At 39.7% G+C, this 72,089-nt stretch overlaps 1 protein-coding gene and 1 pseudogene across 2 annotated transcripts; both read left to right on the plus strand.

Annotated features, from left to right (window-relative positions):
- Positions 1-16,067: 16,067 nt before the first annotated feature.
- Positions 16,068-17,121, plus strand: LOC311184216 (patched domain-containing protein 3-like; the record flags this gene model as incomplete). Its single annotated transcript, XM_084254060.1, has 2 exons — positions 16,068-16,205; positions 16,366-17,121. 2 exons carry the CDS (start codon positions 16,068-16,070, stop codon positions 17,119-17,121), a joined length of 894 nt encoding a protein of 297 aa, XP_084110186.1.
- A 43-nt stretch (positions 17,122-17,164) lies between these two features.
- Positions 17,165-26,436, plus strand: LOC311184217 (patched domain-containing protein 3-like; annotated as a pseudogene). Its single transcript has 3 exons — positions 17,165-17,223; positions 22,836-22,975; positions 24,491-26,436. The product of its transcript is annotated as a patched domain-containing protein 3-like (transcript).
- Positions 26,437-72,089: the final 45,653 nt, after the last annotated feature.

Below are 72,089 nucleotides of genomic sequence, written 5' to 3' on the forward strand. Positions count from 1 at the left end.
TAACTGCACTCAACCTATTTTCATTTGTGCCAGTAGGATTTCATTGTCACTTTTAATCAGATACGCCCTGCTTTTAAACTTCTTTTGTGATTGTGAGATCACACACACACCAAGGAGTAGTGAGCTGCCAGCTGAAGCAGAGGGGCAACAGTGATCCCCTGGAACTGTTGCTCCCAGTGCCCTTTTAGCTCTCATCACCATTGAAAGTAATTTTTTTGGGCCAGGAAAAGGTACTCTTGGGAGCCTTGGGAGCAGGCGTTGTGATTTTTAAAAGCTCCTCAACAATTACTCCAGGTTATACTTTGGGAATAGGTGTCATATATCCACAAAGAAGAAATCAGTAGAAACAAATACTGTGGACCTAAAACCCATCATAAGAGACTCACTAATCTGAGCTACTTGATACTGCTACTGTTTATGAAGAGACCCTTGAAATCACCCACAAAAGGAGACCGACACAGTAAGAACATGCTACAGTTTCATTTCAAATAAATTAGCAGGCCTCCCCAGTGGCGCAGCGGTTGAGCGCTGGGTTGGGAAGCTGCCCGCGGCCTCTGCGGCACTGGTTCGATCCCCGGCTGCTCCCCAGCCACCGGAAGAAGGTCCCACATGGCGCGCAGACCTCTCCTGCCGCCCGCTGCTCCCCTCAGCAGTGTACTTCGGTCCTTCTGCCTGCTCTGCTCCCCGCTCTGGCTCTGGTGAATTATCTCACCCTCCGGCGCTTCTAACTATACCCAGTGCATGTATAAACAAATCAAACAAACAAACAACAAATAAATAAATAAATAAAACATGCCTCTATTTAAAAAAAAGATGTAATTTAAAAAATTCAAATAAATTAGCAATAAATGGAATCCAAAAAAGCAGTTTCCCCGAAGAATGGTTTTATTGCTTTTGCATCTGTTTTCCTGAGTACATTTTCAGAGGACAGCCCGGTACACCTGTGATAGTAAATATAACTACTGGCTATTAGGAAATGAGTTTCATTGAAAAATTCTGCTTTTTGGAAATTTTTGTTTCTTTTCCTCTATTGCTAGAAATATGGAAGGATTCTTCATTTCACTCCCAGTTGAAATATTTGTAATCTTACCCTCTAGATTTGGATGCCTGTGCAAACATCCTGAGCTGCAAGGGGGGGGTTCTCCTCAAAAATATGTACATTCACAAATTGGCTGCTGACATGATAGGGAATAATTTTTATTGTACCATTGGCCAAATAGGGAAAAATTCAGAAATTTGTTTACATTTTCTGAGATGTTGTTCCAGATACAAATGTCTCATAACGTCATAGGTGTCTTAATTTTACACCCAAAGGCATAAAACAGAAATGATTTTGTGCAGACATTGTTGTAAATTTCTCTCTCTAAATTCCTGCCAATCTAATATTAGACAGATGTTTTAACTCTACCATAATGTAGACACCTCAGAGAAATGACAACAATAAGCCAGGAAAATTGTAAATCCTGAAATTATGACAAATATTATTTTCACATTGAACATGTCTGTCAAAAATAGAAGCCTTAGGGAGCCTCCCCGGTGGTGCAGCATTTGTGCGCTGGGCTGGGAAGCTGCCCACAGACTCTGCAGCACTGGTTTGATCCCCGGCAACCAGAGAGGGTCCCACATGGCACGCAGACCTCTCCTGCCATGCCTGCTGCTCCCCTCAGCAGTGTACTTTGTCAGTGACTATTCTGGCCCCCGCTCTAGTTGTGGTGAATTCTCTCACCCTTACTCATTTCTGACAGTATCCAGTGCTTGTATAAATAAATAAATCTTTAAAAAATAAAAAATATAACTATTGTCATAGTCATTTTGTTATTTAGCGAGCCTTTACTCAGTGCTTAGAAAGTACCAGCACTTTTTTAAGTTCCTTTCAGGCAGATATTCTAATATCCCCATTTAACTTGCCCAAGGTTACAAACCTCAGACACTGCCAAGCTGGGACATGAATACAGGGGCCAGACCACAGAGCCCTAACCAGTGCACAATGTTACCTCCAAATGATCCATGAAAGGACTAGAGATCCAGGTACAAATGATACAACGTGGCTTCCTGTTTTGCTCTGGATGAGGCTTGATTATCAGCAAGGTAAGTAAGAAATTTTTCTGGCCCCAGATTTCTTTTTGTCTTGTGTGAAAGTTTACAAATACTGGCCTCCATGGTGGCGCAGTAGCTTGAGCACAGCATTATGTGTCTGTCAGCAGCCTTTGTAGTGCAGGTTTGATTCCCAGCTGGCCAGGGAGATTCACACACGGCACAGCAGACCTCTCCTGTTTCGCCCTCTGCTCCCCTCAACTGTGTTTTAGTCGTCTGCTGTTCTGCTCCCCACTCTGCCTCTGGTGAATTCTCTTTCCCTCCCGTGCCTCTGGCCTGTACCCCAGTTCTTGTATAAAGAAATAAATCTTTAAAAAAAATAAAGTTTACACATCCTCCCTTATCACAATTCATATCAAACGTGAAATTCCACACAGTGAACATGTAAAGAATAAACAAATCTTAAATCATATAGCTGTGTCATTTGTATTATTGGCAGCATAAATATCACTGGATTTGCTCTGCTCGCCCCTCACCAAACCATGAAATCAAGACTGAACTCCAGGGGAGCCAGAGAATCCTTAAAACAAGCACAACCTTGACAAGCAAACACAAACATTTTGCCTGGGAAAAGATCACATGCTTTTTTTTTAAAATCAGATATTCATATCCTCAAATATGTAGAATCACAGCAATAAAGAAACTAAAAATGTGAAATCTGATGCATAACTTTACTACGTATAAAGAATGTTAATCGATAAAAGAAAACCTGACCTGCTTGTTCTACTTCTCATGATAAAGTAATAATTTGTAAAATGACTTATGCAAAAGCTATGTTAGAAAAAAATCTAAAATGTTCCACTAAGGTTTACAATGTGCACATAACACAGCTATGTGAAAGGATGAAAGCATGATAACAGAGAAAACACAAAACAGTATAATAGAAATAAATCCCAAAATATGTGATATAGAAGTTCAAATAGGTTGAACACACCTATTATGAGACATATTTTCAGATTAGATTTTTTTAAATCTTTTATGTCACTAATAAGAGACATACCTAAAACAAATGAACACCAAAGTTTAAAAATAGACTTAACAAAATTACAACAAAAATAAATCAAAATGAGGTTGTGATTTTTTTTTATTTAAATAATAAATTTTATTTTTATATTCCCCATACAATTGCAGCCCCCCATTCTGACCCCAATCCCTCCCCTCCCGCCCCCACCCCCCCAAAAGTGTCTCTGGTTCATAGTTTTTTGTTGATTTTGATTTTCACTTTCTTATAGTTATTCATTTTCCTGGTCCCTTATTTAAGTTTTCTAGATTCCTGCTATGAGTGAGACCATCCGGTATTTTTCTTTTTCTTTTTGGCTTATTTCGCTGAGCATGATCCCTTCCAGCGCCATCAATGTTGCTGCAAATTGCATGTGTTTATCTTTTTTGAATGCTGAGTAATATTCCATGGTATATATGGACCACATCTTCTTGATCCAGTCATCTGTTTTTGGGCATTTGTGTTGTTTCCAAAGCTTAGCTATTGTAAACAGTGCTGCTATAAACATAGGGGTGCAGGTGTTCTTTGGAATTGATGTTTCTGTGGCCTTTGGGTAAATACCTAGGACTAGAATTGCTGGATCATATGGAAGCTCTATGTTTAGTAGGTCCAGAAATCTCCACACAGCTCTCCACAGTGGTTGGACCAGTTTGCACTCCCACCAACAGTGCAGAAGAGTTCCTTTTTCTCCACACCCTCGCCAACATTTGTTGTTGCTAGTTTTTTTAATATGTGCCATTCTCACTGGTGTAAGATGGTATCTCATGGTAGTTTTGATTTGCATTTCCCTGATGACAAGTGATGTTGAACATTTTTTCATATGCCTGTTGGCCATTTGCATTTCCTCTTCAGAGAAGTTTCTTTTTAGCTCTTCTGCCCATTTTTTGACAGGATTATTTTCTTTGTTGTTGTTGAGTCTCATCAGCTCTTTGTAGATTTTTGTGATCAGTCCTTTATCATTAGTGTTGGGTGCAAAAATGTTCTCCCAGTTGGTGGGGTTTCTCTTTGTTTTTGTTATTGTCTCTTTTGCAGTGCAGAAGCTCTTTAATTTGATGTAGTCCCAGCTGTTTATCTTTGCCTTCACTATCACTGCTTTGGGTGATGTTTCTGTAAAGATATCTTTGATGTGCAAATCACGTAGTGTTTCGCCTATATTTCCTTCTATATATTTTATGGTTTCAGGTCTTATGTCTAGTTCTTTAATCCATTTTGAGTTGATTTTTGTGTATGGTGTGAGGTAGTGGTCAAGCTTCATTCTTTTGCATGTAGCGACCCAGTTTTCCCAGCACCATTTATTGAACAAACCCTCTTTGCTCCAATGCGTAGTCTTTGCTCCTTTGTCAAAGATTAGTTGACCATAAATCTGTGGGTTTATTTCTGGATTTTCTATTCGATTCCATTCGTCTTATGTCTGTTCTTGTTCCAATACCATGCAGTTTTGATGATTAAGGCTTTGTAGTATAGTTTGAAGTCTGGTAGTGTGATGCCTCCATTCCCTTCTTTTTTTTTCAGGAGAGCTTTGGCTATTTGGGGTTTTTTGTGATTCCATATGAATTTCATCAATAATTGTTCTATTTCTTTCAAGAATGACATTGAAATTTTGATTGGAATAGCATTGAATCTGTATATTGCTTTTGGAAGGATGGCCATTTTAATAATGTTTATTCTTCCAATCCATGAGCAGGGGATGTCTTTCCATTTCTTTGTGTCTTCTTCTATTTCTTTTAACAGTGTTTTATAGTTTTCTTTGTATAGGTCCTTTACCTCTTTTGTTAGATTTATTCCCAAATATTTGATTTTTTTGTTTCAATAAAAAGGGATTTTTTTTTTTATTTCTTCTTCTTCAGATTTATTGTTTGTGTATAGGAAGGCTACTGACTTTTGCGTGTTGATTTTGTATCCTGCCACTTTACTGAACTGATTGATGAGTTGAATTAGTTTTTCTGTGGAGTTTTTGGGGTTTTCTATGTATATTATCATATCATCTGCAAATAGTGGTAGTTTGACTTCTTCTTTTCCTATTTGGATTCCTTGGATGTCTTTCTCTTGTCTTATTGCTCTGGCTAGGACTTCCAGTATTATATTGAAAAGCAGTGGTGAGAGTTGTCAGCCTTGTCTTGTTCCAGATCTTAATGGAATTGCTTTCAGCTTTTCATCATTGAGAATGATACTGGCTGTTGGCTTGTCATAGATGGCCTTTATGATGTTGAGGTATGTTCCTTGTATCCCAAGAATGTCAAGGGCTTTTATCATGAATGGGTGTTGCACTTTGTTGAAAGCTTTCTCAGCATCTATTGATATTATCATATGGTTTTTATATTTATTTTTGTTGATGTGTTGGATAACGTTGATTGATTTTCGGATGTTAAACCATCCTTGTGTCCCTGGAATGAATCCTACTTGGTCGTGGTAAATTATCTTATGGATACATTGTTGGATTCTGATAGCTAAAATTTTATTGAGGATTTTTGCATCAGTGTTCATTAGGGAGATTGGCCTGTAGTTTTCCTTTTTGTGTTGTCCTTGTTCGGTTTTGGTATTAGTGTAATGTTGGCTTCATAAAACGTGTTTGGTATTGTCCCTTCCTTCTCAATTTTTTGGAAGAGTTTGTGAAGGATAGGCACTAATTTGTCTCTGAATGTTTGGTAGAATTCATTTGGAAATCCATCAGGTCCTGGGCTTTTGTTTTTGGGGAGGTTTTTGATTACCATTTCAATTTCGCTGCTTGTAATTGGTCTGTTTAGGTGTTCTATTTCTTCTTTATCTAGCTTTGGGTGATTGTAGAGTTGTAGGAATTTGTCCATCTCCTCTAGATTGTTGAACTTGTTTCCATATAACTGTTCATAGTAGTTACTGATTATTCTTTTGATTTCTGCTGTGTCCGTTGTGATTTCTCCTCTTTTTTGATGATCCTGTTTATTTGTGCTTTCTCCCTTTTTTCCTTTGTGAGCCTGGTTAGGGGTTTGTCTATTTTATTGATTTTTTCAAAGAACCAGCTCTTGGTTTCGTTGATCTTTTGGATTGTTTTTTCAGTTTCAATATCATTTATTTCTGCTTTGGTTTTTATTATTTCTTTTCTTCTACTGGTTTTGGGGTTTTTTTGTTGTTCTTTTTCTAGATCTTTGAGCTTCGAGATTAGATTGTTTCTTTGAGTTCTTTCTTGTTTCTTGATGTGAGCTTCTATTGCTATATATTTTCTTCTTATTACTGCTTTTGCTGCATCCCATACATTTAGGATATTGGTGTCCTCCTTGTCGTTCAAAGAATTTTTTAATTTCTTCTTTGATCTCCTCATTAGTCCAGTGGTCTTCCAGTAGTGTGGTTTTTAATCTCCATGAGGTAGGAAAGTTCCTTGCCTTCTTTTTATGGTTTATTTCTAGTTTGATGCCTTCATGGTTAGAAAAGATGGTTGATATGATTTCAATCTTGGTGTATCTGTTGATGTTTGTCTTGTGCCCCAGTATGTGATCGATCCTGGAGAATGATCCGTGTGCGCTTGAGAAAAATGTGTACTCCGTTTTTTTGGGGTTTAGTGTTCTATAGATGTCTGTTAAGCCCAATTGCTCTAGGTCCTTATTTAGAGCTTTGGTTTCTTTACTTATTTTTTGTCTTGTTGATCTATCCATTGTTGATAGTGGTGTGTTGAAGTCTCCCACTACGTATGTGTTTTCTCTGATGTCTGTTTTCAGAGAGGACAACATTTGTCTGATATATTTTGGTGCTCCTTCGTTTGGTGAGTATATGTTAATGAGTGTTATTTCTTCTTGAAGTATTGTCCCCTTGATCATAATGTAGTGACCATTGGGGTCTCTTTTTATCTTTTTGAGTTTGAAATCTGTTTTATCTGATATAAGTATAGCTGTTCCTTCTTTCTTTTTTGGTCCATTTGCTTGTAGGATTGTTTTCCATCCTTTAACTTTGAGTCTATTTTTATCTTTTGTAGCTAAATGTGTTTCCTGGAGACAGCAAAAGGTTGGGTTTTGTTTCTTAATCCAGGCTGCAACTCTGTGTCTTTTTATTGAAGAGTTTAGTCCATTTACATTTAGAGTTAATATTGATATGTTAGCATCTGTATTTGCCATTGTGTTTGTCTTTCCTTTGATTTTATTTATTTATTCTTATAATAACTTTTTTTTGGCCTTCTTTCATTGTTATTCGTCCCTCTGAGGTTCTGGCTTTAGGACTCCTTGTAGTATTTTTTGGAGTGGGGGTTTAGTTGTAATGAAATTCCGGAGTTTCTATTTGTCTGGGAAGGTCCATATTCTTTCTTCAAAAAGGAAGGAGAGCTTTGCGGGATAGAGTATTCTTGGTTGGCATCTGTTTTCTTGTGTCCCAATGCATACGGCAAATTAGAAAACAGACAGTAGGGAGTAGAAGAACAACACGCAACCTAGCAACTCCCAAGGGAAAAAGCACACCACAAAAAGAAAACCAGCCCCCAGATTGCAACGACAGTAACTTGGAAGAACTTCTGAGCCTTCCAGAAAGAGAATTTAAAATTGCCGTGATTAAAAAACTGACAGAAGTCATAAAGGAAAACAATGATAAGGGAAAATAATCAACGATCAGAAGAATGAAATTGAGTCCCTAAAGAAGGAAAACAATGGTCAGAAGAATGAAATTGAGTCCCTAAAGAGGGAAGTAATAGAAATGCAGGAGATCAAAGAATTAATGGAAGAGCTAAAGAATTCTGGGAAAAGCAATGAAAGCAGAATAGATGAAATGGAAAAACGAATAAGTACTCTTGAAGACACAGAAATAAAAAGAACCAAAACAGAAAAGGAAAGAATAGTACGAAGGAAAAAGAACGAAGAAAGACTTCGGGAACTATCTGACTCCATGAGGAAAGGAAATATAAGAGTTATAGGAATACCAGAAGGAGAGGAGAGAGATGTAGGAACAGAGAAAATATTCCAGGAGATAATTGAAGAGAACTTCCCAAATGTGAAGAAGGAGCTGAAAATTGATATACAAGAAGCAAGAAAAACACCAAACTTCCACGACGAAAGGAAAAATACAGCAAGACACATAATAGTAAAGCTCCCAAGAATCCAGGACAAGGAAAAAATAATGAAGCTGGCAAGAGGGAAGAAACAGATAACATTCAAAGGAAAGCCAATCAGGCTGACATCAGACTTCTCCGAAGAAACACTATGGGCAAGGAGAGAGTGGAGGTTGTCATATTTTTAAGTATCAAATACTTAATGAGGTAAAGAGATATCTGATATATAAAAAAAGAGCAAGCTTGTAAACAAAGCAAACGTATAAGCAGGATTGTAAATAAAATAGCTTCTATATATAAAGAAAACAAACAGAATTACAAGGTTAAGTTGGCAAATTCAGACTTAGGGTAGGAGGTACATCTTTCCTGCTCAGAATCAGATAAGACAATCAGATAAAATTATTAAGATAAACAAATGTGCAATGTACTTAGGAATAAAGAATCTTACACTCAACACAATAACTACTATTTTTATATACAAAAAAATACAGAAATAACCATATATCAGCCTCCCCAGTGGCCCAGGGGGTTGAGTGCAGAGCTATGAAACTGTACACAGCCTCTGCAGTGAGGGTTCAATTCCAGGCCCGCCAGGGAGATAGTCACTTGGCACGGCAGACCTCTCCTGTCTCATTCCCTGCTCCCCTCAGCAGTGTATTTCGGTAGAGCTGCCTGTTCTGCACCCCACTCTGTCTCTGGTGAATTGTCTCACCCTCCAGTGCCTCTTGCCAGTACCCCAGCTCTTGTGTAACTAAATAAATTAAAAAAAAATATATCCAGAAAATACACCTCACCAAATTGAAAAGAATTGATATTATACAGAACATTCTCTGGCAATATAATGATAATATACATAATATATGAACCATGTAAACCAAATAGACTTGGAAACAATCCCACTTTTAATAATTCATGATTTAAAAAAGTAAGGAAATTATTAGATTTTTGAAAATTTATAATTAGAACACTACCCATCAAAACCTGGAGAGTACCTAGCCCAAACCTTAAGTAAAAGTTAATAGTTTTAAGTGCACTTATTGGAAAATAAGAAACTGTCAACCCAACAAGTCAGAAAAAGAAGAAAGCTGGAAGAAGGAAGTAAAGGCATAGGTAGAAATGAAAGAAACAGAGTGATCAAAGATTTTTAAAACAGAGTTAAACATATGATCAAATCCTGGTTCTTATAAAGGGGTTGTAGATAGAGAGAGCTTTGAAAACCTGTTTAAAGAAAAAAAGAGAATAGGCACAATTAATGTTATGAAGGGAAAAAAAGGATCAAAAGTATAAATAACAGATTTTTAAAAAATCTTTCCAAACACATGAAAATGTTAATGATTTTAAAAGAAATGGCGCATAAACACATATTTAGAAAAAATACAAATTATCATGTTTCCTGGAGAACAATTAAAAACCTGATTCGCCCTCTAATATTGAAGAACTTAAACTGAATGCTAAAAATGGCAATCTCTTAAAGTTACTAAACCCAGCTATTTCACAGAAGAAATTTAACTGTCTTTTCTGAAACAGGTTATTCCTCCCTTATATAATATCTTGTATAATAGAAATTGTGGCCCTTTGATGCCTGGAAGGACCAATGCATCTGCAATGTTTCTTCCCCCAAAAGGTGGTCACTAATCAACCTTTGGACTTTTCATACCCTAAGTAACTTCACTTCAATTAAATGCCATGTCATTTTCAATGCTGGAGATCCATGGCAACTACCGCCCAGTCAATCCCATATAATTCATTCCCCTACTCCTTTCCAGAAGGTTCCCTTAGTTTGACAAATCTTATCTTGACCCCTACATCTTGGAAAAATCTATAAGCCAGCCATGATTTTTAGAACTGAGCTTTCTCCTTCCATTGTTTAACTTGATTTGGGGATCAGATATGTTGTTGGTTTTTGTTTCTGTTTTTTTTTTTTTTTAAACAAAGACCCATGTGTTTGTTTTGAGGCCAGAAATATTAAGTTCTGAATTATCAAATTATTCATTGTTTAATTAAGTCTTGTCCATCTTCAACTTACTAACTTGGATAAACTTATCCAAATTCCTTCTCAGGATCCTTGCCTCATGTACTTCAGGCAAGGTTGATCAGTTTTTCCTTCTTGGTTCCTTCTGTGTGCTTCTTATTGGAGAAGATTTAACTCTAGAAATTCTTGGTCCACTAGAGCTCAGGTAAAACATGAATCTTTATGTAACTTTATCCCTCAAAATGTACTTACTAATACATGAAGTAGTCTAAACTAATGGTCCACAATCTTGGCTTAAACATCTATGGAATACTATACAGATGTGAAAAAAGGTGAAATAGTGGCTTTGGGGACAAAATGGATGGTCCTCAAGGTAATTATGTTAAGTGAAACAAATCAGAAAGTGAAAGATAGCTATGGAATGGTTTCACTCATCTGAGAAGCATGAATAACCAAAAAACACAAAGACAAAATACAGCAGGAATAGATCTTAAACTCAGTGAAACAATTTAATGGTTATAGAGGAAACGGCGTGGGGGGAGTGAGAAGGCGGCCAGTATAGAGAAGCCAAGGGGGTATTGACATGAGTGATTTGGTGGAGAGTGAGTGGAACATTTATACATATGGAAAAATAAAATTAAAATAGAAATAGAAAAATCCATTGATTTTTTTTTTATCCACTGACTAGCTCTTCTATGCTTCCAGAGAACTTCTCCAACTATTCATTTACCTTCTGCACTTGGTTCCCCTTTGGGAGCATTACTACTATTTTCTCTGATAATTTTTTTCAGATTCTAGTCATTCTCTGACCTAGTTAAATATTAAATTATTTCCCCTTTTCAAAGTCCTACCTCAACAATATTTCAGATCTCATTTCTTGTTTTACTTTTTGTGTGCTGAGTACAACCTTCAATATCTCCTTTCTCCCTTTCTAATATTTCCATTAATGAAATCTCTATTTTTCTTTCCCTTAAGAAATCTCCAGTTTGTTTTCTGCTATTTCTTCTGGGTATCAATCTATTACAGAAAATGGGAAACTCACTTTGTTATATAAAAAGGAATTTAAGGTCAAGGTTAAAGTAAATACTTTAAAAATTTTACTATGGGTGCTGTGAAGCTGATCCCAATTCAGCAGGACCCTGTTTTCTCTTGTTTCAGAGCCAACAAGTTCAAAATGCACAAAAACGTGTCAGTCCTCTGATGTGTCAATCTTACTAATGTCTTATTTGACCAAGTTATCCAAACCCAGAGTCATTAAGGAAAGGGACCACGGAATATCACAATTACTGACAGTCAAGATTCAATGGAGGCCATTAATGTTAAGAGTTGACCACACTACCACGATATTGATACACAGCTTATAAATGTTTCCCCACATATTATATTCATGATCAGTTCTTGCTGTTGGCACTATGAATCCTGACTTCAGTTTCTTTCTGAATTATTCGTGTTTCAGCTTTAGAGCCACTTCTCAATGTCTGGTGCAACTCCTATGATTTTAACCCAGAAAAAGAAAACTATGAGGAGTTCATAATGCCTAGGGGCAGCTTATTACACAAATTGGAACAACTCTACTGCTTTAATTCCTAACAAGGAAGAAAGAAGAAATGAAAAAGGGCTCATAAGAAGATACAACAAGATACCTCCTATCTCATTGAGCATAAAGGCATCTAAAAAAAATCCTAGAGGATCTACTTACTACAGAATCCATTTCAGTTAATGTGTCTACCACATATTAATTAAATAAAACTGCAGTACAGAAAGTCCAGGAGGGCCATCTGAGTAGTGAGAATAAGCAGCTACATATTAGTCATTTGGAAGTTCCTTTCTTTGCTGCCACTGCTGTATTCTCACCCACTTTTGAGTAACATTGAGTCTCCAATTGGTAACAAATGCAGGAATGAATAAGCCACAGTTCTTGTCTCTGAAGTGCTTATGGTCAAATGTAGGAAACAAATAATCACATTACTTACTAACACACAAATTTAGAAAGCCATGTCATAAATAGCTGCGGGCAATGTCCCTTTTTTCCCCTCACCAAACTAGCTCTAGCTAACCTGAGAGAGTGGGACTAAAAAGAAGGAGATGGGGACAGTGAATATGCAGTGCACATGTACAGTGTCCCCAGTTGAGGACAACTGGGAAACAGAAGGAGAATGAAACTACCTATTGATAAAGGTAAGGATAGCAGGTGACTGAGCACTCGGTTATGATTTGTTTGCTTGATTTGATCTAGACTGCTTATGCCTAAGAAGCAGACTAGATAAAATGTTAAGTTCTTTAAACTATGTTCTTTAACATCCCAATTCCTTTCCTGTTCTCATATAGATGGTATTTTCTAAAGTATGGAGGACCCTTCCATGTAAAAGTGTATTCCCATACTCAGATGAAAGGTCAGGCAGGTGGTTGTGTCAATTGAAAGGAAGAAACCTAAGAAACAAACCAACTTCGATGCCATGTAATTTGCATGCCATCGTGTCTCAGTTAATACTTGGCGTGATCTCCAGCTCTGCAGCCAATACAAAAGAATTTCACAAATCAAACATAGCAGGTAAACCCATAGAACAATTGGCCTGATCTTATTTCTTAGGAATTGTAAGAAAGCCAAATTCCTCTGCAGGTCAATGGATTTTCAGGCTTTTCTGCCCTTCCGCTATTGGGATAGCCCTGCCTGATGGGGCCCTGCAGTTGTTACATTGTTGCAAGCTGTCTCCTTTACTTCTGTGGGCCATGGGAGGAGTAATGGGATAGCCACCAAGAGAAGCAACAGCAGAAGAGGCAGGAGAGAAAGACCTGGAGAAAGAAGCCAGAGAAGCCCTGTGTGAAGACTTGCTGGGGGCTTGGAGGCTTGCGGGACTCATGATTCCCAGCACGCCGCCTGCTGTGTACCTGTTTGCCATACTACATGTAAAGCTCAATAAAAGCCTGAGAAAGCCACGGAGGGCTCCAAGCCTCTCCTTTACCCATCTGCTGGATCATAGACATCCTGCTCAGTGGTCCTACCTGCCACTATACTTCTTATAGTATAAAACAAAATTGGCAGGAGAAAAATTAAATAAAGGCAGTCTTTTTTGACTGACATTCTAGACTCAAACAAATATTAGTAGTCTGGATAAGTAGATTAATAAAATAATCTAGAAGGAGAAGACAGGATAATATAGGATCCAGAAGTATATAGTTGCTTTTCTATAAAAGTTAGTACTTAACAGTGACTGATTTGTGAACTCTTGTTGACATTCAGTAGTTGTTTTCTGAGGGGAAAAATATGCTGATGTGATGCCAAAGACATATCAAAGAGATGGGCAGTGAGAGGCCCTGTGCCTGGATTTGCTTCGTGGTAGAGTACTTGTAAGCACCCTTTGACATTTCCTATTCAAATTTTAGGAAACCAAGCCATTCCCTCCATAATATGCATGTGGTATAACACATGGCATTCCCAAATCAGTAATTCCATCTACAGGCTAAATGTGATACAGATGCCAGTAGGTTTAAAGCATGTGAATAATAAATTCAAGAGGTGGCTGTAATTAGGGCTTGAAACACAGAAGAAAAAGAAAAGGAGCCTTCCTGCTAATTTACTGTAACTTTTTTTTTAATTTACAGTAACTTATTTATTTTTATTTTTTTGAATGTTTTAATTTTTTTAAATAATAAATTTTATTTTTATATTCCCCATACAATTGCAACCCCCCATTCTGACCCCAATCCCTCCCCTCCTGCCCCCCACCCCCCAAAAAGTGTCTCTGGTTCATAGTTTTTTGTTGATTTTGATTTTTTACTTTCTTATAGTTATTCATTTTCCTGGTCCCTTATTTAAGTTTTCTAGATTCCTGCTATGAGTGAGACCATCCGGTATTTTTCTTTTTCTTTTTGGCTTATTTCGCCGAGCATGATCCCTTCCAGCACCATCCATGTTGCTGCAAATTGCATGTGTTTATCTTTTTTGAATGCTGAGTAATATTCCATGGTATATATGTACAACATCTTCTTGATCCAGTCATCTGTTTTTGGGCATTTGGGCTGTTCCTAAAGCTTAGCTATTCTAAATAGTGCTGCTATAAACATAGGGGTGCAGGTGTTCTTTGGAATTGATGTTTCTGTGGCCTTTGGGTAAATACCTAGGAGTGGAATTGCTGGATCATATGGAAGCTCTATGTTCAGTAGGTCCAGAAATCTCCACACAGCTCTCCATAGTGGTTGGACCAATTTGCACTCCCACCAACAGTGCAGAAGAGTTCCTTTTTCTCCACATCCTCGACAACATTTGTTGTTGCTAGTTTTTTTAATATGTGCCATTCTCACTGGTGTATGATGGTATCTCATGGTAGTTTTGATTTGCATTTCCCTGATTACAAGTGATGTTGAACATTTTTTCATATGCCTGTTGGCCATTTGCATTTCCTCTTCAGTTCAGCAAAGTGGCAGGATACAAAATCAACACGCAAAAGTCAGTAGCCTTCCTATACACAAACAATAAATCTGAAGAAGAAGAAATAAAAAAAAATCATCCCTTTTATTATTGAAACAAAAAAATCAAATATTTGGGAATAAATCTAACAAAAGAGGTAAAGGACCTATACAAAGAAAACTGTAAAACACTGTTAAAAGAAATAGAAGACACAAAGAAATGTAAGACATCTCCTGCTCATGTATTGGAAGAATACAGTAACTTTTAAAGTAGAAAACAGGTGCCATCTTGTGGTCTCCTTTCAACCATGACCTTATGGAAAACCAGTATTCAAAATCTATTTCTCCTTTAAGAGATTGTAAAAGATATTCCCATAAACTCTTAGACAGAGTAGTCTTATAATCTGGAGATTTTATGAAAAATGCTTTTTCTACTTACATTAAAAACATAATTGCTATTAATGCAAAGAGATTGTAACCATGGGAAAATGCCAGGCAACTTTCCTTATAATCGGAACTGTACATCACCCGCCTTTCCAAAGCCCAGTTAAAGGCATGCTCAAAGAGGCTTTTCTTTGAGTCATTCTCTTCCTAGAGAGAGGTCTGTCCATTTGGTCTTGGTACCGTTTCTATTCCAAGGAATTTGTCTGTTTCATCCACTGTGCTCAATTTGTTGGCATGTCATTTTTCAGAGTAATTTCTTATAATCGTTTTAAATTTCAGAATGGTCCATGGTAATCTTTCATTTCTGACTTTAGTCATTTGGATTGCACTGATTTTCTCTATTTATAAAGTCTCTACTTTATGCATGTCATTGTAATATTCATTATTTTCTTCTGCTCTGGAATTTTAAAAACATGTTTTGAGACTACAATCTCCTCACATTTTAGGATTGTCCCATAAATCAAACTCTTTGTCACTATGTGGTCACCTGTTTATCTGCAATATTTTTTTATTCTTCTGAATATCCACTTTTCGTGATTGTAATCTAACTACCTCAAATTTCATGACTAGCATTTTATTAGTATTCGATTTCTCTTCACTTTTAAAATGAAAAGCGGGGCCTCCCCAGTGGCGCCGCGGGTTGAGCGCTGCACTGTGGAGCTGTCCCCGCCCCGGCCACAGGCGAGGGTCCCACATGGCGCGGCAGACGTCTCGTCTGGCCCGCTGCTCCCCTCAGCAGTGTATTTCAGCCAGTCTGCCTGTTCCACTCCCCGCTCTGTCTCTGGTGAATCCTCTCACCCTCCAGCACATCTGGCCTGTACCCCAGTTCTTGAATAAAAATAAACAAATCTAAAAAAATAAATATAATGAAAAGCCCCCGCAGGTCTTCACTCTGGGCTTCTCTAGCCTCCTTCTCCCTTTCTGTCCCAGCCTCTGCTTCTCTCCTCGGATATATCAACACCCCCGCCAGGCCACAGGAGGGAACCCCAGGACTGATAACAGTGTAGCAAATGCAGGCCGCTCAGGCAGGGAATCCTAAGGGCAGGAGCACAGAGCTATCTGGAAACCACTTCCCCCAACTAGGCCAGCTGGAAAGACCCGGCTCTCCAGCAAAGTACCCTCCTGGCAGCCCCCCGCCGCATCCCGGCATGCACAGCGGAGGTCAAAGGTCGAGGGGCTGTGACATTTGGCACAGCCTCCCTGTGGATTCCTCCCGGAAGCCGCTGGGGGAGGGGATTGGGCGCAACATCCAGTCACTACTTTCTCGTTCTCCTGTTGAACAACTGGTAGGTCCTTCCGGAAATGGGTGTCCATTCCTCCAAGGTTGCAACCCAAGGGGGGTTCGAGCAAGGGGAGGCTTCAGGGGCTCAGAGGCCAGAGCAGGAGGACTGGCCCGAGCCAGAGTCTGAGAGCAGAGCAGATCCTGAGGCGGCAACTGGGCCCCAGCAGCTCCCCGCCTCCGCGGGGCAGCCAGAGCAGGACCTGGAGTCCAGTGAGGGGCAGGAGCCTGACCAGAGCCTGGCTTCAGGGCCTTCCTCAGACCCACCCCGACAGCCGTCTGAGAGAGATGATTCACCGGTCCCAGAAGCCCAGGGGCAGCAGCCACCCCCTGGAAGGCCCCGCTGCCACACCAACTGCCTGGAGCAGCCCCTCGACCGGGGATTCCAGAGGATGGGGCTGGCTGTGGGCTCACACCCCTGGCTCTTCCTGCTGGCTCCCCTGGTGCTGACGGCTGTCCTGCGCACCGGTTTGATGTACCTGCCCAGGAAGACAGAAGAGAACCTAGAGGAGCACTACACCCCTTTGGGCAGCCCAGCCAAGGCCGAACAGCGCTTCGTACAGGCACATTTCTCCACCAACAAGTCACACCTCTTCTCCCTGTTGCGGTCCAGCACGGAGGTCAACTTTGCCTCCATCCTGGTGGTCTCCAACACTACCAATCTGTTGGATCAAGACATCTTCTCAGAAATTAGTCAACTGGACAAGGTGGTGCAGATGCTGACCGCGCCCCTGGGAGATGGAACCCAGGTCCTCTACCCTCAGGTGTGTGCCAGGTTCCAGAGAACCTGCATGCCCTCCAACCCACTACTGTTCATCTGGCAGAAGAATAACAACATGGACCTGAAAAGCATCACCTTCCGTATTTACAACAACTCCACTGCTCCCCTCTACTTGGCGGGCTCTTGGGAGGAACCGTTCTAGGTCCCGGCTCGGGATTAGCTGGTTACTCCTGCAAGCAAAGGCCATGCGGCTGCAGTACTACCTGAAGACCGTGGACCCCAAGGACAGTGCACGCAGCCAGAAGTGGCTGCTGGAGTTTCTGGACTAAATTCATGCCATTGAAAAGCGCCTGACCTTGAAGAACATCCAGGTGCCTTGGGCTGGGTTTAGAGGGAGGAGAAGGTGGGAGGGATAAGAACTGTCCACGGATTTTCCACGCCTGGCTCCTTGGTGGAGGCCTTGATGTGGAACCGGGTCTGCTCCACTCTGTTTGAAGCTTAAGCCAGCTTTCTTCAAGGGACACCAAGGGAAGCCACCAGCCTAGATACTGGGTCACATTCTAGTGTGAAACACTCATTTTACACCCCAGGGGTGGGAGTGTTCAGAGCAGACATTGATCTTCAGGGTTCCTTTTGGTTTTCTAGCCAGAATGCTCTCACTTCACGTCTGCGCTGTTTCTGAAGCCCCCAAAAACTTGCTTGGTGTCACTGGAATGAAAAACAAACCTTTAAGCTGAAGTTCCCTGGTGTTTTTGAAAAACACGACTAGCTCAGATTTCTCAAGTATTTTCTAGCATCCTGCCAGGCACCTTAGATGATGAGCAAACCTGCTAACACTTTTGGCAAGGCCTGGTGAGAGACACCCGCTGGGAAAAGGCTTTGGATACCAGGCCGTGCTGAAATTATACTTTTTTATTAAATAGCAAAAGACAGCAACCTACTCGTCATTTACAAAAAGCCAAAATTTTGACAGTTATCAGTGATTACACAGTATTAGAGAAAATTGAGAATTTGTATATTCCGGAATATTAAACATTGGATTTTTGAAAAGAAATCTTAGAAAGCATGCCATGCAATGGTGGGAAACATTTTTTATTACCTTTATTCTAAAATCATAATTCAAACTATTTTAATCTTTTACCAAACTGTAACATGTTTCAATCAATAAACTATATTTTGATAGATCTTGTCACTCATACACAAATATTGGAATTAAAAGTTATTTTTCCTGAATGTATTTTTACGACACATCACTCTCTAGGAAACTGGAATTTGAGGCGACTGCTAGGTCAGTGGTCCCTTTGTTTTACATGGCATACCTTCTGATCATATTACTTGCAATCGTATCATGCTACAGGTAAAAAAAAACTTTCATTAGTTTTTAAACATAAAAATATTTGTTGTAAGATTTTTAACGTAACACGTGCCATTCTAACCATTTTAAGTGTACAGTTCACTGGCATCAATCACATCCCCCGGCTGCGTACTGTCATGACTGTTTCCAAATATCTTTCATAACCTGAAGGAGGAACTCTGTGACCAGTGAGCAGTGGCTCCTGCTGCCCTTCTCTCCTCCAGTCCTGATTAACCTTGACTCTATTCTTTCTATGAATTTGCCTTTCTTAGATTTTCATGTCAATGGAATCATACATTTTTTTGTGACTGACTTATTTCACTAATCATAATGCTTCCAGGGTTTTTCCTTGGCACATGTGACATCTTCATTGCACTCAATGGCTCTGTGCTCCATTGTATGTGTGCTCCACAATTTGGTTACACACGGTATTTTGTGGGCACTTGGAATATTCCCTTCTCATGACAGTCGTAACACTGCAAGGAACATGGTGTGCTCATGTGAAGAGAATCATTTACAAGTGGAATTGGTGGGTTCCATGAGAATTCCATAGTCAGCTATTTGAAGAACCACCACATTGTTTTCCAGAGTCTACACCTTTTTCGATCCCACCAGCAGTAGATAGGTGCTCCAGTTTTTACACACTCTCCCTGTAAACCAACACTCATTCTTTTCCCTTTTATCGATTTTACCTGTCTTAGTTGGTGTCAAGTGGTATCTCATTGTGGTGATGATTCGCATTTCTGTAATTATCTCATCATGTTCATAGTCTTTTCAATTGTTTATTGGCCTCTTGTATATCCTCTTTGGAGAAATGTCTATCCAAGTCCTTTGCCCTTCTTATAACTGGGTTGTTTGACCTTTTGTTTTTGATTCAAGTTTTTCCTTAGCACTTTGCATATTTCAGTTATTAAGCCACTTCTCAGCTATATGACTTGCTGATATTTTCTTCCTCTTTATAGACTGTCTCTTCATTTTCTTGACAATGACCTATAACAATTAACATTTGTTTTTTATGAAATCCAACATATCTAATTTTTTTGGTACTTGTATTTTTGGTATTATATCTAAGTGTACATTGACAAGTCCAAGGCCATGCACACTGAATCTGTGTTTCCCTCTACAAGGTTTGATGGTTTTAACTGTTTTATTTAGATTATTGATCAATGTCTAATTCAGTTCTGTTTATGGTATTTATTAAGGTCCCAGCATCATTCTTGTGTATGTGAAGATCTAGTTTTCCAAGAACCATTTATTGAAGAGACTTTTCTGTTTGTTAGACTTTCTACACTTGTCAATCAACTGGCTATATTTATGGATTATTTCTGGACTCCCTATTCTATACTGTTAGTCTGTATGTTCATTTGCATGCTAGTACCACATTGGGTTTGTTTGTTTTTTTTTAAGATTTATTTATTTTATTTATACCAGCACTGGGTACAGTCAGAAGCACGGGAGGGTGAGAATATTCACCAGAGCCAGATAGGGGAACGGAACAGGCAGACTGACAAAATACACTGCTGAGGGGAGCAGCAGGTGGCACGAGAGTTCTGCGCGCCATGTGCGACCCTCGCCCAGCGGCCAGGGATCGAACTGGTGCTGCATAAGCTGCAGGCAGCTTTGCAAGCCAGTGATCAAATGCTCTGCCACCGGGGAGGTCCCCCACATTGTTTTAATTACAGTAACTTGTTGTAAGTTTTGAAATCTGGAAATCTCACTCCTGCAAATTTTTCTTCTTTTTCAATATTGTTTTAGATATCCTGGGCTCCTTGCAATTTCAAGTGAATTTGAGGGTTGGCTCTTCCATTTCTGAAAAAGAAAAAAGGAAATTGCAATCTCAATAGAAATTGAGTTGAATCAGTAGATTGCTGGGTGGTTGACATTTTAACAGTATTAATCCTTCACATCAACTAAGGATGTCTTTCTATTAAATTAGGTTTTCTTTAGTTTCTTTCACCAGTGTTTTATAATTTTCAGTATACACATCTATTACCTTCTTGGCCAAATGTATTCTTAAGTATTTTCTTCTTTTAGATACCACTTAAATAGAATTACTTTCTAATTTCCTTTGCAATTGCTCTTTGCAAGTAAATAGAAACAGAGCTGATGTTTATAAGTTGTTCTTGTATCTTGTAGCTTTGTTGAATTTTTTGTAACTAGTAGTTTTCTTGTGGATGCTTTGGAATTTTCATATCTGTGATTATGTAATCTCTGAAACAGGATACTTATATTTCTTACTTTCCAGCTTGAATTCTTTTTATTCTATTCCTTGACAAATGGCTCTGGCGAGCAACTCTAGCACAATGCTAAATCTGGTCAGCATCTCTAAGTTTCACTTGTTTGTGTTGTATATGTTTCTGGGTTGGAGCAGGCACAAAGAGGAAAAGGACCAGGAAATTTCTGTCGGCACAGGTGCTGAGTATAGTCCTAATACTTGCCTTCCTTGGACTTGAATATATGTAACTGATTTTCCTGCTAGTGCTTTTGTAGATTCTTTTGACAATTCGCCCTCCCTCTCTCTGTTATCAATACGACTATCTTATGTTTGTTTAGCTCAGGGATTCAACACATTTGAGCATTCCATATTTTTTGGCTTAGAATGAAATCATTTGGTCAACAGTAAGACCTTCCCAAGAGAGTATTGCCAAATTGAACACCATTCTATGGCAAGTAGTGGTATATTGAGGTTGTAGTCTATTTCAAATTTGGCATTTTAGAAATGACAAAACTTATTATGCCAACAATTAGATCAATTTCTGATAAAATCTGGAAAATCTTTCTCCTCTCAAGTATACTTTAATTGTTCTTGTGTTTAATAGACATCGTTATCTTTTAGAAAGATGTGGCCTCCTCCCCGAACATACAGTTTTCTAAGTGTAATCATTTCCAATTCAGTCCGATGCTGTCAAGTTATTAGAATGTTCAGAAAATTGGCCATTTTGCTGCCAGGGATGCCTAAATTTGACTGACCATTGGAATCGTGTGAGGAAAATTTTAGACACAATGATTCTGCAGCGTCATTGTAAACCTACTGAGTGAAGATCTGTTGATCCTGGGTCATAGTAAATCTAAAGTTCGATCATTCTCCGATCATTTTGATAAACTGCTTCTACCAAGTTACTTGTAGAGTTCTAGAATATCTGCAAGTGCATTCATTAGTCTCTTACAGTGTCCACATTCATCTTTCCCTCACTTACAATTATTAACAGTTGCTTAGAGAACATCAGCACAACTAGTCAAAGTAAAGTCACTGTTACCAACAATTTACCTTCCTACATCAGTATCTAAAAATTTTACCTAAAAGTGCAGAAACTTGTAAAAGGGATTGAGACTAAAAATGTCCTGTGTAGCTCTGACTAATCTTTTTGCATTTGAAGTTTATCTTTGTTATGTTCTTATCTTAAATATTTATAAATATTGTTTTCAAGAAGTATTGCAAAAGGAAAATATTCATTACATTCAAATTTATTATAACCAAACGATTTACTTTTTCTCTGAAATTCGTGTGTGTGTGTGTGTGTGTGTGTGTTTGTGTGTGTGTATATGGGACACTAAATTTAACTGAAGGCACCAGCAGTTTGATAAAAATTAAAACACATCAATGGTGCAGAAACCTTTTAATAAAAAGAAAGTTCTGCTATGTGAATATGGTCTGAAAAAGTCTTTCTGTCACATTCTGTTTTGGAATCAGTAGCTCCATTTCCTTAGTTGTCTCTCCTAGTCTTCAAACTTAGTTTCCTTTTCCTATAGAAGTCCAGAGAGACTTTTATCAATCATTTGTTTTAAAACTGTTCACATAAAATTAAAATATAAAACCACAGGTGGTTGTCAATATTTTAAAATGTAATGTAGTTACTGTGGAGGCAAAGCACTGCATACATGCTTTCAAATGCTCTCTCTATATTCCCATTTCTGGCGGTCCAACAGAGAAACAGAAAAGTCTTGTGTTGATCCCCAAACAGTACATTTCAAAACATTTTTTTTTTTTGCAATTAATAGCAACTTTTCTAGAACCCACTTCATCAATAAAGGATACTCTTGAAAATGTTTTAGCAGGATGCTTTCATGCATTTTATTAACCACATACTATCTCTGTTGTACAGGAACCCTTTAGGTTGGTGTTAATAGCTAGTTTTAATCAGGAAATGAGTGCAAAGATAATTGGATGTGGGTACTTTCTCAACTACAGATGCCTGCCCTTTAGTGTTGTGTTCTATTCGCACACAACTCCTTGAATACTAGAGTGGAATTAACCATCTACTGTGCTCCAGTACATGTATGTGGTTCTGAAACACTGCCAGGGAATTAGTGCTTGGCCAGCTGCATAAGAAGATAGTTAAGTTAAAGAACGAAATGCCAACTTTTATTTTCCCTCTTTGAATTGGTGTAGTTGGTCTGGGATAGTGCATGGGAGTTAAAGGTCTCCAGGAGACAGGTGTAGAATGATTGCAGAAGAGATTTCAGAACAGGTCCAAATCAAGAATGTCGTGAATTGATGGAATTTAAGTATGACAGCTGCTACCAAAATTACATCATTTTTCCCTCCCTATTTACAAGCTTAGCTGTATACAAAACAAAATATTTACTGCAATCATTGGAGAGATTTCTATTGCCCTGGCAGTGGTGAGTGGCTTTGGACTCATGTTATACAGGGGGTGCCATTTGTGACAATAGTTGTAAATGCACCATTTCTAATACTAGATGGATAAAGCAAATGTGAGGCAACACTATAAGTATTGGGGAGAAAGTAGATAACAGATTTTATGATAGATTAAGTTAAAGAACTGTGCTTAGATGACTACAGATCCAAAATAAGATGTCAAAAATGAAGACAAACATTAAATTTTGTTTTCAGAACTGAAAAAAATAAGGACCCCAAATGCAAAAGTAAAGACAATGACATGAGAAGTTCTCTCTCTCTCTCTCTCTCTCACACACACACACACACACACACACACACACGCACAACCGCAAAAAGGGAAAATACAAGTCACTGGAAATGTAAGGGGGACAAATATATGACATCTCAATCAAGGGATGCAAACTAAACTAAAAGTGAGATGCCTTGTTTTCTTATTAGATTAATAAGTATTGCAAGACTGAAACTTTTGGGGTGGTTGTGTGTAATGAACACTGTCTTCTACTGCTCGGAGAAGAAGACTGTCAATTGACTCATACTTTTCTTAGTCCAATATTTGTATTAAATCAAAAGCTTAAAAGGGGATTCAAGGTGCATGTCTTTCACCTCTCCATTCCACTTCTAGCAATTTGTCCTAATAATTGAAAAAATGCTCCAAAAAGTAGAGTAAGTATGTTCATTTCTGTGTGATTCAGAATTGAAAACCATCTCCCCTTTCCACAGGAGACTGGTGAATTCAAACATAGGAAACCTTTATATTCCCACCAAGAAACAGATTAGCAGGAAAACTAGTGTGCACATGCCTGAAAATGACGCTGTCCCTCTCAAGTCATACCACAATGATGGACTGATGCTTTGGTGGTCAGATAGGTTCAGTAACAGAATGCTGGCTGAAAGTGTTTCTGCAATTCTGTGATATGGTTTATGAGAGAAAATAGTCTCTCAAGTAATCTAGTGGAATCAGAAACAGATTTCTAATCATGCTTGAACTAACACATCCACCAGATTTCCTGATCTCAACACTGAGGCACCACAAATGGAGAGGAGGAGTATACTGTGCTGTGTGGAAATAATAGGAATCCATACAAAGCACAAGCTTATTACAGAGGGAGGATTGTACTCTGTTGTGGACTCAGAGACAACCAAGGAAAGTGTTACCTAAGCACAGATTGTGTGACATAAATGAAACCTGAAGGGACAAAGAATAAGACCTTAAGGGACAAAGGATCATTTCACTTAGATGTGGAAAGATAGGGAAACTAGACAAAGGGTCATACAAAGACAAACTTTCAAAGCAAATCTTGAGAGCTGACCTAGAGCTGAGACAGTCAGGAAGTAGGGGGAAGAGGGGGAGGGTGGCAAGAGGGACAGGAAGGAGAGCACAAGGACTCTGGTGGAGGACCACGGGTGTGCTGGTGCTGAGAGAGCAAAGGTGGCCACACCTGAGGGGAGAAATCCTAGACTGTCAAAAACTCAACCAGAATGTAAAACAACGTTGCTTCATTCAAAAGAGAAAAAGGGGGAAATCTTTTTACAATTTAATGGATATGCATATGCATTAAGATATTTTTTTAACAGGTGTTGTGTTGATGACATGCTTATCATGATTTCTGCCTGGCAGAAGACCAACATCATGGACAGCGTACAACAGCGAAAGTTGATGTCTACTCCCACGTGGCAGTGCCCATCACCATCACCACTCTCACAAATGGCCTGGCCTTCTTTACAGGGGCAATAACCTCCTTTAAGTTCGTGCAGTACTTTTGCATTTACACGGGAACAACCTTACTTTTCTGTTATTTTTATAACATCACCTGTTTTGGCGCCTCTATGGCCCTAGATGGGAGGACAGAAGCGGCCTGTCTGTGCTGGCTGCAAAAGTCAGGGGATAACCCAGACGAAAATTCTTCTTCGCTGATAAGGTGCTGCTGCCTCCCATTGAGTTCTCTTCGAACTGATGAAGAATCAAGCATCCATCCAATGAACCTGTTCTTTAGAGATTATTTTGGCCCCTTTCTCACAAACACTAAGTCCAAGTTTGTGATAGTGGTTTTATACCTTCTGTACATTGCATTCAGTATAAATGGCTGTTTCCAAGTGCAGGAAGGTTTAGATCTTCGACATCTGGCAAGTGATGATTCTTATATCACACCCTATTTTAACATCCATGAAGAGTATTTTTCAGATTATGGTCCCTTCGTGATGGTTATCATGACTGAAGCATTTGACTACTGGGATAAAGACACTGGGCAAACATTGGGCAAATGTCTGACCACTTTTGAAAACAGTGACTATGCCATTCAAAATCTAACTCAGTTTTGGTTACAAGCATAAATACAGTATATGGAAGACAACGTCTTAGCTGTAAGTGGCAGAGATAGTTTTATAAACAACATTCCTGGTTTTTTAGTGCGTATTCCAATTTTTACATATGATATTAATATTTCATCATCACCGAGATTACTTCTTCCTGGGCCTTCATTCAGACCATGGGTGTTTCTTCTTCGCGCAGTAAGAAGAACATGTTATTCCAATTACAAAGTTTTGCCAAAAGGTGTGAGATTCCCCTAATGGTGTATAACCCAGCATTTATCTATTTTGATCAATATTTTGCAATCTTAGAAAACACTATTCAAAATGTCATTTTTGCATCCGTAGCTATGTTCATTGTTTCTTTATTGTTAATTCCCCACCCATTGTGATCCTTGTGGGTCACTTTTTCTATTGGGTCTGTGATTGTAGGAATAACAGGTTTCATGGGATTCTGGCATGTCAACCTTGATTCCGTATCAATGATGAATCTTCTGATTTGTATAGGGATTTCATTTGATTTTTGTGCACATATTTCATTTGCCTTTGTTTCCAGTTCTAAACCCTCAGCAAACCAAAAAGCAATTGAGGCATTGTTTTTGCTAGGTTACGCAGTGTTACAAAGTGCACTGTCAATAATAGGAGTGTCTGTTTTATCTGTAGCTAATACATACATCTTCAGGACATGTTTTAAGATTATGTTTCTTGTCATGGTATTGGGGGCTATTCATGCCCTAGTTTTATTTCAGTATTCTTAACCATTATTTGAATATTTGTTGGAATATCCACTAACAAATCAGTGCCCAATGATAGAATTCTTGACTACCCAAACACAGTCTGGTAAAAATGGTATCTATTAAGGATAGTTGATAAACTGAAAACAAAGGCACATTTCCTTGATTTGGAAATCTCATTCCAAGCTGTTCTTTTAAATATCCTGAGAATAATTAATTAGTCCTACATTAAAATAGTTTTACTCAATTAGGAAGTGTTGTCACCTTTATTGTAAACTATAAAAATTGCATGTAAGGTAAAATTTTTCAGTTTTTTTTTCTATTTTTTTTCCTCTTATCATTACCCTTTCTGCCTGGAATTAAGAATTTTCTACATTATATATTCTATCAGTGGGATGTTATGTGTATTGTACTTCCTAAATGCATTACTATGTAAAGGTTCAAATTATTATTACTTATTCTCCATATGGGGACTTTCCTATGCACTTTCTTTATCGTATATTCGGATAAACTGAAGTTGCTATCAATATATATTTTTTTTAATTTTGAAGAATTAACCACTGAAGGGTCGTTCCGGGTGGTGTGGGCATTTGAGCACCACACTGTGAAGCTGTCCACGGCCACAGCAGTGCCCGTACGATCCTGGCTGTACGGGGAGAATCCCACATGGCGAAGCAGACCTCTCCTGTCTCACCCGCTGCTCCCCTCAGCAGTGTGTTTTGGTAGTCTACCTGTTCTGCTCTCTACTCTGTCTCTGGTAAATCCTCTATACTTCCGTGCCTCTGATCTGTACCATGGTTCTTGTATAAATAAATAAACCTGAAAAAAAAAAAGAATTAACCACTGAAGACATCAGGTGCTGGACTTTTGTTTTTTGGTAGGGGTTTGATTACTGATTCAATCTCCTTGCTAGTAATTGATCTGTTTGGATTTTCTTTATCAGTTAAATTTGATACCTAAATGAGGCATAAAGGATAATGGATATATGATTTATTTATAGATAAACAGATACAGATAATAAAAATAAGTATTACCTAATGCTGTAAAGAAAGGAAGTGATATTCCTGGTAATTGTAGGTTTAAAAGTATTTTACTTTTTATTTTTTTACCAATAGAGAATAATAATTCCATTTCTCTTATTATACAGATAACTGAAAAGGATAAATTCTTTCTTTGAAAAGGAAAAGGTTTTGAGACTTCTCAAGTTCAAGATTTTCTCAAAGTGCATCTGAATGCTAAGGGTCTCATTCTCCTCACTCTGCACAGAAGATGCCCTGAACACACTCTTCCTGTCCAGATCATCTCTAGAGGCAAGTCAGGGATTGGTAATGATGCCACCCACCAGGTGGAGCCACTAAAACCACGTCCTTCATTAGCCATTATAAACCCAGTAGGAAGAACAGATTCAAAGAATGCCCTCCGTTAGAAGGAGGAGGTGGGTTACAGATGGGTGGTTCGCAACACTTCTGCCCTTTTTTTTCTGGTGAGAATATTTTTTTTTAATTTAGACATCATTGTTCATTTTTAAACAATAATTGCTCCCCCCTTTCAGAAGAAGTCCCCAAAGAATTTCCTTCACCAATTATGCTCAGTGAAATGAGCCAGAAGGAAAAAGAAAAATACAGGATGGTTTCACTTATAGCAGGGATATAGGGGAACCAAATAAGACATCAGTGTAAAAAAATAACAGCAGTACAAAACACAAAAAGAAACATACAACTATTAATCAGAGACATCCTGCAGGGAAGGAGGAAGGACAGGGAGCAGAGGGAAGGAGGGAGGAGCACAGGGGACTGGGGTGAGGGTGCACTTGTCTTTTTTAACAGCCGTACTAATAGGCCTTTGTCCTGGTTTTACATTCCCAGTGTTAAAAGTGCACAACTCATTTACTTCACAATTTGTTTTAAAGCACTTGCATTGTGGCAAACACTCTTCCAGGCTTTTAGCATAAAACAACGAAGAAAGTGAACAGCAGTCTCTGCCCCTGGGCTGAGGAAGAAACACTCAAGGCAGATACTCAAATGTACATGTTAGGAAGTGATATCTGTCAAGGAGAAACCTGCCAATCACCGTGGAACCCAGCAAGGTCATGTGAGCCCTCAGCACCACACAGGGAGCTGCATGCTTGTGCACACGCTGATGGGAAGGCGGCTGCAACGTGTAAGGGACTGAGAAACATGTGCTGTATGTATGTGTGTTAACATGCAGTGACTTGCAATTTGAAAAAGTGGGTAAAAAGAAGTACACTACTATGACATATCAATCATGATTATTCTCTTTTCTAAAAAAACTTAGCATCAACATCAATTTTGGGGTATATAAAAGAAACTGATTTTGAATTAAAATTCAAACGGCACTTAATTATCTTAACAGTTTTTTAGATTTGAAGTTTCACTGTAAGGTTTTTAGCATTTCCTAAGTAGAAAAGCCATAAAGTGAACTGACATTCTAGGGGGATTTCATAAGAAAGAGCCCACATCTCATTTCACTGTAACAAAGGTCATCAGTCACTGGGGACTCCAGCCACACCCTCGAGATCTTCGGCAAAGCTGGCTGTGCTGAAGCAAAATCCCAAATGCAGGAACCATTCAATTTCTCTATGGAGAGTGACCTTTTTGAAAGGCAGAGGAGGAAAAGGAATTCCATAATGTGACACAACCAAAACAACCAAAGGGAAATTGTTCCTCAAACTCAAAGTCTGTTCCCTAAGCATTTATGGAGAATCAGTTCATCAGACACTACAAACACAGGGAGGCGGGCTTACTTCAGGGAAACACACAACTATATCAGCAACAGCAAAATAGAGTCAAGGATCGAGTGCCTATGCTTGGCGTGAAAGCAGGTGATGGACAATGTTTTGTACAGCTTTGTCCAATACCCAGGGGTTTTCTTAAAGAAATCTGAATGATGCCACTTGTTTCCTCCTCTGTTGCTGTGTTGTTCCAATGAAATTATTCTCATCCTCGAATGGCACATATTAAAAAAACTAGCAACAACAAATGCTGGCGAGGGTGTGGAGAAAAAGGAACTCTTCTACACTGTTGGTGGGAGTGTAAACTGGTCCAACCACTGTGGAAAGCTGTGTGGAGATTTCTGGACCTACTAAACATAGAGCTTCCATATGATCCAGCAATTCCACTCCTAGATATTTACCCAAAGGACACAGAAACATCAATTCCAAAGAACACCTGCACCCCTATGTTTATAGCAGCACTGTTTACAATAGCTAAGCTTTGGAAACAACCCAAATGCCCAAAAATAGATGACTGGATCAAGAAGATGTGGTCCATATATACCATGGAATATTACTCAGCATTCAAAAAAGATAAACACATGCAATTTGCAGCAACATGGATGGCGCTGGAAGGGATCATGCTCAGCGAAATAAGCCAAAAAGAAAAAGAAAAATACCGGATGGTCTCACTCATAGCAGGAATCTAGAAAACTTAAATAAGGGACCAGGAAAATGAATAACTATAAGAAAGTGAAAATCAAAATCAACAAAAAACTATGAACCAGAGACACTTTTAGGGGGGCGGGGGTGAGAGGGGAGGGATTGGGGTCAGAATGGGGGGGCTGCAATTGTATGGGGAATATAACAATAAAATTTATTATTAAAAAAAAAGAAATTATTCTCATCCTCTCAAAGGTTTAGGTTGAGTTAACCCATGTGACTATCAAATCATCCAAATAATAACTATCACCACTGAGATGATGAGTAAAATCATTAAGATAAGGATTTTAAAAGACCCTGAATGGAAAGAAATTTAATATATTTCTATTTTTTTCTCTCTCCAAGACGACAACAACAACAATAAAAACAACTATAATCCAGGTGTTAAAATAATGCACAATTCATCCATAAAATTCGAAAGCCCACTAAATCTTGAGCCAAGAAACAATTTTAGGCCATGAGAAGCTGCAAAGATTGATTTTTTGTCATTTATTGAAGAAACAGATATTTGCATGAATGCAAGACGTTCTTAGTAAGTACGCACAATCTTTAAAGAGATGTTACCAATAGTGGTGACAGTCATTCTCTCTCTTTCTCTCTCATAGGATGGAGAGAGGTGTAGAGGGAGAGAGATTGCAAACTAGATTCCCTAATTTACTAATACGTCAAGGTTTTATTTTCTGTTTTTTTTTCCCTTTATACTGAATTATTTCTTCTTAAGACATATTTTATTCTCTGAGATGGGCAACTGATGAAATCATACAAATACATGAACAAACCTGGGCTCTCTCCCTAATTTTCTATCTTCTTCCCATATTAATTGTCTCTCTAATGCAGTCTTTCAAAATGGTATCAAATAACAGGCTACCAGATAATGTTCCCTGTAAAAGTGCACCTGCATCTTTCATCTTCTCTGATGGAAATTCTGTGTGAGCAAGCGCCTAAGCTAGGAGACCGAGAGTCAAAGAGGAGGCAAAATATTACGAATTTTTTCTGATTGCTGAACAAGAAATACCATCCATGTCCTACATTATTTGTGCTGTTACAGTGAAGGTCATATCACTTCAGGAACATAAAATAACTTTAAAAGTAGGGCCTCCCCTGGTGGCACAGTGGTTAAGTGCTGGGCTGCAAAGCGGCCCGCAACCTCTGCAGCACCGGTTTGATCCCCGGTATGAAACTGGAGAAAAAGAAAAGGGATAAAAAGAGCATTGGAGGGAAAGCAATTTGGATAACAGGTTTCTCTAACCCTTTCTGAAACACTTCGCTACTTTAGTTCACTATGCCTAAACACAGAATCAAAGAATTTGACATACTTAACATCAGATAGGGTTTGAGAGATTTCTATTCTACCCTCATTTGTCAAAGTGAAAAATGAAGGCCTTCAGTGTTCACATAAGGTCACATAAATGGAAGCATTAATTTCAAAATCCTGATCTCACACGTAGTTTATTCTCCAACAGTCTGAAATTAACTTGAAAAATAACCCACACATTTGAATTAAAGACTCTTGTGCAATGATTTCTCAACAACACAAGTGATCTCTCATTGCCTCACTGGGTTTCTGCAAAAACAGAAACCAATTACTGGCTAGAACACTTTCAGATTATATCCATGACCTATGTTTTTATACTAACTCACTTTAAAAAGCATCTATTTCCATTTTAGTGGAAACACTTATTCTCCTCTTATACAGAAAGATAAGCATCAAGGTTTATTTTCCATAGCATATCATAAATAATGTTTATTTTGCTAGAAAAATAAGACACTTTTTGACAAATGCCATCCTTCTTGAAAGAGGTATTAAAGGTGTTCAACTACTGCAGTGAGCATCTGACATCTCACTACTAAGTATGGAAGAAAAGTTTGGAACAGATTAGATACACATACCTTTGTGGGAGGGGAATGAAGAACAAGAAATCACTTTAAAGACTGTGGTGTGGTGGAAGAACCTCAATCAAATCAACACTGTACTTCGAGTTCATCTTCAAAAAACCTCTCGCAGAGCCTTCGTAGGCAGTGATCCACCCAATACATTGAGAAAAAGTGCCCTGCCATTTATTGGGTTGAATGACATGAAATGATTTTCATCTTGACTTCAGATTTAGCAATATGATATGCCTTAACCGAAATGAGAGTCACATCTCAAGAAACAAAGAAAGGTCAAAAGGCTATGGAGTTCTTCTTGAGATAATGCCAGTATAAAACTTTTAAACCGTCAAAACCAATGGTGATCATTCTATCTAGCCATTTCTCTCTCCCTCCCACCCTCCTCCGCACCCCCAGCCCTATACTTTCCCTAACCCAGTATTCCAGGACTGCAATCCTTGTTGAACACAAATCCTTCACACCGGTGCAGAGGACATTAAAGGAGAAAAAAATATGAAAATAGATTACCATACTTAAAAAATATATAAACCTTCAGAACATATTAGAGAATAAGATTTCAAGTCCTTAAGTCTCTAAAAGTCCTTAACTAGGAAGCAATTAAGAAAGTGACTTGACATATAAGCGTATCAGGAGCAAAATCAGGAAATATGGTGAGGATAAATTCACCCGGGGAACTGCTCCACAGACCAGGACGAAATCAGGACGCTCTTCCTACACCGCGAGCTCCATGTCTCCGCCACACACTCAAATCTCTCCCCTCGTGCCAAGAAAGAAAAAAACAACACTCTGTTATCTTCTGTGCTGCGGCAGAATGGAACCATCGTTTGTCAAGGTGGCTCACAGCTTCAGCAAAACTATCTCAGAGCACAGGGAGTGACTCAAGCAGCTGGAAGACCAAAGAGATCTTTCAGGGCTGACTCATGACACACGACAGCAGCAGCCGGGGCGGGCGTTGCAGCGCGGCCAGGACGGCGACCTGCGGCGTCACGAGACTTCCCTGCGCGTCACGTCGTTAGAGAAAGTCCAACCTGAATCCCGAAGTGATAAAGTCCCGACTCCAGCTCGCCGGGGCACGAGCGGCCTGAGCCCGGGGCTGCCGCCTCGCCCAGGCGAGCCTCGGGACCCAGCGCGGCCCCGGCGCCCAGGCAGCCGCGGGGCGCTCTCGCCACGAGGGGGGAGCAAGACCCGACACTAGGGCCGGCGCGGGCCGGCGGGGGCTGCGGGCGCGGGCCGGGCGGGCAGGGCGGGCAGCGAGGCCGCGGAGCCGGGGCCGCCGGGCCGCGAGGCGGAGGGGCCCGCGGCGCACAAGCGGGAACTCCGCGCGGCCACTCGGGGCGCGCCGTTGACGGTTCCCGGCCGGCCGGGGAGATGATGCCATGGCGGCCCCGTCCGCCGCCCCCGTCACGACCGCGGGGCCGCCTCACCTGGACTTGCCGACGCCGCTCTCGCCGATGATGAGGACCTTCAGGGCGGGCAGCACGTCCTCGTCCATCCTGACGCTGCTCCGCTCTAGCCCAGCTGGCCGCCCGGTCCGGCTCTCACCCCTTCACCCCGAGAACTGCCCGCGCATGCGCACCGCTCCACGTGCCACCACCTTTTCACACGGGGTGTGTTGGTCCCAGGAGCCAGCGATGCCAGAGTTCCGCCTGGAGGTTGCTCTGCGTCTGCGCCAACCCAGAGTTCCAGGCGGCTTCCCCGAGAGGTTAGTGTTCTCACACGCAAGCGCACACCAGGAGGGCGGAAGTGTGTGACCTCACCCGCCTGCGCACTTCCTCCTTCCGGCCCTGGCCTCCGTCGGCCTTGGTTGGACAGTTGGCAAAGGGAAGGGGCTGAGCCAGGGGAGTGTAACGCTTTTTTGGTTTAGTTGCTGCTCATAACAGCTGTGCGGCGTCGGGAAGCACTGTGCGGAAAGGCAAATTACGGTAAAAGTAGGTCCCAACTCTACCACATGGCCAGCTAATTTATCTCGCCTTCTGAACCTGTTAGCTCGGCTCAGAAATGGAGGCCATCGTATGTCTTAGAATAATACCAGCTTCTTGGATTGCTGTGAAGAGTAAGTGAGATCGTTTATGAACACACTTTGTAAACACAAGTAAACCATTTAAGTGTGACCAGGTATGAATTTCCTGATTTACCCTCCTTTAATGAAGAATTCCCTTCCTGGGGCCTCCCCGGTGGCACAGTGGTTGAGCGCTGGGTTGCGAAGCTGCCGGCCACCTCTGCAGGCGCTGGTTCGATCCCCGGCTGCGACGCGGCTGCCACCTGAGGAGGGTCCCACATGGCGCGCAGACCTCTCCTGCCGCCCACTGCTCCCCTCAGCAGTGTGCTTCGGTCTTTCTGCCTGCTCTGCTCCCCGCTCTGGCTCTGGTGAATTCTCTCACCCTCCCGTGCTTCTGACTGTACCCAGTGCATGTATAAACAAAACAAACAAACAAATAAATAAAACATGCCTCTATTAAAAAAAATAATTCCCTTCCTACATCTGTACCTCTTGAAAGGGAATTGTAGACTCTATCGATCTGGTGCATAAAAACTTATGGTGGTGCAATTTCAAACCAGCTATTTCTGTTCTTAAAAACTACACAGCTACAGGAATCGCGTACATGTGCTTGCTTTCCTTCACAAAGTTGAAAATCTTATTGAAAGTCCCAAATCTCATATGGAAATGAAAACTAATGAAGTGCTTGGTACTTAGCAGACACTGAACAGTTCTTTCATCTTCTTACACTTGCAGCTAATGCCAGATACAATAGATTTGATTACAGAAGGAATAGGGGGAAAATTAAAGATTTTTTTTTAATCTGGGAAAGCACATTTACCACATATCCAATTGGTTCCTTCACTTCCTTCAGGTCTTTACTCAAATAATGCCTTCCTAAGGAGGCCTTCCTTTGTCCTGTGCACAGCCTTCCAGTTTTCCCTATACCTCTTCACATTATTTTTCTGCATAGAATATCCCATCCTTACATATACATGATAAATAAATTGTACTTTATACATATTTTACTAGTTTATTTGTTCACTGTTTAATCTGCCCAAAAGAGAACAGTGTGTCTAGTTCCTGGCATATAATGTAAAATTATACTAAATGTTTGATGAATGAACTGAGTGAACATTTTAGGCTTGTTCCCAACTTTGAGAAGTGATATCAACCAGACAACAGCTCATAAAATCATGTTTGAAATCTCAATCGGTCTATCACAGTCTGCTTCTGGCTGTGGCATCAAGAATGTATTTCTGAGATTCTCAGTATAGTCAAGCTTTCCTGCCGTGGGGCAGGGATTCTAAAAGTGTAGTCCCACAGTCCTAGGAGACCATTTCTGGGGATCTGCAAAATCCAACTCTTAATAAATATTTAAGATGTTATTTAGGCTTTTTTCACTCTTATTGTTTTGTGATACCACAAAACCAAACGGGAGTTTTCCAAAGGTGCATAAACCGTGATAGCAAAACAGAATGCTGGCAGAACCAGGTAGGGAAATTCAGCTATTTTCTATTAAGCCAGACATTAAAGAGATTTTTAAAAAAGCATACTTTTAATAAATAATGTTACTCTTATCACTAATTTTTGTCTTAAAATAGTTATTTTCATAAACATTAACCAGTAATAACACTTGTTATTTAAAGTGAATTAATATATGTCTAAAATTTCTCTAATTTTTTTATTTCTAGTAGAATAAATATTGATAGCTATAGGCATGTAATCAGCTTTGAGTTTTCAATGATTCGAAAAAGTAGACAATACGTTATAGAACCAATAAGTGTGAGAACTGACGCACTGTACTATTCACATAAAAATATAAATGAAAAAAAAATGGAAGCTTGTCAATAATAGTCCTGGATATTGATATTCCACGTGATGTTTGTTGACCTACTTCATCAACATCATTTCCTCCCATCTCTTCACCACTTTTGGGTTTTTTGCGAAATCTTCTTGCTCATCTTTTAAATATTGTTGTACTTTGGGTAGGTCAGCAGACACAACTGCCAAGCACTTTCCACAGGGGTGTGCCCAGATGGAGCACATCACTGACTGTGACTTTATTATGTTCTCCTCTGTACTTGCTATTTTTCCTTATTTCATTCAAGAGAATGACAGTGCCTCCCATTGAACTTTCTCTCATTCCCCATGTTGAGTACTCAAAACTGTAAGTCTCTTAAGCAGCCAGGAATTTTTTTTTAAGATATATTTATGTATTCATACAAGAAATGGGATATTTCTTGTATTTCTTGTATGAATGGGATATTTCTTGGATGAATAGGTGCCAGAGGTGAGAGCATTCACCAGAGACAGAGTGGGAATCAGAACAGGCAGATGGACTGAAAAACATTGCTGAGAGGAGCAGCAGGTGAGACAGGAGAAGTCTGCTGAGCATGTGGGTCACCTCAATGGCTGGGGATCGAATTCATGCTGCACTGGCTGTGGATAGCTTGCATCTTAACCCCTTGAGCCACCAGGGATGCCCAGTATCACTGAAATTTATCCATGTATTTTGGTCTCTATTAATCAATACTGTGATTAGATCATCATCTTTTGGCTGAATGAGTTACCATACAGATTGCCCAGTATGGCGGTCCTGCCTCCATTCTCCTCACCCCTCAGACTGTTCTCTACGCTGTAGCCAAAGTGCTGTTCCTAAAATGCAAACCCACCTGAGTCATCCCACCTTCCATAGGCTGCTCTCTGTCCTTAGAAGTGTTTGTTTAGTAGCCTAGGCCCTAATTTTTCCTCCTACCTAATCCCTTGCTAGCCAGTGCTTTCTACTTGTTGTTTTGGCAAATTAATTTCTTTTTATATTTTCAAGAACCATGTTGTCCTTGTCAGCAGGACCTTGCACAGGCCAACCCTTCTGCCTGGAGCCCTCTTCAGTCTCCCATCCCCCATCAACATCAGCACATACTCATGCACACTTTTCTATGGGCAACTTCTACTCATCCTCTGTGTTCCAGCTTTTGGGTCCCTTTCTCCTTGGTCAGCATTAAATGTTCCTATTACATGTTCTTATAATGTTCAATGCATCTGTTGTGGTAGACACTCTATAGTGGTAGTATTCTGTGTTCCCCAGAAAGAGACATTGGAAAGAAGTACGTCAAATTCAGGCCATTGACTTTCCTGATTTTGTTTTTGTTACTTTCTCCAGGTATCAGTGGTGAAGAGAAGAACATAAATGCTGCTTTCAGAACTCACATGCTGTGACAGGCACAAACAGGAGCATTGTGACTCATGGCTTGTGCAGGACTGCTTATGGCCAAGTGTAACAGGCCTGTGTACTGGATTTCAGGTCCTACTAGTGAGAAGATTCATATGACATGCTTCTCTCACTCCACCCCCAGCTGTGTTGGCCTGCACTGAGCAGAAGTTCCAAAACAACACTCCACCTTCCAGCTATCTCTTTGCCTTTGTCAATGAGCGCAGGCCCTTCAGTTTACATTCAAGGAGAAGTGCCTTTCACTGTTTAGCTCTTTTGATGAAGCATTGGGAAATTGGGAGAGAGAAAGTCCTTAGAGGAAGACGCTTGTGTGCCCTTTGGCACCGTGGGTGGGATTTCAGTCCTAAGATGAGAAGGGTCACAAGCTGGAGCAGCCAGTTTAAACTTTGCAGCTTAACACAAGCAATATTATCTCCAGGGCCCATGGGACACTGTAGCCCAGACTTGGAACAGGACCTGTTATTGTTATTCTCCTTTTGATCCCAGACCTATTTTAACTCACACACCATCACTTCCTACCAAGCAATTAATTTTACAGCAAAATAAATGTGGCAGTGGGCTCACATTTGCTCTTGGACCTCGCTGGTTTCATCACCTTACTTATTGGGCAAGGCAGTCAAAAGAATATACCTCCAAACTGACCCTGAAGCTGGAACTATGCTCCATAAGGCTACTTAGCCACCTCCCCTGGCGTGTGAGTTCCCAGAAGCTGCTCCAGGGGTTCTGCCTTGAGAGTGTTAGCATGGAACCAAGGGGCAGCTAGGGACCCCAAAGTATTAAGTTCTGCCTGCTCTGAAAGTCATCAGACCATCTGCACGCGCAAAGATAAAAGAAAAGATACATACTCTTGGTGTGAAAGAACTTTAATAGAAGTAGTGTGCATAGAGAAGAAAGGAATGGGTATTCCCAATAATAGTTTCCCAGTAAAATCAAAACTCTTAGCTTTCCTGATGTAAGAATGCATTTCTTTCACCTTCTCTTCTGAGGGATATTTCTACCAGCTACACAGTTTTGAATTGATAGCTCTTTATTTTTAACACTTGAAGATTTTCTTACTTCTTTCTGGCCTCCATGTTTTCTGATAAGAAATTCATAGTCATGAGAGTCATTGTTTCTCTATGAACAATGAGTCATTGTCATTTTCCTCTCGTTGCTTTCACGATTGTTCTTTATCGTTACTTTTATATGTGTATAAATATATATATTTGCCATGCTGTGGGAATGGATATTCTTGGGATTATCCCATTCAGGATTTGCTCATTTTCTTAAATTTGTAGATGTATATCTTGTGCCAAATTTCTTAATATTTAACCATTTTTAAGAATAATTTTTCAGCATCACTCTCCTCTCCTCTTAGGATTTTTATGAAATGAATGTTAGACTTTTTTCTATTATCCCAAAGTTTCCTGAGATTTATGTTCTTTTTCTCTCCCTGTCTTTTCTCTGTTGTTTGAAATGGATAATTTCTATTGATCTGTCATCACATTTTCTGGATCGTTCCTCTGCTATCCCTGTTTTTGCTATAAAGTTCATCCAGTGAGTTCATTAGTGAGTTTTTTTTTTTATTTCAGTTATACAGTTTTTCAGGGTTTTTTTAAAATTTTTATCTGCTTTCAATATTACTTTCTCTAAGATATTTATTTTTCATTTGTTTCATGAGCCTTTGTAATTGCTTCCTGGAACATTTTAAAATAGCTGTTTTAAGTCTTTGCAAATAATTTCAAATTCTGTGTCACTGCGGCATTTAAATTCACATGTTATCTTTCAAGGTTGAAGCTTTCCTGATTCCTCGGAAGCTGAGTAATTTGGATTATATTCTGGACATCTTCAATGATGTCATTGAGTCTTGCTTAAAACTGGCAAGAAATGTTGACACATAGTTTTAGCATGAAGCATACCTGACTAGATTCAGAAAAAATAGTTCCAGCCCTCCTTTAGCCTGCAGTGCCCCCAATATTTGGTTTTCAGAGCCTTAGCAGGGCTATTGGACCTCTCTCCAGTGTCTGCGATGCCCAATGCCTTGTCTCATATGCTGAATAGGATCAGATTGAATCACATGAGCTTGGGGCCAGCCCAGGAACTCATAAATAACTGTGAGAGTCATTTTCCCAAGAACTTCCCTCGTGGTGATGTGCCCAATATTCTCTTAGTCGCCGTAGATAATCTTCCCATTCCTCAGCCAGAGAACAAAGACCGTAGTTAACTCTGGTTTTGGAAAGTTTCACAAATAAGCCCAAGTCCATGGTCAAATGGCGGGAGAACTGAGAGAAAGAAAAGCAGTAGTTTGGCCTCTACATCTTCAAACCAGAATTCCACTAAACAGAGAGGAACGATCTCCAAAAGCAGTTTGCATCCTCTGTACCAACTGCTTTTGCTGACACTGAATTCTTGGAGGCAGAGGCACAGTACAAGAAAGAAAAAGGGAAATGGTGCCATATTTCGACAATCCCTGAGTATAGAAGATGTTTTTCCATCCCCAAGCTACCACCACAGGACTTCCCAGGAGCTCACTCTTCTACTTGAAAAAGATTTGTTGGCCAGTTGTTTTGATTTTTGTAATGCACGACACACTAGTTTCTCACTAGATCTATTGAATAATAAAGAATAATCTGACAGAAGCTCACATTTAAGAAGAATGTCTTTCTTTAGTGCATTTAAAACATTCCATGCTCTGTCTATGGTGAATCCTCTCACCCTCCCACTCATCTGGTCTGTACTCTGGTTCTTGTATACAAAAATAAACAAATCTTAAAAAAATAATCATTTATTGTATGAAATGCCACAGTCCTTATACATATGGAGGATATTGCCAGGCCTTGTTACACATCTTCTAAACCCAATTACATTGTCAGAGGTTCATCCATTATAGGAATTGGCTCCCTGACCTCTTCTACCCTTGCTCACCTAAGGGTGTTAAGTATGTCTATGGTTCCAGTACACCTAAAAGTATTGACAAATCCACAACATGGTAAGTCCAGGCTCTACCTGACTCTTCTACCGACAACATTTGAGGAATCATGAGTTAATACCCTTAGTGTTATGGTGTCAGTGCCTTCTGGATAGCAAGCCAGCTGGCTGGAAACTGCTTCCTTCTTCATTCCTGCCAGTCCCATTTCCTGGGGGCTGGGTCTCGTTCTTTTGCTCTCCAGTTCTAAGATCATTCTTAGCAAGACCTGGCTCTGTATCCAACACTCCCGCTGTCCTGTTCCAAAGCAAGCCTATGTCCTCATGCTTTAGATCACATTTTCCCTGCTGATATATTGGACAGAATCGTTCACTTTTGTTTGCTTTAGCTTTTCATTGATAGAACAATTTTCCCACCTTTTATTTATGGTACCAATTCGTATCTGTTTTCTCCCTTAATATACTGACAAAAATTTTGTTTTCAAAAATTTAGAAAAAAATGATAATAAGGATCTTCCAGCAAAGACATCCTTTAGATGTATGAAGTTTGGAGCAAATCACTCAGTATACATGAATTCTACTAACAGGAAAATATTAGGTTGAAAGAAATGAGCAATTAAAAGGGGAAAACTTATCTTTACAAATGTCTGAAGAGAAGAGGTGGAATTTCCAATTACATTTTTTGAAACTTATGGACAACGCTATTATAGGAGTCATAGACCTATCTGTGGATGAGGCCAGGTCAAATAACCATGTTACTTCTGGGATGCTTTCTCATGTCATCAGCCATTGTGTAAATACTGAATAATCCAGGTGAAGGCAGGGTGAAGTCCCAAAGAAGAGCTTTGAGACACAACTTCCTACTGGAGAGTCAGAGAAAGGAGGCATGTGGCAACATGAAAGGAAAAATGGGCTGAACTTCCTTCTGCAGGGAAAGACCTCCATAGTGCTGTCAAACGTCTTCTTGGACTCATTCTGAACTGAGCTTGATCTTCCTCTGCCGTCTCTCTTGAGTAGAGAGTCTTCTCAACTCACTTACCCCTTTCTATCACCAGCAGCTTAAAGCTGTCAGAATGTAGCTGGTAAGTGCTTATTGTTAACCACAAAATTAAAACTAATTTTCAACCAGCAGTGATTTTGCCTCTCAAGGGTATATTTGTCCCGAACAAACGTAGGTGTCATTTGGCAATGTGTGGAGACATTCTGGTTTGTCACAAGTGGGAGAGTGTTAATGGCATCTAGTGAGTAGAGGACAAGGGTGTTGTAAAATATGCTCCAATGCCCAAGACTGCCCCATAACAAAGAAATTTCCAGCTCAAAATATCAGTAGCGTCCTTGCTGAGAAACCATGTTTTGGTAGTAAGGCATTAGTCTAGTTAGTTGTGGTTTCAGATTTTTGATGCCTATGCACATATTAACATTCCTTAACCTTAAACTATTATTTCTTTAGTCTGTGAACCCTCATAAAGAATGACAAAATTTCCTTCTAAAGTGCCCTTTTCCTCCCCGGTGGCGCAGCGGTTGAGTGCTGGGTTGCAAAGCTGCCCGCGGCCTCTGCAGCGCCGGTTCGATCCCCGGCTGTTCCCCGGCCACCGGAGGAGGGTCCTGCATGGCGCGCAGACCTCTCCTGCCGCCCGCTACTCCTCTCAGCAGTGTACTTCGGTCCTTCTGCCTGCTCTGCTCCCTGCTCTGGCTCTGGTGAATTCTCTCACCCTCCCGCACTTCTGACTGTACCCAGTGCTTGTATAAATAAATAAATAAATCTAAAAAAATAAAATAAAGTGCCCTTTCGATTATGTGTTCAGAAATATAAAGCATGCACCTATAATATCAATACCAAGTTTCTGCTCTGCTTCATATAAGTCAGTAGACATTCCTTTCCACACCCAATAAAATATGTACTTTATACATAACAAAATATGTGTATTTTGTAACATGCTGTCAATTTGAAAACCCATCTCAAGCAAAACTCAGTAAACCAAGCCCCATCATACACAACCCATAACTTAATAAAGTGGATGGAACTCTTTCTAGTACAGAAACAGTGACTTTCAGAGTAAGACCTTCTTCGTACCAATCCTATGTCTTAATTTTAGAGATGAGAATGAGAGAACTCAGAACTAGAATAAATAATTGTTCAGAAACATTTCTGTTATTGCACAGTAATTATCACAAATATTCTTCCAGGCTATGAATCTTAGTGGGAGGTGTAGCTGGTAACCTGGGGCAACTGACCTCTTGGTACCGCTCTCTTGAGCTTCTTCATCTCACACAGTGCAGGGCAATGCCTCTGCCAATCTATCAGCAAGGGCAAAGTTGGTTTAGAGGCAAATATGCAGGGAAAGTGGGGTGGAGAAAGCAGCACAGAATTACTTTCGAGTTAGTAATAATGAATCTACAATACACCTTGCATTTCCACATCACATTTGATCCCTGTTATAACCCAATGATGTCAGCAACATAACACACAGATGGGAAAAAACGGAATTATGATGAACAGAACAGCTTGTTCTAAACCATGTAGCCATTGAGCGTCTGAGATCCGGAGCTTCCAGTTCTTAATCTAGAGTTCTGTGGACAATCGTATACATATACACAAACATAATGTTTACCTGATGGTCCCTTCTTCCCAGTTCTTGTGATTTGAGTCTCCCGTCTCAGCTGCAGGTGTACAAAAGAGAACTGGAGACTCCAAGCTGCAACAGGTTTGCAGATGGCAAGAAAGGAGTGAAATCTTTCACCAGAGCAAAGCAGCCATAAATGGCTGATGTTCTCCCACCCCTAAAAGACCATCTCTACAGAAATCTTTAGCAAAATCATTCATTTCCCAAAAATCATTTTCACACCATCATCGATTATCCCAGAAGGATTGTTCAAAATTGGTCTTCAAATAAAATAATAATATCAGTCCTACTTAGTTTTACCGCATTGCTCTAATTTAAGCCATATTACTATGATTTAGTCTGCTTTTCTTTGGGATAATATTTTTGAACATTTGAAGACAGTTTGTTCCAAATTAATAGTGTCATGACCCGAATGCGTTAATTTATCCATTCCCTTCATTAACTCTCTTAGCTATTCATTCTTCCTTGAAAGGATCTTTCAGTTCCTGTAACTTTCTCTTACTTGAACACTCAGTGTTGTTGCTTCCACACAGAAAATACGGATCCTTTTTTTTTCTTTCTAAGAATGTGGAACCACACTTGTTCCAGTTATTGGAAGCCTTTTTGATGCGGACTTGTGAGTGAATGTAGGGAGGTCATTTTAGTTCTATTTTTGTTCATTTTCTGAGGAGTTAAAAGTTTCAACACTAGCTCTCAGTGCCATTTAATGGTAGGGTTTTTTTTAAGACTACAAAATTATATTCAGTCTTATAACTGTGGAGGAGAAAACTACAAAGATAGCACGGTGACAGCGTGTAGGTCCTGAATTAGCAATATATACATTATGTATATGTAAGCTGTAGTATATTCAATGTATTCTACCTTCTACAAATGCAATTCATAGTTGTATTGTTATTCCCTTCCCTATTGTATTTTAAAAATTTAAAACTTCAAAGACAGCAAAACTCTGAGTGAGTAGAGATGACACATTCACTCCTGCCATAATAGCTTCAGCTAGAAAAAAAAATAGAATTATTCTATTCTGGCATCATCTACTTCTAGGAGAAAATGGGGAGACATATTTCAGATGTCACTATAAGTTTACCAAAACGCAGCATAGCTCAAGAGGGTAAAAATGTCACTAAATGAAAGGAAAAATAAATGTCCTTGATGTCAATTTGAACATCAATTCATTGTTCCACGTAAAAATTACCTAAAATTATGAATCAATATTAGAATTCAAGTGATCTCCTTCTGTAGGTAAGTTTTAAAGGGTAATATATAGTCATATAGTCTCACATCAGCTAATGAGAAGATTCGTCTTGGTTTTGTGAGTCATCACTTTCTAATACTTTCATGATCTGGGAGAAAACAAGAGCAAGCTTCTTGAAAGCTTTGGGGCCCAGACCTGGGGTACAGACCTGAACATCTGGTTCTTGCCTGAAGCAGGTACTGAATGTTAGCTCCAGTGAAGGTTTCAAGTTTCCTATTGTGAAGACTGAACCCTTCCCCCTGCTTGCTCCTTGTGGCTTGTTTGCATTGGTGGTCTCTCCTTGTTGGAGATAAGGAGAGACCTCCCCCTCTGAACCCTATATAACCTTGTACACATTCCTGAATAAATGAGACTGGCAATGATCCTGGCTTTGTCTCCACTCCTCGCATACCACTGTCCCATACCAAGCCCCTGCTCCCTCCCCGGGGTACCACGTTGATCTGCCCGGCTGGCCCGGACATTTGGCGCCCAGCGTGTGGCCCGGGTACGAGGAAGAAGTACAGAGGGAGAAGACGCCCGAAAAGGAAGCTAGCTAGCTCAGGAGGAAGCCTTACAGAAGTGGGACCCTGCCACGTGTGGATAAGGTAAGCTCAGGTACAGCGTCTGAATCATGGGACAGGCAATAAGCCATCATGAGATATATGTGAAGCAATTAAAGGAGGCACTCAGGACGCGAGGAGTCAGGGTCACAAAAAAGGATCTACTCCACTTTTTTGATTTTGTTCAAGACCTGTGTCCTTGGTTCCCTCAAGAGGGCACAATAGATCAAAAAAGGTGGAAATGGGTAGGAGATGCTTTCAATGACTTCTATGAAGCCTTTGGCCCGGAAAAAATTCCAGTGACGACATTCTCATACTGGAATCTAATTAATGATTTAATTAAAAAAAGGAAGCCTACCCTGATACTAAAGATACCATTTGCCAAACAGAACAACTGCTTAGAAGTGCTTCCCCCAGAACTGCAGGGGCCCCATCCCCCAACGATCACTGTGAGGACTTAATTCTATTTCACAGTGATGCGGAGGACAATCCATCCAAAGAAGAACAAAAAGAACCCTTAGGGAAAAATGAAAGGGCCTCTCCCGACCTGCCCAAAATAGAAAAGAAAAACAGAATTTATCCTTCTTTGAGCAAGTTTAGTTCTGTAGCTACAAACCCTCCTTGCTCGTCTGAAGTAGAGGACGGAGTTTTTCCACTGCTTAACTCCAAAAGGGAAATCAAAGTTGCTTCGCAACCTCCCCCCACCCTCGCAAAAGGGGAGGATCCTGAGGCGGGCGAAGCAGATTGGAGCAACCTCGAGGAGCAAGTTCCGATCCCCACTCTCCTCCATAGTACACAGCCACTGTTGCCTCTGCGCCCTCACAACTTGCTGACCCTAATCTCGACCTTAAAAACCAAAATCGCCCACCTTGAGGAGCGCATCCGCCTACAGGCTCGTTATCATAAACTTTCCCTTCAACTTCAACAGATCCAATTATCTTCTTCATCCAACTCAGATCCCGCTCCGCCATTATGGGGGAGGGGTGACGCCGAGGCCACTTCAAAGCCGCCCATTAAGGAGCAGGCTTGAAGCCAACGTCACCTTAAAGCCGCCATTATGGGGTGGGGTTAGTGCCGAGGTCATTTTATCTCCTCCCCCCAAGGCTCCCGCCACTTTGTCTGCTTTCCTGCCTCCCAAAAAACCCTTTTCTGCGGCTTATGTCTTTCCTGTTATCGAAGCTCCAGATGTTCAAGGCCACCTCCGCCGTTATCACCAACCACATAATTTCCAACATTTAAAAGAATTAAAAACCGCCGTTACCCAGTATGGTGCTAGTGCCCCTTTCACGCTCACAATTCTTGATTCTATCTCAGAAGGGTGGCTCACTCCCCTAGATTGGCAAACTTTAGTAAAGGCTGTCCTTGACGGCGGAGATCATTTACTGTGGAGGACTAAATTTCAGGATCTCTGTAGGGACCTTGCCCGAGAAAATAAACAGGCTGGAAACCCATGGACTTTTGAAATGCTCACAGGCTGCTCATGACCTTCACCATCTCAACTCTCGCTCATTACGGCTTTTGTTTAAGATTACTCGTGACCAAGCCAGACAAATTGTAAAAGCCTGCTCCACCTGCGCGACAGGCCTTCCTGTGCCCCATCTTGGTGTTAATCCCAGGGGCCTCGTCCCCAACGCCCTCTGGCAAATGGATGTAACCCATAATTCTCAATTCGGTAATTTTAAGTATATTCACGTTACTGTGGATACCTTTAGTGGGTTTCTCCTTGCCACCCTTCAAACAGGTGAAACCTCTAGACATGTTATTGCACACCTGCTCCACTGTTTCTCCATCTTGGGGATCACAAAATGTATTAAAACTGATAATGGCCCATGCTACACTGCAAAGGTCTTCAAAAATTTTTGCTCTACCCTGTCCATTCACCACACCACAGGCATCCCTTATAATCCTCAAGGACAAGGCATAGTTGAGCGTGCCCATCTTTCGTTAAAAACCACCATCCAAAAGATTTTACATGGTTCCTGGTACCCCTCTAAAGGTAACCCCCACAACACGCTAAACCATGCTCTGTTCATCCTCAATTTCTTAAGGCTTGACACTCAGGCGAAAAGTGCGGCCGATCGTTTCTGGCATACGGAAACGCAAATCAATTAGCAATGGTAAAATGGAAGGACCCTTTGGACAGTGCTTGGTACGGCCCTGACCCAGTTCTGATCTGGGGAAGGGGATCTGTATGTGTCTTCTCACAGACTCATGATGCAGCCCTATGGTTGCCTGAACGGCTTATCAGAGAAATTGATCATAAGCATCAACCCAGGGACACTCAACCTCCCTGAGGTATCTTTTACTTTTGATTTGTTACAGCACAGTGACCACTTCCTGGCTCATCCTCTGTACTGAGGTGTTACTTTTCTCCTCGGCCTTCGCCGGTTTCAAAGACACAGGCCAACTAATGTCCTTGACTGAAGCCCTATACGGAGAAATGCTGTTTCTACGCCAACAAATCAGGAATCGCCCGCAATAAAATCCGACAGTTACAAGATGACCTGGAAAGAAGATGCCAGGAACTAGCTGAAAATCCACTCTGGACTGGTCTCAATGGACTCTTACCCTACCTTCTTCCCCTCATGGGTACCCTATTAACCCTTTTGATATTAGTTGTCGTGGGTCCTTGCATTTTTAACAAAATAATCACCTTTATAAGACAACAGATTCAGGCCCTTCAGGGAAAACCAATTCAGGTACATTACCATAAGTTGGAGATGTGAGATAAGGGAGGCTCTTACTCAGACTTATGCTCAGTCTGAAGAAATAAGACCCTCTTCCCCCTGTGCGATGGACTGGTCAGCCAATGACGGGAAAGATCGGGGGCAGACTCAAAATGGCTCGAGTTGCTAAATCGCCACACGTCTGTGACTCCTGACGACCTAAGACAGGCGCAGTCCCCAAGGGGTTCTGTCTTTTCGCTCTCTCATTAGAAATAATAGAAAAGGAGGATCTGTCGGGGCCCAGACCTGGGTCCAAGACCTGAACATCCGGGTTCTTGCCTGAAGCAGGTACTGAATGTTAGCTCCAGTGAAGGTTTCAAGTTTCCTATTGTGACGACTGAACCCTTCCCCCTGCTTGCTCCTTGTGGCTTGTTTGCATTGGTGGTCTCTCCTTGTTCGAGATAACGAGAGACCTCCCCCTCTGAACCCTATATAACCTTGTACACATTCCTGAATAAATGAGACTGGCGATGATCCTGGCTTTGTCTCCACTCCTCGCGTACCCCTGTCCCATACCAAGCCCCTGCTTCCTCCCCCGGGTACCGCATTGATCTGCCCGGCTGGCCCGGACAGAAAGCCAAAGTATTCCGTTAAAATCCTTTCAAAGGGGAACTCAAGTTCTAATCTACCTTAAAAGGGTGAGTTGTTCGCCATAAAATTGCACCCCCCTTATTTTGATCCCAATCCCTCCTCTCCTACCCCCACCCTAGTGTGTCTCTGGTTTATAGTTGCTTGTTGATTTTGATTTTTTCTTTATTATAATTAGTCTGTATTAGGTATGTAACCAAAATGAAAATGCATACAATGTGCAAAAATGAAAAATGATGTAAGAATTATATAAAATAAAATATATTAAACATAGAAAGGGGGAAGTTGTAATATACCTCCAGTTATATTTCCCCCTCTTTAGATAGCACATAAATATCCCAGTCCTGAGGTCATAAAAGCAATTTTACTTTTATATAACAATTCCCTGCCTATTTTTTCTAAACTTGCATTTCCCTGGCACACATGACAAAGACGTTTTCCTACACATCAGAACCAAAAGCTTAGATGGAGCCAATGTTCATTTCATCTTGAATCACCCACCCACTCGGGCCTGACTCAGGTTGGCAGTCCAAATGGAAAACACTGCCCGGGCACATTACAGCTGGCGGCTCTGGCCCCCCTGCTCAGGTGCACAGACCCAGATTCATCTTGAGAGTCGACGTGGCAAATGTGACTGGAGGGGAATTCTGGGAGGCAGCAGGGTTTGGGGTAATCCAAACTGTTTGCCAAGGAGTAAATAAAAGAGACATTTGAGTGGAACAATTTGAGAAAGAACAAGGTTGTTCACGATTCCAAACTATTGCCAGAATTTGTTGAAGCTTTTTAGCTAGAAATGTTTTGTAGACCAGATTTTTCCTTCTGGAGAAGCTTAAGACCTGAAAGTCAACCGTCTTTTGCTATTAAGTAACATCACAATATCTAAAAATGTTAAAATGAAGACTTGTGTTTAAGAATTTGTTTTTTAACAGGAAACTAGAATTCATTTGTTCTTTGCTTCTGGAGATCCCTTTCAACTCTCCATTTTTATATACTAAAAGCACATATTTTTTCAGGCTGACTTTCAGGAAAAGGAAGGATAGTTTTATTAGACAATTGTTGTTCTTTCCTTTCACTCATTGACCAGATTTCCTCAGGTGAATAAACAGTGTTAGCCGTTTCTTTATGAATCTTTCTAGTTTTGTCTCACTTTATCTCCCTTAAGCTTCTAGGCTATTTCTCATTAAGGGCAAGTGTCAATTTACTCTCTACCCAAGGACCTAGCAATATGGTGGGTCTCCAGAAGAGTTGTTGAGGAGGTGTTGTACACTTTATCAGGGGCTAGTCATGTACCCAGGAATCTTGTAGACCATGGGTTTAAGAGGTTTTGAAGGTTTTGTAAATATGACTTTTCAGAGAACATTGAAAGTATTTCCAGCTGCTGTGTGTAGTGGCTAGGTAGTTGGGACAAATTCCTTAATCCTTAAGGCCCATTTCCTCATCTGTAAAATGGGGCTAATCATGCCTACATCACAATGCTATTTTAAGAATTAAATAATATATAAAGAACACATAATAAATGCTAATCATGTTTGCCATAGTTATCACATGTGCATGTGACTCATGTAACTGCACTCAACCAATTTTCATTTGTGCCAGTAGGATTTCATTGTCACTTTTAATCAGATACGCCCTGCTTTTAAACTTCTATTGTGACTTTGAGATCACACACACACCAAGGAGCAGTGAGCTGCCAGCTGAAGCAGAGGGGCAACAGTGATCCCCTGGAACTGTTGCTCCCAGTGCCCTTTTAGCTCTCATCACCATTGAAAGCTATTTTTTTGGGCCAGGAAAAGGTACTCTTGGGAGCCTTGGGAGCAGGCGTTGTGATTTTTAAAAGCTCCTCAACAATTATTCCAGGTTATACTTTGGGAATAGGTGTCATATATCCACAAAGAGAAATCAGTAGAAACAAATACTGTGGACCTAAAACCCATCATAAGAGACTCACTAATCTGAGCTACTTGATACTGCTACTGTTCATGAAGAGACCCTTAAATCACCAACAAAACGAGACCTAAATGGACACAACATGAACATGCTACAGTTTCATTTCAAATAAATTAGCAATAAATGGAATCCAAAAAAGCAGTTTCCCCAAAGAATGGTTTTATTGCTTTTGCATCAGTTTTACTGAGTACATTTTCAGAGGACAGCCCGGTACACCTGTGATAGTAAATATAACTACTGGCTATTAGGAAATGAGTTTTATTGAAAAATTCTGCTTTTTGGAAATTTTTGTTTCTCTTCCTCTATTGCTAGAAATATGGAAGGATTCTTCATTTCACTCCCAGTTGAAATATTTGTAATCTAACCCTCTGGATTTGGATGCCTGTGCAAACATCCTGATCTGCAGGGGGGGACCTCCTCAAAAATATGTACATTCACAAATTGGCTGCTGACATGATAGGGAATTATTTTTATTGTTCCATTGGCCAAATAGGGAAAAATTCAGAACTTCGTTTTCATTTTCTGAGATGTTGCTCCAGATACAAATGTCTCATAATGTCATAGGTGTCTTAATTTTACACCCAAAGACATAAAACAGAAAGGATTTTGTGCAGCCATTGTTGTGAATTTCTCTCTCTAAATCCCTGCCAGTCTAATATTAGACAGATGTTTTAACTCTACCATAATGTAGACACCTCAGAAATGACAACAGTAAGCGAGAAAAATTTTAAATCCTGAAATTATGACAAAGATTATTTTCATATTGAACGTATCTGTCAAAAATAGAAGCCTTAGGGGGCATCCCTGCTGGTGCAGCAGTTGTGTGCAGGGCTGAGAAGCTGCCCGCAGACTCTGCAGCACTGCTTCGATCCCCGGCCACCAGAGAGGGTCCCACATGGCATGCAGACCTCTCCTGCCTTGCCTGCTGCTCCCCTCAACAGTGTACTTTGTCAGTCTGACTGTTCTGGCCCCTTCTCTGGTTCTTCTGAATTCTCTCACCCTTCCACATTTCTGACTGTACCCAGTGCTTGTATAAATAAATAAATTTTAAAAAAGAAAGAAAAATTGGTAAAATATTAAAAAAAAGCCTTTGCTGAATGGTAACAATGATAAAATCAAACAAAGTGCTTCAGAATATTCTTTAGTTAACAAATGAAAATTCATTAACACATTTCTTATTTGTTGATGACAAACTGTTACCAGTGTTTAAGCGATGACTTGTGAAGTGTAATATATAGCTTGTGCTTTTTAGATGCTAAAAATACATCTAAATATTAAGCAAAGATCAGAGGAAAGCAAAAATCAAATCTCTATCACTTTATTTTTGTATAGCTTTTAATTTATAATTTCTAATCAGCTTAAGATATGATTCATATTTGCTTTCATTTTAAATCTAGCTTAGTTTTCATTTCACAGCAATGCTTCAATTTATTATGAATATTTCTTTACTGTGACTTAGTACTGGTTATTATACTTTGCGACTATGTTGTATTATAAGAGTAATGATTGCAAAACAGTTTTGACAAGTATGGCAATTAGTAGCTAATGCTTTCCATTTGGTCTCTGATGTGGCACCAAAAGGTCCATTGATCCCAGACAATAAGGAGACATCCTTCCAAGCACGTGACAGAAATATAAATGCTTAATTAATTAATTTTGACCATTTACCTATACATTTTTATAAATGCTACCATATGTTGTTTAAATTATTCAGGCACCAAATTAGTGCCTGAATGTTATCACATCCAGACCTTCAGTCTGAAGTTTTTAAAGTTTTTTTTTTTCAATTCTTTTAATCGATTTGTGTAAAATGTATCATCATTTATTTCTAAGTATCTCCTTTGTAAAATTCAACCAGTCTTCTGAAATCTCCCCTTTATCACAGCTTTAGTGGTGTTTCCCACAAAAGTTCTCCAAAGAGTCAAAACGAAGAGCTGTATCGAGTGAACCCAGATCCACACCACAAATCATGGAAAAGAAATGCAAAATGCTTCACAATTTCAATCTGTAGGCTTGGAAAAAACTGCAGATAGTCCGCATTCTAAGCAGTTGCTATGGCATGGTTCTATGTTGAGAACTAGCCCATCCCACTCCATCCTACCCAGGGATTGTCCAGGTGGAAACATGCTTAGGACAACGTACAAAAAGTCTAAGAAACTGTCTTAATGAGTTCACTTTTGCTGGCTGAAAAATAAAGTCAGAAAGGCTACTTTTAACTAAAACAACCGTTCTAAACATAAATATTGTAGGGCCTCCCCTGGTGGCACAGCGGTTGATCTCTGAGCTGCAAAGCTACCCGCAGCCTCTTCAGAGCCAGTTCAATGCCCGGCCGCTGGGCATGGGTCCCACATGGTGCGCAGACCTCTCCTGCCCCCGAGGCTCCCCTCAGCAGTGTGCTTCGGTCCTTCTGCCTGTTCTGTTCCCTGCTGTGGCTCTGGTGAATCCTCTCACCCTCCCGTGCTCTGACAGCACCCAGTGTTTGTATAAATAAATGAATAAATCTTTAAAAAATGAATAAATATAAATATTGTCATAGTCATTTTGTCATTTAGCGAGCCTTTACTCAGTTCTTAGAAAGTGCCAGCACTTTCTTAAGTTCCTTACAGGCAGATATTCTAATATCCCCATTTAACTTGCCCAAGGTTACAAACCTCAGACACTGCCAAGCTTGGACATGAATACAGGGGCCAGACCACAGAGCCCTAACCAGTGCACAATGTTACCTCCAAATGATCCATGAAAGGACTCGAGGTCCAGGTACAAATGATACAATGTGGCTTCCTGTTTTGCTCTGGATGAGGCTTGATTATCAGCAGTGTAGGTAAGCAATTTTTCTGGCCCCATATTTCTTTTTGTCTTGTGTTAAAGTTTACAAATCAGGGCTCCATGGTGGCACAGTAACTTGAGCACAGCGTTGTGTGTCTGTCAGCAGCCTCTGTAGCGCAGGTTCGATTCCCAGGCGGCCAGGGAGATTCACACACGGTGCAGCAGACCTCTCCTGTTTCGCCCTAGATCCCCTCAACACTATTTTAGGTCGTCTGCCTGTTCTGCTCCCCACTCAGTCTCTGGTGAATTCTCTTACCCTCCCGTGTCTCTGGCCTATAATCCAGTTCTTGTATAAAGAAATAAATCTTTAAAAAATAAAGTTTACACATCCTCCCTTATCACAATTCATATCACAAGTGCAAATTCCACACAGTGAACATGTAAAGAAAAAACAAATCTTAAATCATATAGCTGTGTCATTTGTATTATTGGCAGCATAAATATCACTGGATTTTCTCTGCTCTCCCCTCACCAAACAATTAAATCAAGACTGAACTCCAGGGGAGCCACAGACTCCTAAAAACAAGCACAAACTTGACAAGCAAAAAAAAACATTTTTCTTGGGGAAAGATCACATGCTTTTTTTAAAATCAGATATTCATATCCTCAAATATGTAGAATCACAGCAATAAAGAAATTAAAAATGTAGAATCTGACACATAACTTTACTATGTATAAAGAATATTAATCGATAAAAGAAAACCAGACGTGCTTGTTCTATTTCTCATGATAAAGTAATAATTTGTGTAATGATTTACGCAAAAGCAATGTTAGAAAAAAGTCTAAAATGTTCCACTAAGGTTTACAATGTTCATGTAACACAGCTATGTGAAAGGATAAAAGCAAGATAACACAGAAAACACAAAATAGTATAATAGAAATAAATCCCCAAATACATGATATAGAAGTTCAAATGGGTTGAACACACATATTATGAGACAAATTTTCAGATTAGATTTTTTTTAATCTTGTATGTCACTAATAAGAGACATACCTAACAAATGAACACCAAAGTTTAAAAGTAGACATAACAAAATTACAACAAAAATAATAAATCAAGATGAGGTAGTGATATTTTTAAGTATCAAATATTTAATGAGGCAGAGATAACTGATATATATATATATATATATATATATAGCAAGCTTGTAAACCACGCAAACTAATAAGCAGGGTTGTAAAAAAATAGCTTCTATATATAAAGAAAACAAACAGAATTACTAGGTTAAGTTGACAAATTCAGACTTATGGTAGGAGGTACATTTTCCTGCTCAGAAACAGGAAAGACAATCAGATAAAATTATTAAGACATACAAATGTGCAATGTACTTAAGAATAAAGAACCTTACATTCAACACAATAAATATTATTTTCATATACAAAAAAATTACACAAATAACCATATATTGGCCTCACCAGTGGCCCAGGGGGTTGAGTGCAGAGATATGAATTTGTCCACAGCCTCTGCAGTGAGTGTTTGAATCTGGGCTCGTCAGGGAGATAGCCACTTGGCACGGTGGACCACTCCTGTCTCATCCCCTGCTCCCCTCAGCAGTGTATTTCGGTAGATCTGCCTGTTCTGCACTCCACTCTGTCTCTGGTGAATTGTCTCACCCTCCCATGCCTCTGTCCTGTACCCCAGCTCTTGTATAAATAAATAAATTTTTTAAAAAAACCCATATATCCAGAAAATACACCTCATCAAATTGAAAAGAATTGATATTATACAGAACATTCTCTGGCAATATAATGATAATATACATAATATATGAACCATGTAAACCCAATAGACGTGGAAACAATCCCAATTTTAATAATTCATGATTTAAAAAAGTAAGGAAATTACTAGATTTTTGAAAATTTATAATTAGAACACTATCCATCAAAACCTGGAGAGTACCTAGCCCAACACATCAGTAAAAGTTAATAGTTTTAAATGTACTTATTGGAAAATAAGAAACTGTCAACCCAACAAGTCAGAAAAAGAAGAAAGCTGGAAGAAGGAAGTAAAGGCATAGGTAGAAATGAAAGAAACAGAGTGATCAAAGAATTTTAAAACAGAGTTAAACAATATAATCAAAACATAGTTCTTTTAAAGGAGTAGTATATAGAGAGAGCTTTGAAAACCTATTTAAAGAAAAAAAGAGAATAGGCACAATTAATGTTATGAAGGGAAAAAAGGATCAAAAGTATAAATAAATAACAGATTTTTAAAAAATCTTTCCAAACACATGAAAATGTTAATAATTTTAAAAGAAATGGCATAAACACATATTTAGAAAAATACAAATTATCATGTTTCCTGGAGAACAATTAAAAACCTGATTCACCCTCTAATATTGAAGAACTTAAACTGAATGCTAAAAATGGCCATCTCCTAAAGTCACTAAACCCAGCTATTTCACAGAAGAAATTCAACTGCCTTTTCTAAAACAGGTTATTCCTCCCTTATATAATTTCTTGTATAATGGAAATTGTGGCCCTTTGATGCCTGGAAGGACCAAAACATCTGCAATGTTTCTTCCCCCAAATGGTGGCCACTAATCAGCCTTTGGACTTTTCATACCCTAAGTAACTTCACTTCAAAGAAATGTCATGTCATTTTCAATGCTGGAGATCCATGGCAACTACCGCCCTGTCAATCCCATATAATTCATTCCCCTACTCCTTTCCAGAAGGTTCCCTTAGTTTGACAAATCTTATCTTGACCCTTAAATCTTGGAAAAATCTATAAGCCAGCCATGATTTTTAGGACTGAGCTCTCTCCTTCCATTGCTTTAACTTGATTTGGGGATCAAATATGTTGTTGGTTTATGTTTTTGTTTTTGTTTTTTTTTTTTTAAACAAAAACCTATGCGTTTGTTTTGAGGCCAGAAATATTAAGTTGTGAATTATCAAACCATTCATTGTTTAATTAAGTCTTGTCCATTTTCACCTTACTAATTTAAACTTATCCAAATTCCTTCTCAGGATCCTTGCGTCATGCACTTCAGGCGCAGGTTGATCACTTTTTCCTTCTCGATTCCTTTCTAAGGTTTCTCTTGTGTGTGCTTCTTTTTGGAGAAGATTTAACTCTACAAATTCTTGGTCGACAAGAGCTCACTTAAAACATGAATCTATATGTAACTATATCCCTCGAAATGTACTTACTAATGCATGAAGTAGTCTAAACTAATGGTCCACAATCTTGGCTTAAACATCTATGGAATACTATACAGATGTGAAAAAGGTGAAATAGTGGCTTTGGGGACAAAATGGATGGTCCTCAAGGTAATTATGTTAAGTGAAACAAATCAGAAAGTGAAAGATAGCTATGGAATGGTTTCACTCATCTGAGAAGCATGAATAACTAAAAAACACTCAGACAAAATACAGCAGGAATAGATCTTAAACTCAGTGAAACAATTTAATGGTTACAGAGGAAATGAGGTGGGGAGTGTGAGAAGGAGGGCAGTATAGAGAAGCCAAGGGGGTATTGACATGAGTGATTTGGTGGAGGGTAAGTGGAACATGTATACATATGGAGAAATAAAATTAAAATAGAAAAAGAAAAATCCATTGATTTTTTTTTTTTTTTGTAACCACTGACTAGCTCTTCTATGCTTCAAGAGAACTCCAACTATTCATTTACCTTCTGCACTTGGTTCCCCTTTGGGAACATTACTACTATTTTCTCTGATAATTTTTTTCAGATTATAGTCACTCTCTGACCTAGTTAAATATTAAATTATTTCCCCCTTTTAAAGTCCTATCTCAACAATATTTCAGATCTTATTTGCTTGTTTTACTTTTTGTGTGCTGAGTACAACCTTCAATATCTCCTTTCTCCTTTTCTAATACTTCCATTAATGAAATCTCTATTTTTCTTTCCCTTAAGCAATCTCTAGTTGTTTTCTGCTATTGCTTTCTGGGTATCACTCTATTACAGAAAATGGGAAATTCACTTTGTTATATAAAAAGGAATTTAAGGTCAAGGTTAAAGCAACTACTTTGAAAATTTTACTATGAGTACTATGAACTTGATCCCAATTCAGCAGGACCCTGTTTTCTCTTGTTTCAGAGCCAACAAGTTCCAAATGCACAAAAACTTTTCAATCCTCTGATGTGTCAATCTTACTACTGTCTCATTTGACCAAGTTAGCCAAACCCAGAGTCATTAAGGAAAGGGACCACGGAATGTCACAAATACTGACAGTCAAGATTCAGTGGAGGCCATTGATGTTAAGAGTTGACCACACTACAATGACATTGATACGCAACTTTCCCCAACATATTATATTCATGATCAGTTCTTGCTGTTGGCGCTATTAATCCTTACTTCACTTTCTTTCTGAATTATTCGTGTTTCAGCTTTAGAGCCCCTTCTCAACGTCTGTTGCAACTCTTACGATTTTAACCCAGAAAAAGAAAACTATGAGGAACTCATAATCCCTAGGGGCAGCTTATTACACAAATTGGAACAACTCTACTGCTTTAATTCCTAACAAGGAAGAAAGAAGAAAGGAAAAAGGGATCATACGAAGATACAAAAATATACCTCCTATCTCATTTAGCATAAAGGCATCTAAAAAAATGCTAGAGGATCTACTTACTACAGAATCCATTTCAGTTAATGTGTCTACCACATATTAATTAAATAAGACTGCAGTACAGAAAGTCCAGGAGTGCCATCTGAGTAGTGAGAATAAGCAGCTACATATTAGTCAGTTGGAAGGTCCTTTCTTTACTACCACTGCTGTATTCTCACCCACTTTTGAATAGCATTGAGTCTCCAATGGGTAACAAATGCAGGAATGAATAAGCCACAGTTCTTGTCTCTGAAGAGCTTATGGTCAAATGCAGGAAACAAATAATCACATTACTTACTAGCACACAAATTTAAAAAGCCATGTTATAAATAGCAGTGGGCAATATCACTTCCCCCCCCACCAAACTAGCTCTAGCTAACCTGAGAGAGTGGGACTAAAAAGAAGGAGATGGGGACAGAGAATATGCAGTACACATGTACAGTGTCCCCAGTTGAGGACAACTGGGGAACAGAAGGAGAATGAAACTACCTACTGATAAAGATAAGGATAGCAGGTGACTGAGCACTCGGTTATGCTTTGTGTGCTTGACTTGATCTAGACTGCTTATGCCTAAGAAGCAGACTAGATAAAATGTTAAGTTCTAAACTATGTTCTTTAATATCCCAATTCCTTTCCTGTTCTCATACAGACGGTATTTTCTAAAGTATGTGGATCCTTCCCTGGAAAAGTGTATTCCATACTCAGATGAAAGTTCAGGGCGATGTCTCAGTCGAAAGGAAGAAATCTAAGAAACAAACCGACTCTGATGCCATGTCATTTGCATGCCATCATGTCTCAGCTAATACTTGGTGTGATCTCTAGCTCTGCAGCCAGTACGAAAGAGTTTCACAAATCAAACATTAGCAGGTAATCTCATAGAACAACCGGCCTGATCTTATTTCTTAGGCATTGTAAGAAAGCCAAATTCCTCTGCAGGTAAATAGTTTTTCAGGCTGTTCTGCCCTCCCACTATTGGCACAGCCCTGCCTGATGGGTCCCTGTGTTGTTACATTGCTGCAAGTTGTCTTCTTTGCTTCTGTGGGCCATGGGGGGAGTATTGGGATAGCCACCAAGAGAAGCAACAGCAGAAGAGGCAGGAGAGAAAGACCCGGAGAAAGAAGCCAGAGAAGCCCAGTGTGAAGACTTGCTGGGGACTTGGAGACTTGCAGGACTCCTGGTCCACAGCACGCCGCCTGCTGTGTACCTGTTTGCCATACTACATGTAAAACTCAATAAAGGCCTGAGAAAGCCACGGAGGGCTCCAAGCCTCTCCTTTACCCATCTGCTGGATCATAGACATCCTGCTCAGTGGCCCTACCTGCCACTACACTTCTTATAATATAAAACAAAATTGGCAGGAGAAAAATTAAATAAAGACAGTCTTTTTTGACTGACATTCTAGACTCAAACAAATGTTAGTAATCTAGATGAGGAAATTAATAAAATAATCTAGAAGGAGAAGACAGGATAATATAGGATCCAGAAGCATATACTTGCTTTTCTATAAAAGTTAGTACTTACCAATGACTGATTTGTGAACTCTTGTGGACATTCAGTAGTTTTTTTTCTGAGGGGAAAAATATGCTGACGTGATGCTAAATAAATATCACAGAGATGGGCATTGAGAGGCCCTGTGCCTGGATTTGCTTCATGGTAGAGTACTTGTAAGCACCTTTCGACATTTCCTCTTCAAACTTTAGGACACCAAGCCATTCCCTCCATAATATGCGTGTGGTATAACACATGGCATTCCCAATCAGTAATTCCATCTACAGGCTAAATGTGATACAGATGCCAGTAGGTTGAAAGCATGTGAATAATACATACAAGAGGTGGCTGTAATTAGGACTTGAAACAGGGAAGAAAAAGAAAAGGAGCCCTCCTGCTAGTTTACTGTATCTTTATTTTTTTTTGACTGTAATCAACATTTTCTTTACTTTTTCTTTTTTTTCTCAATGAATTATTATATTTATTTATTTTTTTAATAAATTTTATTTTTATATTCCCCCACACAATTGCAAACGCCCCATTCTGACCCCAATCCTTCCCCTCCCGCCCCCCACCCCCCAAAAAGTGTCTCTGGTTCATAGTTTTTTGTTGATTTTGATTTTCACTTTCTTATATTCATTTTCCTGGTCCCTTATTTAAGTTTTCTAGATTCCTGCTATGAGTGAGACCATCCGGTATTTTTCTTTTTCTTTTTGGCTTATTTTGCTGAGCATGATCCCTTCCAGCGCCATCCATGTTGCTGCAAATTGCATGTGTTTATCTTTTTTGAATGCTGAGTAATATTCCATGGTATATATGTACCACATCTTCTTGATCCAATCATCTATTTTTGGGCATTTGGGTTGTTTCCAAAGCTTAGCTATTGTAAACAGTGCTGCTATAAACATAGGGGTGCAGGTGCTCTTTGGAATTGATGTTTCTGTGTCCTTTGGGTAAATACCTAGGAGTGGAATTGCTGGATCATATGGAAGCTCTATGTTTAGTAGGTCCAGAAATCTACACACAGCTCTCCATAGTGGTTGGACCAGTTTGCACTCCCACCAACAGTGCAGAAGAGTTCCTTTTTCTCCACACCCTCGCCAACATTTGTTGTTGCTAGTTTTTTTAATATGTGCCATTCTCACTCAATTCAGTAAAGTGGCAGGATACAAAATCAACACGCAAAAGTCAGTAGCCTTCCTATACACAAACAATAAATCTGAAGAAGAAGAAATAAAAAAAAAATCCCTTTTTTATTGAAACAAAAAAATCAAATATTTGGGAATAAATCTAACAAAAGAGGTAAAGGACCTATACAAAGAAAACTATAAAACACTGTTAAAAGAAATAGAAGAAGACACAAAGAAATGGAAAGACATCCCCTGCTCATGGATTGGAAGAATAAACATTATTAAAATGGCCATCCTTCCAAAAGCAATATACAGATTCAATGCTATTCCAATCAAAATTTCAATGTCATTCTTGAAAGAAATAGAACAATTATTGATGAAATTCATATGGAATCACAAAAAACCCCAAATAGCCAAAGCTCTCCTGAAAAAAAAAGAAGGGAATGGAGGCATCACACTACCAGACTTCAAACTATACTACAAAGCCTTAATCATCAAAACTGCATGGTATTGGAACAAGAACAGACATAAGACGAATGGAATCGAATAGAAAATCCAGAAATAAACCCACAGATTTATGGTCAACTAATCTTTGACAAAGGAGCAAAGACTACGCATTGGAGCAAAGAGGGTTTGTTCAATAAATGGTGCTGGGAAAACTGGGTCGCTACATGCAAAAGAATGAAGCTTGACCACTACCTCACACCATACACAAAAATCAACTCAAAATGGATTAAAGAACTAGACATAAGACCTGAAACCATAAAATATATAGAAGGAAATATAGGCGAAACACTACGTGATTTGCACATCAAAGATATCTTTACAGAAACATCACCCAAAGCAGTGATAGTGAAGGCAAAGATAAACAGCTGGGACTACATCAAATTAAAGAGCTTCTGCACTGCAAAAGAGACAATAACAAAAACAAAGATAAACCCCACCAACTGGGAGAACATTTTTGCACCCAACACTAATGATAAAGGACTGATCACAAAAATCTACAAAGAGCTGATGAGACTCAACAACAACAAATAAAATAATCCTGTCAAAAAATGGGCAGAAGAGCTAAAAAGAAACTTCTCTGAAGAGGAAATGCAAATGGCCAACAGGCATATGAAAAAATGTTCAACATCACTTGTCATCAGGGAAATGCAAATCAAAACTACCATGAGATACCATCTTACACCAGTGAGAATGGCACATATTAAAAAAACTAGCAACAACAAATGTTGGCGAGGGTGTGGAGAAAAAGGAACTCTTCTGCACTGTTGGTGGGAGTGCAAACTGGTCCAACCACTGTGGAGAGCTGTGTGGAGATTTCTGGACCTACTAAACATAGAGCTTCCATATGATCCAGCAATTCTAGTCCTAGGTATTTACCCAAAGGACACAGGAACATCAATTCCAAAGAACACCTGCACCCCTATGTTTATAGCAGCACTGTTTACAATAGCTAAGCTTTGGAAACAACACAAATGCCCAAAAACAGATGACTGGATCAAGAAGATGTGGTCCATATATACCATGGAATATTACTCAGCATTCAAAAAAGATAAACACATGCAATTTTCAGCAACATTGATGGCGCTGGAAGGGAAATAAGCCAAAAAAGAAAAAGAAAAATACCGGATGGTCTCACTCATAGCAGGAATCTAGAAAACTTAAATAAGGGACCAGGAAAATGAATAACTATAAGAAAGTGAAAATCAAAATCAACAAAAAACTATGAACCAGAGATACTTTTGGGGGGGTGGGGGCGGGAGGGGAGGGATTGGGGTCAGAATGGGGGGCTGCAATTTTATGGGGAATATAAAAATAAAATTTATTATTTAAATAAAAAAAATCACAACCTCATTTTGATTTATTATTTTTGTTGTAATTTTGTTAAGTCTATTTTTAAACTTTGGTGTTCATTTGTTTTAGGTATGTCTCTTATTAGTGACATAAAAGATTTAAAAAAATCTAATCTGAAAATATGTCTCATAATAGGTGTGTTCAACCTATTTGAACTTCTATATCACATATTTTGGGATTTATTTCTATTATACTGTTTTGTGTTTTCTCTGTTATCATGCTTTCATCCTTTCACATAGCTGTGTTATGTGCACATTGTAAACCTTAGTGGAACATTTTAGATTTTTTTCTAACATAGCTTTTGCATAAGTCATTTTACAAATTATTACTTTATCATGAGAAGTAGAACAAGCAGGTCAGGTTTTCTTTTATCGATTAACATTCTTTATACGTAGTAAAGTTATGCATCAGATTTCACATTTTTAGTTTCTTTATTGCTGTGATTCTACATATTTGAGGATATGAATATCTGATTTTAAAAAAAAAGCATGTGATCTTTTCCCAGGCAAAATTTTTGTGTTTGCTTGTCAAGGTTGTGCTTGTTTTAAGGATTCTCTGGCTCCCCTGGAGTTCAGTCTTGATTTCATGGTTTGGTGAGGGGCGAGCAGAGCAAATCCAGTGATATTTATGCTGCCAATAATACAAATGACACAGCTATATGATTTAAGATTTGTTTTTTCTTTACATGTTCACTGTGTGGAATTTCACGTTTGATATGAATTGTGATAAGGGAGGATGTGTAAACTTTATTTTTTTTAAAGATTTATTTCTTTATACAAGAACTGGGGTACAGGCCAGAGGCACGGGAGGGAAAGAGAATTCACCAGAGGCAGAGTGGGGAGCAGAACAGCAGACGACTAAAACACAGTTGAGGGGAGCAGAGGGCGAAACAGGAGAGGTCTGCTGTGCCGTGTGTGAATCTCCCTGGCCAGCTGGGAATCAAACCTGCACTACAAAGGCTGCTGACAGACACATAATGCTGTGCTCAAGCTACTGCGCCACCATGGAGGCCAGTATTTGTAAACTTTCACACAAGACAAAAAGAAATCTGGGGCCAGAAAAATTTCTTACTTACATTGCTGATAATCAAGCCTCATCCAGAGCAAAACAGGAAGCCACGTTGTATCATTTGTACCTGGATCTCTAGTCCTTTCATGGATCATTTGGAGGTAACATTGTGCACTGGTTAGGGCTCTGTGGTCTGGCCCCTGTATTCATGTCCCAGCTTGGCAGCGTCTGAGGTTTGTAACCTTGGGCAAGTTAAATGGGGATATTAGAATATCTGCCTGAAAGGAACTTAAAAAAGTGCTGGTACTTTCTAAGCACTGAGTAAAGGCTCGCTAAATAACAAAATGACTATGACAATAGTTATATTTTTTATTTTTTGAAGATTTATTTATTTATACAAGCACTGGATACTGTCAGAAATGAGTAAGGGTGAGAGAATTCACCACAACTAGAGCGGGGGCCAGAATAGTCACTGACAAAGTACACTGCTGAGTGGAGCAGCAGGCATGGCAGGAGAGGTCTGCGTGCCATGTGGGACCCTCTCTGGTTGCCGGGGATCAAACCAGTGCTGCAGAGTCTGTGGGCAGCTTCCCAGCCCAGCGCACAACTGCTGCACCACCGGGGAGGCTCCCTAAGGCTTCTATTTTTGACAGACATGTTCAATGTGAAAATAATATTTGTCATAATTTCAGGATTTACAATTTTCCTGGCTTATTGTTGTCATTTCTCTGAGGTGTCTACATTATGGTAGAGTTAAAACATCTGTCTAATATTAGATTGGCAGGAATTTAGAGAGAGAAATTTACAACAATGTCTGCACAAAATCATTTCTGTTTTATGCCTTTGGGTGTAAAATTAAGACACCTATGACGTTATGAGACATTTGTATCTGGAACAACATCTCAGAAAATGTAAACAAAGTTCTGAATTTTTCCCTATTTGGCCAATGGTACAATAAAAATTATTCCCTATCATGTCAGCAGCCAATTTGTGAATGTACATATTTTTGAGGAGAACCCCCCCCCTTGCAGCTCAGGATGTTTGCACAGGCATCCAAATCTAGAGGGTAAGATTACAAATATTTCAACTGGGAGTGAAATGAAGAATCCTTCCATATTTCTAGCAATAGAGGAAAAGAAACAAAAATTTCCAAAAAGCAGAATTTTTCAATGAAACTCATTTCCTAATAGCCAGTAGTTATATTTACTATCACAGGTGTACCGGGCTGTCCTCTGAAAATGTACTCAGGAAAACAGATGCAAAAGCAATAAAACCATTCTTTGGGGAAACTGCTTTTTTGGATTCCATTTATTGCTAATTTATTTGAATTTTTTAAATTATATCTTTTTTTTTAAATAGAGGCATGTTTTATTTATTTATTTATTTGTTGTTTGTTTGTTTGATTTGTTTATACATGCACTGGGTATAGTTAGAAGCGCCGGAGGGTGAGATAATTCACCAGAGCCAGAGCGGGGAGCAGAGCAGGCAGAAGGACCGAAGTACACTGCTGAGGGGAGCAGCGGGCGGCAGGAGAGGTCTGCGCGCCATGTGGGACCTTCTTCCGGTGGCTGGGGAGCAGCCGGGGATCGAACCAGTGCCGCAGAGGCCGCGGGCAGCTTCCCAACCCAGCGCTCAACCGCTGCGCCACTGGGGAGGCCTGCTAATTTATTTGAAATGAAACTGTAGCATGTTCTTACTGTGTCGGTCTCCTTTTGTGGGTGATTTCAAGGGTCTCTTCATAAACAGTAGCAGTATCAAGTAGCTCAGATTAGTGAGTCTCTTATGATGGGTTTTAGGTCCACAGTATTTGTTTCTACTGATTTCTTCTTTGTGGATATATGACACCTATTCCCAAAGTATAACCTGGAGTAATTGTTGAGGAGCTTTTAAAAATCACAACGCCTGCTCCCAAGGCTCCCAAGAGTACCTTTTCCTGGCCCAAAAAAATTACTTTCAATGGTGATGAGAGCTAAAAGGGCACTGGGAGCAACAGTTCCAGGGGATCACTGTTGCCCCTCTGCTTCAGCTGGCAGCTCACTACTCCTTGGTGTGTGTGTGATCTCACAATCACAAAAGAAGTTTAAAAGCAGGGCGTATCTGATTAAAAGTGACAATGAAATCCTACTGGCACAAATGAAAATAGGTTGAGTGCAGTTACATGAGTCACACACACACATATGTGATGACTATGGCTAACATATGTTTAGCATTAATTATGTGTTCTTTATATATTATTTAACTCTTAAAATAGCACTGCTTTGTAGGCATGGTTAGCCCCATTTTACAGATGAGGAAATGGGCCTTAGGGATTAAGGAATTTGTCCCAAGTACCTAGCCCCTACACACAGCAGCTGGAAATACTTTCATGGTTCTCTGAAAAGTCATATTTATAAACCCTTCAAAACCTCTCAAACCCATGATCTACAAGATTCCTGGGTACATGACTAGCCCCTGATAAAGTATACAACACCTCCTCACCAACTCTTCTGGAGACCCACCATATTGCTAGGTCCTTGGGTAGAGAGTAAATTGACACTTGCCCTTAATGAGAAATAGCCTAGAAGCTTAAGGGAGATAAAGTGAGACAAAGCTAGAAAGACTCATAAAGAAACGGTTAACACTGTTTATTCACCTGCGGAAATGTGGTCAATGAGTGAAAGGAAAGAACAATAATTGTCTAATAAAACTGAAAGTCAATATGAAAAAAAGATGCTGCTTTTAGTATATAAAAACGGAGAGTTGAAAGGGATCTCCAGAAGCAACGAACAAATGAATTCTAGTTTCCTTGTTTAAAAACAAATTCTTGAACACAAGTCTTGGTTTTAACATTTTTAGATATTGTGATGTTACTTAATAGCAAAAGACGGTTGACTTTCAGGTCTTAAGCTTCTCCAGAAGGAAAAGTCTGGTCTGCAAAACATTTCTAGCTAAAAAGCTTCAACAAATTCTGGCAATAGTTGGAATCATGAACAACCTTGTTCTTTCTCAAATTGTTCCACTCAAAAGTCTCTTTTATTTACTCCTTGGCAAACAGTTTGGATTACCCTAAAGCATTCTGTCTCCCCGAATTCCCCTCCAGTCACATTTGCCACGTCGACTCTCAAGATGAATCTGGGTCTTTGTGCCTGAGCAGGGGGTCCAGAACCACCAGCTGTAATGTGCCCGGGCAGTGTTTTCCCTTTGGACTGCCAACCTGAGTCAGGCCCAAGTGGGTGGGTGATTCAAGATGAAATGAACATTGGCTCCATCTAAGCTTTTGGTTCTGATGCTTAGCAAAACGTCTTTGTCCTGTGTGCCAGGGAAATGCAAGTTTAGAAAAAAATAGGCAGGGAATTGTTATATAAAAGTAAAATTGCTTTTATGACCTCAGGACTGGGATATTAAAGTGCTGTCTAAAGAGGGGGAAATATAACTAGAGGTATATTACAAATTCCCCCTTTTTTTTTTTTATAGAGGCATGCTTTATTTCTTTGTTTGCTGGTTTGTTTGTTTTGTTTTGTTTATACATGCACCGGGTACAGTCAGAAGCGCGGGAGGGTGAGAGAATTCACCAGAGCCAGAGCGGGGAGCAGAACAGGCAGAAGGACCGAAGTACACTGCTGAGGGGAGCAGCGGGCGGCAGGAGAGGTCTGCGCGCCATGTGGGACCCTCCTCCGGTGGCGGGGAGCAGCCGGGGATCGAACCGGCGCCGCAGAGGCCGCGGGCAGCTTCGCAACCCAGCGCTCAACCGCTGCGCCACCGGGGAGGCCCACAAATTCCCCTTTTTATGTTTAATATATTTTATTTTATATAACTATTACAACATTTTTCATTTTTGCACAATGTATGCATTTTCATTTTGGTTACATACCCAATACAGACTAATTATAATAAAGAAAATATCAAAATCAACAAGCAACTATAAACCAGAGACACTCTAGGGTGGGGGTAGGAGAGGAGGGATTGGAGTCAAAATAAGGCGGGTGCAATTTTATGGTGTACAACTCACCCTTTTAAGGTAGATTAGAAGTTGAGTTCCCCTTTGAAAGGATTTTAAGGGAATACTTTGGCTTTCAAGAAGCTTGCTCTTGTTTTCTCCCAGATCATGAAAGTATTGGAAAGTGATGACTCACAAAACCAAGAAGAATCTTCTCATTAGCTGATGTGAGACTATCTGACTATATATTACCCTTTAAAACTTATCTACAAAAGGAGATCACTTGAATTCTAATATTGATTCATATTTTTGGTAATTTTTACGTGGAACAATGAATTGATGTCCAAATTGACATCAAGGACATTTATTTTTCCTTTCATTCAGTGACATTTTTACACCTCTTGAGCTATGCTGTGTTTTGGTAAACTCACAGTGACATCTGAAATACATCTCCCCATTTTCTCCTAGAAGTAGATGATGCCAGAACAGAATAATTCTATTTTTTTGCAAGCTGAAGCTATTATGGCATAAGTGAATGTTTCATCTCTACTCACTCAGAGTTTTGCTGTCTTTGAAGTTTTAAATTTTTAAAATACAATCGGGAAGGGAATAACAATACAACTATGAATTGCATTTGTAGAAGGTAGAATACATTGAATATACTACAGCTTACATATGCATAATGTATATATTGCTAATTCAGGACCTACACACTGTCACAGTGCTATCTTCATAGTTTTCTCCTCCACAGTTATAAGACTGAATATAATTTTGTAGTCTTAAAAAAAAACCTACCTTTAAATGGCACTGAGAGCTAGTGTTGAAACTTTTAGCTCCTCAGAAAATGAACAAAAATAGAACTAAAATGACCTCCCTACATTCACACACAAGTCCACATCAAAACGGCTTCCTATAACTGGAGCAAGTGTGGTTCCACATTCTTAGAAAGAAAAAAAAAAGATCCGTATTTTCTGTGTGGAAGCAACAACACTGAGTGTTCAAGTAAAAGGAAGTTACATGAACTGAAAGATCCTTTCAAGGAAGAATGAATAGCTAAGAGAGGTAATGAAGGGAATGAATAAATAAATGCATTCAGGTCATGACACTATTAATTTGGAACAAGCTGTCTTCAAATGTTCAAAAAATTATCCCAAAGGAAAGCAGACTAAATCATAGTAATATGGCTTAAATTAGAGTAATGCGGTAAAACTAAGTAGGTCTGGTATTATTATTTTATTTGAAGACCAATTTTGAACAATCCTTCTGGGATAATTGATGATGGTGTGAAAATGATTTTTGGGAAATGAATGATTTTGTTAAAGATTTCTATAGAGCTGGTCTTTTAGGGGTGGGAGAACACCAGCCATTTATGGCTGCTTTGCTCTGGTGAAAGATTTCCACTCCTTTCTTGCCATCTGCAAACCTGCTGCAGCTTGGAGTCTCCAGTTCTCTTTTAAACTCCTGCAGCTGAGACGGGAGACTCAAATCACAAGAACTGGGAAGAAGGGACCATCAGGCAAACTTTATGTTTGTGTATATTTGTACGATCGTCCACAGAACTCTAGATTAAGAACTGGAAGCTCCGGATCTCAGACGCTCAATAGCTACATGGTTTAGAACCAGCTGTTCTGTTCATCATAATTCCGTTTTTTCCCATCTGTGAGTTATGTTGCTGACATCATTAAGTTATAACAGGGATCAAATGTGTTGTGGAAATGCAAAGTGTATTATAGATTCATTATTACTAACTCTAAAGTAATTCTGTGCTGCTTCTCCACCCCACTTTCCCAGCATTTTTGCCTCTAAACCAACTCTGCCCTTGCTGATAGGTTGTCAGAGGCAGTGTCCTGAAATGTGTGAGATGAAGAAGCTCAAGAGAGAGGTACCAAGAGGTCAGTTGCCCCAGGTTACCAGCTAAACCCCCTACTAAGATTCATAGCCTGGAAGAATATTTCTGATAATTACTGTGCAATAACAGAAATGTTTCTGAACAATTATTTATTCTAGTTCTGAGTTCTCTCATTCTATTCTCTAAAATTAAGACATAGGATTGGTATGAAGAAGGCTCTTACTCTGAAAGTCACTGTTTCTGTACTAGAAGGAGTTCCATCCACTTTATTAAGTTATGGGTTGGGTATGATGGGGCTTGGTTTACTGAGTTTTGCTTGAGATGGCTTTTCAAAATGACTGCATGTTACAAAATACACATATTTTTATGTATAAATTACATATTTTAGTGGGCGTGGAAAGGAATGTCTACTGACTTATATGAGGCAGAGCAGAAACTTGGTATTGATATTATAGGTGCATGATTTATAGGTCTGAACACATAATCAAAGGGGCACTTTAGAAGGAAATTTTGTCATTCTTTATGAGGGTTCACAGACTAAAGAAATAATAGTTTAAGGTTAAGGAATATTAATATGTGCATAGGCATCAAAAAGCTGAAACCACAACTAACTACACTAATGGCTTACCACCAACACAGGGTTTCTCAACAAGGACGTTCCTGACAATTTGAGCTGGATAATTCTTTGTTATGGGGCAGTCCTGGGCATTGGAGCATATTTTACAACATCCTTGGCCTCCACTCACTAGATGCCATTAACACTCTCCCACTTGTGACAAACCAGAATGTCTCCACACATTGCCAAATGACGCCTATGTTTGTTGGGGGCAAAATTAACCTTGAGAGGCAAAATCACTGCTGGTTGAAAATTACTGTTTTAATTTTGTGGTTAACAATAAGCACTTAACAGCTACATTCTGACAGCTTTAAGCTGCTGGTGATAGAAGGGGGGAAGTGAGTTGAGAAGACTCTGTACTCAAGAGAGACGGCAGAGGAAGTTCAAGCTCAGTTCAGAATGAGTCCAGAAAGATGAATGGCAGCACTATGGAGGTCTTTCCTTGCAGAAGGAAATTTAGCCCTTCTTTCCTTTCATGTTGCCACATGCCTCCTTTCTCTGACTCTCCAGTAGGAATTTATGTCTCAAAGCTCTTCTTTGGAATTTCACCCTGCCTTCACCTGGAAGACTCAGTATTTACACAATGGCCAATGACATGAGAAAGCATCCCAGAGGTGACATGTTTGTTTGCCCTGGCCTCATCCACAGATATGTCTCTGATTCCTCTAACAGCCTTGTCCATAAGTTTCAAAAAATGTAATTGGAAATTCCACCTCTTCTCTTGAGGCTTTTGTAATGATAACTTTTTCCCTATTAATTGCTCGTTTCTTTTAACCTAATATTTTCCTGTTAGTAGAATGCATGTATACTGAGTGATTTGTTCCAAACTTCGTACATGTAAAGGATATCTTTGCTGGAAGATCCTTATTATCATTTTTTTTTCTAAATTTTTAAAAACAAAATGTTTGTCAGTATATTAAGGGAGAAAACAGATACGAAATGGTACCTTAAATAAAAGGTGGGAAAATTGTTCTATCAATGAAAAGCTAAAGCAAACAAAAGTGAACGATTCTGTCCAATATATCAGCAGGGAAAATGTGATCTAAAGCATGAGGACATAGGCTTGCTTTGGAACAGGACAGCGGGAGTGTTGGATACAGAGCCAGGTCTTGCTAAGAATGATCTTAGAACTGGAGAGCAAAAGAACGAGACCCAGCCCCCAGGAAATGGGACTGGCAGGAATGAAGAAGGAAGCAGTTTCCAGCCAGCTGGCTTGCTATCCAAAAGGCACTGACGCCATAACACTAAGGGTATTAACTCATGAGTCCTCAAATGTTGTAGGTAGAAGAGTCAGGTAGAGCCTGGACTTACCATGTTGTGGATTTGTCAATACTTTTAGGTGTACTGGAACCATAGACATACTTAGCGTAAGCACCCTTAGGTGAGCAAGGGTAGAAGAGGGCAGGGAGCCTATTCCTAAAATGGATGTACCTCTTAAAATGTAATTAGGTTTAGAAGATGTGAAAAAAGCCCTGCAATATCCTCCATATGTATCAAGAACTGTGGCATTTCATGCAATAAATGATTATTTTTTTAGAGTTATTTATTTATACATGAACCGGAGTACAGAACAGAAGCACAGTGGTGTGAGAGGATTCACCAGAGACAGAGCATGGAATGTTTTAAATGCACTAAAAAAGACATTCTTCTTAAATTTGAGCTTATGACAGAGTAGATTATTCTTTATTATTCAATAGATCTAGTGAGAAACTAGTGGGTCATGCATTACAAAAATCAAAACAACTGGCCAACAAATCTTTTTCAAGTATAAAAGTGAGCTCCTGGGAATTCCTGTGGTGGTAGATTGGGGATGGAAAAGCATCTTCTATACTCAGTGAGTGTCGAAATCTGTCACCATTTCCCTTTTTTCTTTCTTCTGCTGTGCCTCAGCCTCCAAGAATTCAGTGTCAGCAAAAGCAGTTGGTACAGAGGATGTAAACTGCTTTTGGAGATTGTTCCTCTCTGTTTAGTGGAATTCTGGTTTGAAGATGTAGAGGCCAAACCACTGCTTTTCTTTCTCTCAGTTCTCCCGCCATTTGACCATGGACTTGGGCTTATTTGTGAAACTTTCCTGCAACCAGAGTTAACTACGGTCTTTGTTCTCTGGCTGAGGAATAGGAAGAGGATCTACGGCATCAAAGAGAATATTGGGCAGATCACCACGAGGGAAGTTCTTGGGAAAATGACTCTCACAGTTGTTCATGTGCTCCTGGCCTGGCTCCCAAGCTCATGTGATTCAATCTGATCCTATTCAGCATATGAGACGAGGCACTGGGCATCGCAGACACTGGAGAGAGTTCCAATAGCCCTGCTAAGGCTATGAAAACAAAATATTGGGGAGAAACCAATAATCTCCAGAGTACCTGGAGAAAGTAACAAAAACAAAAACAGGACAATAACAAAAACATAAAAAACTAACAAGAAAGAATAATCTTGAAAGCAACCAGAAAGAATAATCTTGAAAGCAACAATGAAAATGTTCATTGTTCATAGAGAAACCATGATTCTCATGACTATGATATTCTTATCAGAAAGCAGGAGGCCAAAAAGAAGTAAGAAAATGTTCAAGTGCTAAAAATAAAGACCTATCAATTCAAAACTGTGTAGCTGGTAGAAATATCCCTCAGAATTGAAGGTGAAAGAAATGCATTCTTACATCGGGAAAACAAAGAGTTTTCATTTTATTGGGAAACTATTATTGGGAATACCCATTCCTCTCTTCTCTATGCACACTAATTCTATTAAAGATCTTTCACACCAAGAGTATGTTTCTTTTCTTTTATCTTTGTGTGTGTAGATGGTCTAATGCCTTTCAGAGAAGGCAGAACTTGATAGTTTGGGGTCCCTAGGTGCCCTTGGTTCCATGCTAACACTTTCAAGGCAGAACCCCTGGAGCAGCTCTGGGAACTCACACGCCAGGGGAGGTGGCTAAGTAGCCTTATGGAGCCTAGTTCCAGCTTCAGGGTCAGTTTGGAGGTATATTCTTTTGACTGCCTTGCCCAGTAGGTAAGGTGATGAAACCAGCGAGGTCCAAGGGCAAATGGAGCCCACTGCCACATTTCCTTTGCTGTAAAATGAATTGCTTGGTAGGAAGTGACGGTATGTGAGTTAAAATAGGTCTGGGATCAAAAGGAGAATAACAATAACAGGTCCTGTTCCAAGTCTGGGCTACAGTGTCCCATGGGCCCTGGAGATAATATTGCTTGTGTTAAGCTGCAAAGTTTAAACTGGCTGCTCCAGCTTGTGACCCTTCTCATCTTAGGACTGAAATCCCACCCACAGTGCTAAAGGGCACAAAAGTGTCTTCCTCTAAGACCTCTCTCTGCCAAGTTCCCAATGCTTCATCAAAACAGCTAAACAGTGAAAGGCACTTCTCCTTGAATGTAAACTGAAGGGCCTGTGCTCATTGACAAAGGCAAAGAGATAGCTGGTGGAGAGTTATTTTGGAAATCCTGCTCAGTGCAGGCCAACACAGCTGTGGGTGGGGTGAGAAAAGCATGTCATATGAATCTTCTCACTAGTAGGACCTGAAATCCAGTACACAAGCCTGTTACACTTGGCCATAAGCAGTCCTGCACAAGCCATGAGTCACAATGCTCCTGTTTGTGCCTGTCACAGCATGTGAGTGAAAGCAGCATTCATATTCTTCTTTTCACCACCAATACCTAGAGAAAGTAACAAAAACAGGAAAGCCATTGGCCTGAATTTGACGTTTTTCTTTCCAATGTCTCTTTCTGGGGA

Source organism: Talpa europaea, assembly GCF_964194135.1.
Source record: "Talpa europaea genome assembly, chromosome: 14".
Taxonomy (NCBI): domain Eukaryota; kingdom Metazoa; phylum Chordata; class Mammalia; order Eulipotyphla; family Talpidae; genus Talpa; species Talpa europaea.